At 45.8% G+C, this 72,089-nt stretch overlaps 1 protein-coding gene across 1 annotated transcript; it reads right to left on the bottom strand.

Annotated features, from left to right (window-relative positions):
* Positions 1-14,319: 14,319 nt before the first annotated feature.
* SHH (sonic hedgehog signaling molecule) lies at positions 14,320-58,635 on the bottom strand. The gene is made up of 3 exons (XM_085631973.1): positions 58,007-58,635; positions 35,973-36,234; positions 14,320-16,245 (listed from the first exon to the last, which is right to left on the bottom strand). The coding sequence occupies exons 1-3, from the start codon at positions 58,313-58,315 to the stop codon at positions 15,512-15,514; spliced, it is 1,305 nt and encodes a 434-aa protein (XP_085488099.1). The 5' UTR covers positions 58,316-58,635; the 3' UTR covers positions 14,320-15,511.
* Between the last annotated feature and the right edge of the window lie 13,454 nt (positions 58,636-72,089).

The raw sequence follows: 72,089 nt of genomic DNA, 5'->3' as shown, positions 1-72,089 counted from the left end.
TGCGACAGGCACTGTTGTACCAGAGGGGGCCAGCAGTGCTTCCGTTAACCCTTTTTGGTCTACTGGTTAAAAGTTCGGAGACCAGTTTGGCAAGATCTTCGTGTATCTGCCCCAGTTGTATGTATGCGCCCTGGGTGATGCCTTTCACCTTGAGTGCCTGGACCTTTTCCAGTATGGGAATTACCCGCGTGTACAGCTTGGGTATCTTCCCTGGATGGGAAGCTATTTTCTCCCACTTCACTCTGCGTCTGTTGTTCTCAAGGACTAGGCCCTCCTCGGAAGCCTCCCTTTGTTTCCCCCTGACCTCAAGCCCAGGATGATCGTATACTAATTCGAGAGCTTTGTGGTCGCTATCTTCCCTAACTGTCACCCAGAAATCTCTAATGTGTGACCAGGAGGTCAATGGAACCAGGACATAATCAAGTCTTGACTCCCTGCCCACTCTATTGAAGGTGCACCTTGGAGGGATGTCGGAATTTAGCCTTCCGTTGCAAGCCCGAAGACCATATTTCAAGGTTAGGGATGTGATTTGTAAGGCCAAAGGGGACCATGTTCTTGGGGCCGGTGCCTGCGAGGGAGGTATAGACCACCTCAGGTCCTCCTCCTGGGCCAAGCCTTCCAGAGTACCTGAAAGGGGCTCAAAGAGGCAATTAAAGTCGCCTCCTATTAAAAAAGGGGTACCATCCGGGATTTAATTGAGGGCGAGCGCGAGCTCCTCGATGGTACGCGACTCCTGTGTGATATTGACTGGCCTGGAATAGACATTTATCAGCAGGAGAGTTTTCGAGTTTGGCCATTCCAGCAGTACAACTAAGATGTCCTCCGTATTCGATGGGAGGACGGCGGCCCTGCATCCCAGGTCAGTAGCCACCCAAATTGCAAGGCCTCCCGAGGGGCGCCCTCTTCCCCCCCCATGTTGCATGTATGGAAAATGTTGCAAAACCCATACAGGTGACATCTTCCCTCGCCCAAGTCTCTTGGAACAGGCATATGTCTTTGTCCTCAATAAAGGAACTCCAGGTCGGGTTGTTCAATTTATTGGCTATGCCCGCCACATTCCAGGATAGAATCTGGAGCGGGAGGTTGCTTATCTCAGTTTGTAGATTTGGGGGCGCAACCACGCTAGAGTGCATCCCCCATGATGAATTAAAATCAAAGCTATCTGCTTGGGGAGCCATCACCTTGGGTATGTTGTGTGAAGGGCAGATAGTCCCTACACATCCCTCTCCATTGACTTGGCTGAACTCAGGGTGATCCTTCACCGTGGGGATTCCTGATCGTTTGTTGGATATTTTGATCTTATTTTGGTTCTGGTCCACTCCACCCCCCGTCGTACTCGGTCAATCCACCATGTCTAGGGTACTAAACCTGTTGTAGGTGGGAGGATAGTCATATCGGGGAAAACCAAGAGTAGGGTAATCCCTTCTTTCCCTTGGACCCCCTCTACCTCCTCTCCTGTCTACTAATTCCCACCCTTCCTTTTCCTGCTCGTTAGTGATGGACGGGTAGAAGAATGAAAGGGGAAGGGATTGGATAGAAGTCCCCAGGGCGTTGCAAGGCCAGCTACATATATGTGAGACTGTGCGAGGGTCCCTAAAGTTAATCAGTACACAGTCTCCATGAATGGTTTTTCTGGTGTTACCTAACCACGGAACTCTCCTCACCATGAGGACCTCACTATGAATACCTTCAGGGAGAGGCCTATTAGTGGAGAGCCAGTGGATTACCTTATTTTTTAGAGCCTCCATAGGTTCTCTGGTAGATGGTTTTAATTCCGGAATGCCAGCTAAAATAACTGTATAAGGGATGGCCTCCGGGGGTAAATTAACTGGCCTATATTTTGTACCGTTACCCTGTGCCCGTGTTACAGGTGCAGCTATCATCTCGTGGGGACTAATATTTGCTATACAAGATGGTGCTGTAGATTTGGGGTTTCTGGACTGGGTAATCTGGGGTGGTGTGTTTGTATAAGCTTTAGTGGAGGATGTGCTAATGAAGGCTTCATGTATTGGCTATCTATTTTTGAAGCATCCACTAATTGGTCGATTCCCTTTTGGAGGTTCACTATACATATTTCCAGCTTTGCAAGGCGATCTTCTAGGGGATTAAACATTTTCTTCATGAGAGAATTGATATCCGAAAAAGTGAAAATCTCCTGTCGGAGTGTAACATTGTGACTAGGAGATGTCTGGGCCGGGGTATGGGGGCGGAGTGCTCTTTTTGTTGAGGATGGATCTGACCCCTTACAAACTGGACCGTGTTGGTTATCTTCCCCCATCAGATTGTGCTTTAATGTCTTGGGCTTTCGCCCCCCTGTGGTTTGCGCCCTTCTTTTTCTTTTCGGGATTGCTCCCTCCCGCTCCCCCTGTATTGGCTGCGCAATCGAGTGAATCCTGTCAGTGATGGAGGCCTTGACGGGGATACTTGCTTTAGGAATAATTTGGGGTGGAGGGAGCCTAGGTAGTGGAGGGGTAGTATACTGAGCTCTACAGGGGCAGAGATATCACAATCTGTGATAGATGTGGTCGAGCTGTTTGAATCAGGTAGAACATGTATACCAGTTTTCCCCCCATCATCTATTATAATACGTTCCGGCATTTGTACTGGGGAGATGGCCTGTGCAAGGGGTCCCAGAGAAGATCTCCTGACCCAGTTAATTTCTTGTGAAATACGCCTTTCTAGGGTGGTTATTTCATCAATCAGCAGCGATCCTGCCTTAGCAAAGTACATGTCCAGAGTACCTGTTGCCGTCCCAGCGGCCAGCGCGGATTTGCTCCGTGTTTCTCTGGCGGTCATGATCCAGAGCTCCAGTCCTTGGTTCAGTGAACGGCAAACACTTTTTGAGCAGAGGGAGTGGCCCTGGCCCTAGCTCTCCCGTACTCGAACGGCCTCAAACGGCCCGCTCTTTGCCCGGTCTTCGCCCCGGTTTGCGTCCCGCACGCGTCCCGCTCACGCGGGACTACGCGTGCCTAAATCAGTCAGGGGGAGGGGTCGAGAAGAGGACTCGGGTGCAGTGGATAAGCAGGGCGCAAAGCGCGCTGGTCCTCGCAGTCCCAACAGAATTATTCCCCCTGACAAACACTCGTTCTTCAAGATTTGCCGGTCAGCTCCTCCAGGTCGATGTCAGCAGAAACACAAGAGTGGAAAGTAATGTCCCAGGCTGCAAGCGGCCCCCGCGAAGCGGGGGCCGCGAGGCGTTAAGTGCCTTGTGAGGGAGGGGTCGGGAAGAGGACTCAGGTGCAGTGGATAAGCAGGGCGCAAAGCGCGCTGGTCCTCGCAGTCCCAACAGAATTATTCCCCCTGACAAACACTCGTTCTTCAAGATTTGCCGGTCAGCTCCTCCAGGGCGAATTCAGCAGAAACACAAGAGTGGAAAGTAATGTCCCAGCCTGCGAGCGGCTCCCGCGAAGCGGGGGCTGCGAGGCGTTAAGTGCCTTGTGAGGGAGGGGTCGGGAAGAGGACTCAGGTGCAGTGGATAAGCAGGGCGCAAAGCGCGCTGGTCCTCGCTGTCCCAACAGAATTATTCCCCCTGACAAACACTCGTTCTTCAAGATTTGCCGGTCAGCTCCTCCAGGGCGATGTCAGCAGAAACACAAGAGTGGAAAGTAATGTCCCAGCCTGCGAGCGGCTCCCGCGAAGCGGGGGCCGCGAGGCGTTAAGTGCCTTGTGAGGGAGGGGTCGGGAAGAGGACTCAGGTGCAGTGGATAAGCAGGGCACAAAGCGCGCTGGTCCTCGCAGTCCCAACAGAATTATTCCCCCTGACAAACACTCGTTCTTCAAGATTTGCCGGTCAGCTCCTCCAGGGCGATGTCAGCAGAAACAGAAGAGTGGAAAGTAATGTCCCAGCCTGCGAGCGGCACATTAGAACCAACAGCATTATCATGAGATTTGGGGTGGGGAGGGCCTACACCATTAGCTTATACACCAGTGATTGATAGTGGCACTCACGGACCCAGTACTCACTCTCTGCCTGCTGTATACAATGCTCTCCAATGCTTCAGAGATTTGTCAGGGTTCAAAATTAACTTACAGAAATCACAGATTCTTGGCCTCACCATCCACCCTGTCTACCAACACAACCTGTGAGCCCAGTTTGCGAACGACTGGGCAGAAACATCAGTCCCACACCTAGGCTTACAGATTGCTGCAACACCCTTTGCCACAGCTGAAAATAACTATTGCAGACTTCTTCGCCAGGTGGCTAGAGACCTCTCGCTCTGGCAGCAATACAAGCCTTCTCTACTAGGAAGAACTGCCATCCTAATGATGAACACCATGCCTAAAATACTAATTTTATTTCAAACCCTCCCTCTACAGCCAAGCCCCAATGCCTTAATGGCATTACAAGCTGAACTCAATAAATGTGCGTGGATCTGGAAAAAACACGCATGCACAACAAATTGGCCTATAGACCTACTATAGAGGGGGTCCTTGGCCTCCCCAACATAATACAGTACTATCAGGCAGCGCAGTTGTGAAATATGGTTAAATGGAGAAGGACGGAATCTGAAAAGCACTGGTGTTTCATGGACCACCCAGTCACCGGAACACACTCCTAGATGGCCTCTTTGGCTACCTCGGAAGCATAGGCCATGAGGCCTATACTCATCCTTCATAACTAAATCTACTCTTGCGGTCTGGGATAGGGTTGCGGTGAAGAAAGTGTGGATGATGTTCCCTTCACCAATGACGCTCTTCACTAACAACCACGATTTTATCCCGGGCCTCCAGTCAGCACGCATCTCAGCTTGGCATCACTCTGGCTGTACAAAGATTAGTAGCCTCTTTGATAAGAGGGAATCACTTCCTTCAATCAGCTGAAGACCGATTATGGACTGCAAGAGGCAGATCGTATGCAAAACCTACAGATAAGGTACTGGTTCTCACATTCATCCATCAAGTCACATGCAGAACGGCCCCGTATGATATTTTAGAAATTGATTTTTCTGAAAGATAAAAAAATAAAGCCTAATTACTTAATTATATGCACTATTATTACAACCCCCTCCAAGTGATAAAACATCAGGGCAAAAACAATGGGAATCCAAAATAGGGAGAACACTTTCATTTGAGGAACGTGAAGAGACCTGTTATTGTGCATATCACACAGCTCGAAATGCCTCTGGCAGGCAATCTATGACTAAAATAGTCACATATTGGCATCTTACACAGATACAGTAGATAAGCAGTACCCAGAAAGACAAAGGAAAAGCAGGGGGAGGCTGCAGTGGCACCGGGACTCTACTCTATTGACTATGGAAGTGTCCCAAACTGAATTATTGGGAAAGAACTCTGGATGACATCAAACAAACTCTTTGGTATGCAGATCCTGCTCTTCCCAGCTTACATCCTGCTTGGCCTACTGTAAGAAAATATGCCTTTTTGCAGGAGTGCCCCCACTTTTTGCTCCCATTTGGACTTCTAGATGCAGTTTTTCGACTCCGACAGTGCAGTGAAGCCTGCTAACCAGGCCCCAGTGCCAGTACTCTCTATAAAACTGATACATGTGAATTGATACCCCACTTGACAAGAACTTTGACCCCTTATAAGTCCCTAGTAAATGGTACCAGTGGTACCCAGGGCATGGGAGTTAAATGGGTCACTAGAGCCTGAAGCATGTTGGTGCCACCTTGAGTGACCCAAGTAAACAGATGACAGACGTCATGCCATTGAAGACTACAGGAGCAGTGCAGACTGCTGAACTCGCCATTTTGTCCTCACCAATTGTTGCAAGGTCAATGTACTATTTTAATATATGTCAGTCACTCCTAAGGAAAGCCTACTGAGCCGAGGAGGAAGGGTGCATTATATTAAAGATGTGGACCTATAAGTGCAAGCTTATATGTCATATAGTAGCCTTTTCAATTAAAGGCTACTATAAGTGATCAGCGGTCCACAGGATAGCATGGGCTGGCGCCTGGGCAAACTCGAGGTCGCTGGCTCCATTATGGTACTGCTGAAATATGTGATGTTTTTATCAAGCAACATGCCTCCTCACCCCTAACACGATTTTGAGGCTGAGGTTGATGTGGCATGCACCCAGGTGGCTACCGCAGAGGTTTCCCTCCTCGTTGCACCACCCTTTCCTGTGCTCTGGCAGCCAACCAGCAGCTGCTTCCACAAAGACAGTAATCTGACCCCCTGCCAGGAGATGTGATATCTCACAGGAGACAGAAAAAATGCCCTGGACAGTCAGGAGGTCACACCTCCCTCCCTGACAGGATGGATAGTGAAATGGCACATCAATGCAGGGAGCTTCAAAGCTTTCACCACCTGTGATATGCAACCAGGCTGCCTCCAAGAGGAGGAACCAGCCCTTCCCCATCCCCCAGGCACATTTGCACCTGGGCAGGTGGGAACATTAGGTATTCAGGAGGTGTACGCCTCAGAGCGATAGTCACACCACTATGGTGGGCATCCTGGTCTGTACAGCTATAGAAGGGTCCTACCATTTTTTGAAGTTGTAGAATAGATGTTTCTAGGTAGAAAAGGTGACACAGACCCCCAGATGTTAGCCGCTGGAGTAAGTAGCCTATTGGCTACTTGCACCCACACCCCTAAAACTCTAAATATAGGATTTAAGGGCCAGCTCAGGCACCAGGAACTCAGTACTGATTTGATTTGCAACAAAGGGCACAGAAGCGACCCGAGTCTGTGACAACAGGAGCCGCACAAACCAAAGTTGTGATACTCTGCCCCTATGACAACCTTCCTGGAACTGCACGACTGTGACTCATCCTGGACCAAAGACAATCTCCCCCAAACAGAGGGACCCCTTTAACAGCCAGAGGCCACTCCAGACTCCCTTGGACCAGTAGCACTGGTCCCCTGCACACCACAGGTAAAAACAATGTACCGGAACCAAAGAATTGCTTGGCGTCACGCCCTCCAAAAGATTGCCCAAAAAGAGATGGTCCAGTGCATTGTGGGAAACGTAGTCCTGGCCTCCAGCAAGTTTACCATGGACCTCCGGACGTTGAAATAACCATCTGCTGATCTTACCCCTGCTAAGGCTTGTTGGTTCTCCAGTCTGGCAACTACTACCTTTCCTCGATGCTGCAACTTGAGAAATCACCGCAACACCATCATCTGATGCCAGCAGTTGCCTTCTTGTTGACTTTTTCCACCTGTTTCCTCACAGCATCATGTAAGCAATAACACCAACTCACCCGTGGATCCCGCTTCAGTGCCAAGGACAGCCAGGACATCAATGCACCCAGGCTTCTCAAACCAGGTAAAATCGAACTGACTGTCATGGCTTGATCCTGGGACCCGCATCACCTTAACCCTCCTTAGGTTCCAGACAACTCAATCTGCAAGTGACCATTGCCACTATTTAAGTAAGTAAGTATGTTTATTTTGCATAATTAATAAAAAAAAACATTGTATACAGCTAATAACAATAGCGGTTTTTGCAATATTGACCAATAACACACAAGTAAAATGATAAATACACGTAAAATGAACAGGTTACATTTGTACCTGAAATGTCAAATATAAAGAATTTGGCGTAATTAGGTCCATTAAGGTCACTGTATGGCTCGATTCTTGTTATGCTCATTATGGGCCCATCCTCGTATTGTGCAAATGGATTTTTTATCCCCATTTCTGGGGTATATACGTGTATTTTAGTTTTTGCGCATTGGAGACCCACTCCTGTGTACCTTTTACTTGGGGCGAGGGGTGCCTCATTAATCTACGCAGAGCTTCTTTTTACTCCTTGGCTTTTATTGTAAAATGCGTGTGCATTATGCAAGGAGTATTTAAAGTGCATACTGACCATATCCATTCTCTGTTTTTGAAGTGCTTGTTGACCGTGTCCATGCTTAGTCCCTAAACCACTAAGGGCCAGATGTACGACCCTTTTTTGCGGCCACAAGTGGGAGAACCTCTCGTTTGCGGCCGCAAAAATGGGTAATAGCATGTACAAATGCTATTTTGCAGGTCACTGACTCGCAAAATAGCATTTGCGACTTTCGCTATTAGGAAGGGGCGTCCCCTACTAATAGCGAGTCAACATGCTATGTACTAGTGTTTTGCGACCGCACTTGCGGCCACAAAACACTCGCAGTTTCCCACCTACTTCAAGTAGGTGGCAAACCACTCGCAAAGAAGGGGTATTTCACATTTTATTCCCTGGCATGCTAAGGGGATAGAGACTCCACTCTTTATAATGGCTTGTCTGCAGGGGCGAATATGAAGTTTCAAAAATGTTGGCTTTAGTAACTTTTTCCTTTAGGCCATGAATGCCAGGCATAACAAACAATGGGTACTATTGTCTCTTGTTGGTGTCCGCATAGCCGTCAGCAGGCATTTGACGGCAGGCACTTCCAGGATGGGATTGAGTCTTTGGTGTCTATATGCCCAAAGTGGTATAGCATGAACTGATGTTTTAAGGCGGGTGAAAAATGGACTGACATGTACTCCTGTGGTCTTAAGCTTTCATATGAGTTAATTACTGTTGTCTTTTTGCAAATAAAATATTATCCTTTATATTAGACAGATATCTGGTGGAAGGATTGGTTAAACGACAAAAGGTGGCTTTTTCCATGCTACTGATCCATGCATCTCAGATACCTAGTTTGTCCATTGCCTGTCCTAGATATGCTCCCCAAGAGAGATTTTGTTTGTTCCTCTGCTGATCCCAGTGGTTACTTTGTGAAACAAAAAAAAAAGTGCTGGGGCTCTAGTCAGAAGGCAGCTTTCACCCGCCCATTTCCCCTGTTAGCGCTGCCTACGCAGAACCAACAAAACCTTCAAATGGGGAGTGGATGCAGTGTAATGGCCAGAGCTGGCGACTTCGAAACTGAAGAACCAGGCTCAAGTCTCGGCGTCAGCTCCTGTGATTCTGGGTGAATCACCTAATCTACCTGTGCCCACCAAAAATTAATGTGTCCTAAATTAGAGCTCAAGCGCCGGTATTGATGATTAAGTGCTGGTGCTGAGCACCAGAAACCACCGGCTCAAATTAAGCACTGGCTGATCCTCAATTTCCATCTAACATAGGTTGTTTAAGGAACCTCTCTCAGAGCTACGCAATCTCCAGCATAATTTGATTATGGTGTTCATGCTTTGTTGTTGTTTATTTTTTAAGCCAAATTCAAGTCGAACTGAGCTGGAGATGCTGCTTTTGTAATGAAAAATACAGATTTATGGGATTTTGGTTGGAGCTTGTTGAGCATTTCTGTATCCCTGTCATGCATAATTTCCATACTGTATGCCACGGTAACCAACGTTTACCCAGAAACTTTTTCCCCGCTTGGAATCACAACGCGGTCGTTACAACGACTGCGTTGTGATTCCGCATACCATTACTCCACAAGCCGGAAGAACGACTTGCGGAGGGTGGGGGGGGGGGGGGGTTTGGATTTAAAATCCAACACCTTCCCTAGTGTCCGCACACACTGGAGTTGGAATAGTAAATTATACTATTCCAGCATCCAGCGCCCCCCCTCCACAAGTCGTTGTTCCGACTTGCGGAGTAATGGTATGCGGAATCACAACGCGGTCTTTGTAACGACCGCGTTGTGATTCCAAGCGGGGGAAAAGGCGGCGGAATAACATCGTACATTCGTATGCCACTGTTGGAATGAATTGGGCTGCCATTATATTTAGTAGGTGACCAAGTGAAAGGCAACTAAATTTCTTTATTAGTAACATAAACCCAAATATTAGCGAATGTGCTTTGCCTGTCTAGCAGCAAGGTGGTGTTTAAAGGACATCTGATGTTCCATATTGATTTCCAAATACTTAAATGTGGTTACAACCTCGATCTTTTGTCCCCAATGAGCCAGGTAAATGTCTTATACTTAGTTTCGACCAGATAGACCACTTTGGTTTTGTTTAAATTCAACTCTAAGCTTTGCTAGTCCATGTAGGTTTTTAGTGCGTTCTTACTACGTTGCAGACCAATTGGCGTTTGGCTCAAGACGACAATGTTGTGGACCTACTGTAGGCATCTGATTTTCTGTGTTGCCATGGTTAGGAAATGACTCTCCTCTTGTGGAAGATGGCTTTCAAAGTCAGCTAGGTATAAATTAAACAGGCTTGGGGCTAGCACGCATCCCTGTTTCAGGCTGTTCATAGTATTTTTTTTTTTGTGACACTGCTGCTGTCTCCTATTTTGACTTGTGCCCAAGTCTCTCTGTACAACGATTTGATTGCTCTTAACAAATAACTTGGGATGCCCCAGTCTGCCAGGTTTGCCCAAAGCGGCCACGCTGGACTCGTCAAAGGCCAACTTGAGGTCAAAGAAACATGTGAACAGCCGGGTTTTGTGCTCTTTTGCTTTTTCAGCTAAGATGACAAGTGCTGTTAAGTTTGTTATCGTCCCCATACCCGGTCTGAACCCTATTTGTGTTATTGGAATCAGGATTTTTTATTGACCCATGCTTGCAGGTCTTGCAGTAAGCATGACCATATACTTTTGCTTCTATGTTGATGAGCGCAATTAGCCTATAATTGTGATTGCCACTATTGTTTTTACCATTGACTGCAATGGAAATGTTTTGCAGTATTGTTTTGCACTGATTTAATTTTGCTTCTAAAATCCATAACTTACTTTATACGTATCTGATTGATTAATTGTGGTGTCTAACTTGATATAAAAATGTGCTTTAATTTTTAAATTGTTGTTGGATTTCTTTTGAGTCATCTCAATTACTTAGCGTCCATGTTGGTACTCTGAAATGCTTAACACATATTCCTCTAGTAAAGCCTGAGTGCTCTTCTACTAGGACTGAACTATGGATTTATTATTGTTAATCCAAGAATCATCTTTGGGGTATTGTAAGAGTATTGCATTGCGAAGCTTAACCAGCATCACTACATGATACTCCACATTCCTACACCTACCCAATTGACTGATATTTCAGCTGAAGTCATTGAGGGGCCAGTAAATCGCCATTATGGTGGACGTAGCAACCCAAGCCATTCTTTCCTTTTGGAGCTCTGATCATACAGTGGATCAAACTAACTGGCTCCATAAAATCTAGAACAATTAAAGGGTGGGGAAGATGTCCCTCAATGTGGAACACAATTTGGATACTTTCAGAGAGGTCTGGACCCCTTTTATTTTTTCATTTCATCGGAATTCAACCAGCTGATTTGCCCCAAATACCTCAAACTATTTTGCACAAACCCGTGACCCACCGGTAGATACAACTAACAACCCTTATTAAGCCGCTGCAGCACAAAATCTACGACATGGACTTTCCCTTACCATTGATCTCACACATAGGGAGTGCAGGTAGAGACTAATATGCTATATAAGTGCTATGAGTAGTCCGATATGGGTGGAGAGGGGGAGAAGAAGTTTTATGTTATTGTTTGCTTGGTTTATATTTATCACACTGGCCCCCGGGATGGAGGCAGTAGTATTGGGAGTTCTTTAAAACCTAATAAACAGAAATGATCTATAAATTGTTGAGACCTTGCCACTTGTCTTATACTCCTCTAGGACTTTACCAATCATCATGTCTCCCTTTCCAGCCCAATCTAATATGAGCTAAGGATATATTACAGGGCAGCCAGTGCAGGACTCGCCCATGGGAAAGTCTTACTTGCCTAATAGTTTTCTAAGGGATCCCCAGAAAATGTAAATGTTATTTTGAGTCCAACCGGTGAGAGACAAAGAGAGAACTAAATAATAGCAGACATTAAAACAGTAAAATATAGGCTCCCCTGGTGTAAATTCAAGGTGATTAGAACTGGCTTATAATGGCATTCACTTCTCCATGGTGTTCAATAGGGTTTGTTGCTTTCACTTGGTATTTTAATTTGGCCATCAGGTGCCACTGCGGTTTCCAAAGTAGAAGTTCAAAATCAGTAACATCTGGACCGCAGTTGAAACTCAGCGATTACCACAGACTTGTGTGCACCGTTCTCTCATACTCCACAACAACCGCATAAGAAGTCCTGCCTTGAGAAAGCCCTGGCTTTTTTGGGCCATCGGGCGAAACACGTGTCGGCTGTTTTTCTTTTCCTGCACGTGACTTCAAATTTAAAAAAAGAATACCAAAGATGAGTTCTTATTTTCTCAGTATATATGACGCAGAAAACTAAATGTGGGGATTCTACTAACCCTGAAATCTACATTCAGAAGAGCATAAAACCAATCACACGTCGCACAAAATCAGTAACACATTTGTTGCAACTGTAGCCAAAAGAAGCTATTTTCTAATTGACTAATTGGCGGACTCGATTTTCCCCTAGGAAATGCTAGGTGGCATGTGGTGTCAATGAGAACTGGGCCCCAGATTTACTAAGGCTTCGCACTGGTGCAAACACAACGCTTCCCATGGTATTTACTATCCAACACAAGGGGTGGTTTGCGCTGGAAACAGTGCAGGCTCCTCGTGGGAGTGCTGCGGGGTTGGGGGGGCAGGGGTATGGCAGAGTGGGGGGTAGTAAACTCCGGCTTACGGATGAACGGAGTTAAGTAAATAAATAAATAAAACGAATTACATAGCGCGGTGCACCGCCCCGCAGCACTCCCACGAGGAGCCGCCACTGGCTGGAAAGGCTCACTTTTTCAGGGTAAAGCATATTTTGTGCTACCTTCCATCAAGAGGGGCATTACTGGGGTGGAGCAGTGTAAACACACATAAGCTGTGCTGACTGATCTACTAAGAGAGACAGAATGGGTGGTGCATCAAAAATAATGCCTAGTTGAAGCAGGTGTTAGCAACGGGAAATGTGTAAATGTAATATATATATATATATATATATATATATATATATATATATATATATGTCCCAGTTACATGTGTGCTGTAGTGCATAGCTCTCATCCAATGTGTGGGAACCTTCTGTATTTATCAAGACATAAAGAATCTGTACTGGGGGGAACACTTTCAATACAAATTCTACGCTAGGCAGCACACACTCCCCTCTGCACCGTGGTGCAAGGCTATGCATAGTGCAAAGACGCCTTGCTAGAGTGCCAGCACAGGGGATGACAGCGGTAACAAGCCACTTTTGGTAGGCATGGCTCTCTGCTGTGTTTCCCACTTGTGCAATGCAGCACAGCAAATTGCTCTGCTGTGTTGCGTGAAAAATTGGAAATGTTTGGCCTGGTGTTAGGGGAGAGGCGTATGAAAATGTGTCTTCTAACAGTCTGAGGGGGATACATTTAAGGGACCCTTTTCTCAATCACTATTGGTAGTATGGCAATTACGTACAACTGTACGTCATCCCCGAAAACCACAGCATGGTTGCAAAAGCAGTCAAACAGATAAACATGAGGTTAATGCAAATGTATAGATGCCAGCAATAAGCAGGTTACATACCAGAACATACCTCCGAAGTCATCACCTGCCATTACAGAGGGCCGGGGTTCATATGCACAAAGCTGTGATTCACCAGGTTACCTATTGGGTATGAACTGGGTGTATATGCCTAGCATTGCTCTATGCTGCCTCGCCCTGCGTGGAGACCCCGATGGCATGCGGCAAAGAGCTCTCACATTTCCCAACCTCATCAGCGAGTACCTAATCCAGTTCAGGCTTTCCATTCTGGGACTTTTAGTCCTGGTTTCTTTACGGGGAAATCGAGACTTCAACTCCAATAATGCAAAAGTAAAATACCCGAACTCATGGGCGTGTGTGCCTGACGGTTCTGCTGGTACAGACGTCCACCACCATAACCCAGCGCTACGCCGCTCGCCACCTACTTACAGCATAGGTGAGTTTCGATGCACACTATCCAAGGCAGAACTGCGATTCCTGGCAAATGTAATAAGACGGTGAGCTGGAAAGTTCCTGTGCCTCCTAATAGTGCTTTCGGGTTAGCAACCTGCGTATACACTGCACGACTTTGGTGAATATACCCGATGCAGACGGGGCACTGTGTGTACCTAGAAAGAGTTGCAGATGTAGATACGCTGTAGTTTTCGGACCACTGGCTGCATTTCCGGAAACCCCTTGCGAGACACTAATTCAATAACTACTGTATTGGTACAACAATGGCGACACGTTTTTCAACATAACTCAATAAATCCCTCTGCTCGCTGAATAACGAAGCCCAACGTGATATAAAAAGTTACAAACAGTGAAAAGGTGAAGCGATCAGCTCTCGTTTTCATAAAGAGGTGGGACACACTTTTATTTTCGTGGAAAGAGAAACTTGGATCTCTAAACATAAGCAATTTATATAAAATAAAAGGAAGTATAAAGTGAAGTGCCCTTGGAAAACAGGTGTTTTCAAAAACACTGTCAGGTCAAAAGTTGGCAAAATCCGCGAGACCCTCAAGAATGAAACGCTCAGAACAAATCATTGCAGTGAATTCAACAACGGGTAATAAATCAGGAAACAACGGGATTTCGTAGTTATTATATTCTAACCAGTTTGTGCATGGCACATTTTATTACTATAAAACTATTACAAAATATTCAAAAATACATTTTAGTAAATTTACAGCAGTTATTCCTCGATATTTTTTTATGCAAAACGTCTTTTTAATCCCTCTGTACAAACTACAGTCTTCATCCTCAGGAATTCGTCACGATATGTGCGCGCTTTTTAAAAAATATTATCTTCTAATAAATTCTCTTGGAAGTTAAAAATAACAGTTACTGTCGGCAAATAACAAGTTTTTGTAACAGTCTTAACTTTGCAGGAAGTGGCCAGAACGTTTTAAGAGGAAAATATTAAAACACAAATAAGAAAAAAATATATATATAAGGGATGTAGTTACGTTTTCAAAACTATGTTTTTAAATTAAAATAATATATTCTCATATTTTACACTATTTCAAAAACGAAATGTGATTCGGTAAGTAATGATCTCTCAAAAAAATCTAATTTACAATTCTGTGTATAAAAATATAATTTATGGACCCTCGAGAAATATGTATTTTAATACGTTTCTTTAACCGACGAGATATATGTAGATAAATGCACTGTATTTTTGTTCAGCTGAAAGTTTCAGGACATGAATGACACATAGAAAAATAGACTCTGCGTATTTTTTCCTGGCCTCGCAACCCACTTCCTTTGTGTGTTACCAAGTGCGGCCAGAAGAAACAAAGCATAACTTGACAATAAATTATCGACACAAAGAATTAAAGGCTCTGGAAGGTCCCATTCATATCATTAAAAACATCAATTGAAATAACAAACAAATAAATATCTAGGGTGTAGGGGGAGGGGGCGGAAAACTTGAAGAATAAAACAAAGCAACAAAAAAATAGGCCTAAAACACAACACAAAATGAAATCGTCTGCCGTACTTCTTTACTTGACGTCTATTTGGCGTGTCCTGCTTTTATTTCTATTAATTTAGCGCTTTGAAGAAATTGGCTTTCAGCTGGGCTCATCTGGCATTCCCGAAGAAATAAATATCCAACAGGCAAGGGAACAACGGAACAAATAAAGACTACAACAATAAAGGTATAAAACATAACAAAGATAAACAAACTTCCGGGGTCTTTGTTTACTTAATGTCTACTTTGGACAGTCCTACTTTTGTTTTAATTGTTCTGAAAGTGTTTAAACTGGCTCCCAGGCTGGTTTTCAGCTGGACTTTGCTGCCATTCCTAATGGGTGGATATTGTCCTCCTGTAACACCCATGTCCCTATCCGGTAGAGGATCTCTGAGTACCAGTGCACTCCCTCTGCCTGAGAGGACGCTGGCGGGGAATGGCTGGAGTAGTCTTGGGGGGAGAAGAAAGACAAGACCCCTAAGCCCACTCTCAGAGGGGCGAAGGCCCAGTGCGCCCAGCTGTGTTCCTCAATGACCGCGTAGCAGGAGGCCAGCACCCTGTCTATGACCACGGTCCCGTGTGCAGTGACGGGAGCGTAGGCCCCCGTGGCCTCCTCCAGGTACACTCGCTCCACCGTGGCTTCCCTTAGCCCCCGGCCTTCCCGGTCCACTGTGAGCACCCGGTGCCCCGGCCGCACGCTGCTGGCGAACATGGAGCGGAAGCCTGCGCTGCTGAACGTGGACCGGAAGTCGCCCCCGCTGTCATTTCCTGGGTGCGCCTGGGCTACAAAGAGGAGGTGAGCGGCGGTCAGACGGAGCCTCTCCCGAGGCCGAGAGGTCTCTATCACGTAGAAGATTTTCCTGACCGTCTCCTCCTTATCCATGAACAAAAGGAAGTCGCTGTAGACCAGCTTGCCCTGGCCATCCGCGGCGAGCACCCTGTTCCCCGGCCGCAGGTCCTTCACGGGAATCCTCACCCCTTGCTCCAAGGTCACCGTGGCAGAGCCTGGGAAGCAGCCTCCCGATTTTGCAGCTACCGAGTTCTCTGTAAAAAAAAAAAAAAGGACAACATAAATGCCTTTTATTAACGTTGTATCACTTCAAATGTGAGTTAACACCTGTTCATTGATTATTAACAGAGCGCGTCTGTCTTGTTATTTTAACTATAGCCCACACACACCGGCACATGTGGGACTATATATAGATAAAGGAAAGCTAAGGAAAGAGATAAAACAGGAAAGAGACAGAGTGGTATGGAAAATGGTGACATGCAGAAATACTGAGGGGAGCGGGTATGAAAACAGAAATGTATAGAGAACGCTGGAAGAAAAAGAGAGAAAGCGAGAGAGAAATATAGGTCGCCTCAAAGACAGTAACAGGAAGATAGAGACGGCAAATAGAGATAGCACAGGAGATAAAAAGATAAGAAACAGACAGTGACAAAGTGAGATAGGAGGACAGATACACAGGCAAGGGATCACAGTTAGAGGGAGAGACATACAGAGGAGTGAAACGCAAAGACCAGGAGCTATTGATAGTGAGAAAAACGAGACAGACACGCTCAGACGGTGTCCTAAGTAGCTCAGACTAGTTGCAAAAGGCCTATACTTAGGCAGGAATTGTATGTTTTTCGTGCCTTATCGTACATCATTACACTTTACAAATGCATGTAATATTTAAAGTTCCCCATTGGTGTAATACATGTGTGAAAACAACCAGCCGTACCGATTACATGCAATCTCAGACCCGTATGAGCATATAACACAGAGCTCAGCTGATGGATGTATCTGTTAGATAAACACACTGAGCGTTAACTCGTTTGCAACAACACTAATGACGTCCCAGGGAAAGACAAGGGGGCGAAATTAGATTTTATTGATTCGCTAACGGCTTTATCGCACCTGCTTAGTAAGTTAAACAGATCAGAGGGAGCTCCTGGGAAAGACATGGCAACAAACAAGCTCTGCGCCTTGTGTGCAGAGGGGTCCTGGCGAGCAAACAGCACCCCTGGGCGGCGCTGCCCCCTCGAGGCCGGCCCCGCTAGCGCTTTGTTTGCACATTCTGGGCGCGATGAATACATCAAGTAGTGGAGCAACTCTCCAAACATGCCAGTGAATTGGCAGAGGTGAGAAAATCTGCCGCTCCGAGCAGCCCTTGTGTGGGCGCCCCTAATTAAAACCCAATAAAGGGTTGCCATTGTCGTCACAGGCTCATGCAATAAATGGAGACACTCTTGGAAGAGAGGGGCCACTTCCATTTTCACTCTCCCATTTTCTTTCTCCCCCTAACTCCTGTTTGCTCAGGTGCACAGCCCCAAAGTGCCAATTCACACACATCCCCTCCAAACCCCTGAGCCCCACAATCCCTGTTTGCACAGCAGGGCCGCATTTCCAAGTCACTTCAGACGAGTATTTGAATTTTAAATGCAAGAGCTTGTTTCCAAATACTTGTTGAAGCCCCCATCAGTCTGCCCTCCGGGCCCCCCGTCTCTCATCCCCATCTCTGAGACAATAATTCAGGCCTTTGGGGGACCCTGTCTTTGCATTCCAGGCTACAGGACTTCACTTTCTGCAAACAGAGATGTGCATGGAAGACCCTGTCCGCCTCAGAACTACCCCCTTTTAATCTCCTCATCAGATTCCCCGTCATGACACGAGGTCTGGACGATTCTCATCAGACCGAGGCAGCGGGGTGCCGGCCGAGCCCCCTCCACCCCCCGGAGTACAGTCACACGACCCCGCATGACACCTTAATATTGCCCTCCGTGGCTCGGCCTGTCTAGAATGCTAAACAGGAGATTTAGATCCCGCAGCGAAATAACGCGGAGGCGGATTAAGATGTTCTTTTGGGCGGTGAGACCTCGCGAGATTCATAATTAGGGACAACCTGGGACCGTCTTTACTGCCAGGAATATATGTCTGAATCAGGTACATGCACAGATAACGCTGAACTGAACTTATGAGGTGCCAGGTGGATGAGTGGATGGATGGATTGATTTACACACTGTTACACCAATGGAATCTTTGCCCCTGCTTAAATTCTAGACAGAGAGAGCTATTGCTGGAAGGCCTGCGGGCAGAGCGAGATTGGTGAGCATGGGTGGCTAACTGGAAGGTAGACGCATATACATTTAAAGTACAAGCACAATAAATTTTTCAATAAAAATGTAATTGTTTAAAAAAATGAAACTATGCATAATATATCAATGTGTAATGTGTACTGTGGTCCAGCAAAGCTAACTTGTACTTCTGTTGGCCTTTACTAGCCTGGCACCAGCAGTAATCAATAGCATTAGTCCACTATACCGCAGAGGTACCCATTATGAATCTTTTCACTGTACACATACACACGCACAGCACACCTACACATGCACTCACAGATGTAAGAGAGGATGTATAATTTGTAATTGTTTATATTGGTCCAATAATTACATCAAGAGGTTCTGAGTACAGTATCTATCTATCTATCTATCTATCTGTCTGTCTGTCTGTCTGTCTGTCTGTCTGTCTGTCTGTCTGTCTGTCTGAATAATTCGGAAGGGAAAGAGCAAATGCAAGAAGGAGCAGTGTGTGTATGTTTGATTAGTATAGATGAATTGAACAAATTAAGCCAAATTTTCACTCTGAAGAGGGTTACAGGGTTACATCAATGAGCTCTCAATACCCCCAAATAAATGAATATGGAAATAAAACCTAAGTTCACTGTCAGCAATCACCAGCCGCATCAGCACGACCTGCAAAATATTATTAAAAGTTAAAATTATGTTTCTATATTTTAGTTAGACGTTTTATAGAGAGTCCTGGTGTTGCCTAGTGGCCACTCCAGAACACTAGTTTAGCACCTTAGTGCCCGCCATTCATGACACTTGAAAGTTTGTTACTTTGTATAAAAGCACAGTAATAGATGATAGACAGACCTATATGCGGATATAGACAGATAGAACAATGGATAGATATAAATGGATGGATGCATGTTTTTATTAGAATGCCAATATAATGTTGACAAAAGAGATTTGGCATCTGAAAACCTAGGAGCGTCCATTAGAAGCTGGGCCGCTTCATTTTCGTAAGATGGCATTTTATTTGGAATTTCGTTAAGCCCATATGAACCAAGTAATGGAAAGACTGCTAACTTCCTTCCTTTCAAAGCCGAAAAGGGCCTTTTTTTCAGACGATGTTTGTGAGAAGTGCAACACTGTCCAGAGGACCTGAGATGAAAGACAGAGTGAAGGGTGAAATTGAAATTAGGGTTATGTAGTCATTTACCTACTGAGAGAAAAATACCCCTTTTGGATGTCCTGCAATGACCTGTTACTTTGTGTTTGTACAGCACACCTCTGCCATTGCCATGACCTCACTGGCTGCAGGTTTTCTGGAGGGTGACTTTCTGCTTATGTGTATTGCTTCCAGCAGACCATAGTCTGTATGGAACATAGGAGTGAACATATCTCCTCTGCATTCCAGTGTCTCCCCTTGTCCCTATATTTCTGCGTCAGTATGAGTCTGTGTCTCGAAGCGCAGGGATGAACCGGCTTTTTATTCCACCGGACAATTCCCCAGTGAGCTGGAGCCCATGGGGGCTGTTTTGAAAGCCCAGAGCTGCTATGATGCCACTGTCATTGTCCCCAGCACCTGGGGTTGATTGCAGCAGGCAAGAGAAGGATTCAAGAGAGAGAGAAGTAGAGGGTGGCAGGGGGCGGAAAGAGAGAAAGCGAGCAGAGGATAGAAGAAAAGACCGAGAGTGGATAGGAAGAAAGAACTTGAGCGAGAAGACAAAATGAGCTGGGCAGATTTCAGCATTTATGCCAAGGCTGATTTTGGTTCTCCAGTCCCACCCTGTCCAAGGGTCACTGGCACTCGAGCATCTTCCATATTTCCTGATGTCTATCTCTCCCTGTGTCTCTTCCCATTGCTTAATTTGTAAAACAATATGTACGGGGCCCCAGAGGTTTCCTTATGGGCCTTCTGTTGGTGCTGCCAAATACCAGAGCTGCAGAATACCAAACCTACTTAGCCTTGAGTCCTCCTCATGCCTCCTTTTTCAAAATCCTTGACTTTCTATTGCTTTATCTCACTTTTGCAGGTTCTTTTTTTTTTTTTTATCTCTGCTGCCCCTTTTTGTTGCTGCTTTTTAGAATTTCTCTCCCTTCTTCTTTATTGATTTTCTGCCTTTCTCTATGTTGCTCTAGGTCAGTCTGATGATGATGAAAAATAGGTTATGGTCCCCAAACATGGTTACTAGTGACCACCACATGCACCACTGTCTGCACCTCGTAGTGTTCCTGTCTTTAGAGCCCGGACCCCCCAATTAGTCCCCAGCCCCAACCCCAGCACTCACACAATCAAACTTGCCAGACCAAGAATGTGGGTTGAAGAATGGCCATGTTTAATAACCAACAGATAACATTACTTCATAAACATAAACATGACAAATATTCTTTAAATCACTTCATCAAATCAACTTTACATTTTTACATATTTACAGGGGTAACCTTTGATCATAACCACCGGTTATGAATTTATCTACTTCCCCCAGCACCAAGGGGCCCTCAGGCTTGCCCCTCTTACTGAGAACCACGCAAGGCGCAACCCACCTGCGTCCTTGAGTGTTGAGCCCCTAGCCCTTGATCCTTGTCCGTCCTTTCCGGGGCCCACCCCTCTACCACCAGGCTGCGAGGGAGGCGTTCGTGACATGGTGCCCTTGCCTCCCCAGCCGGTGTCCCCATTCTCTCTGCGAGGAGCTTACCGTCTCTCCCCTCAGTGCTGGCCTTGGGAGTATGTAAGTATGCCTCCCGTTACCCTGGAAATCAATGTTTTGTGGGCTCTTTTCGCCATAACCTACCCCAAGCCTCTAAAACCAAGGGACGGGTGGGTGGGAGCTTGCCACTGTCCTCGTCCAGGGGTCGGCTTCAGGTGAAGAGAGGGCGAGCCAGGTAAGACCCGGGGCTAAATAGCCCCTACCCTGACTCCCCCCCCCTTCCGGGCCAGGCCTGTGACCGGAAATACGTCCCGGCCTGACCCGGAAGGACTTCGCTAGGCCAGCAGCCCACCAGGCTGCTGGCCAATCCCCAGAACATAGAAACACAGGGGGGGCGTGGCTTGGGGCCTGGGGGGCCATGCCCTAATGGCGCGCTCACCCAGGCTCGCGCTTCTCCTAGATCATCTTTTAATGTTGGTGTCTACCAGTGACTATGTCTCTCTGTGCCTCTATCTCTCACTATCAGTGTCTCCACTATCCCTGGCTTCCCAGAGTCTCTCACTGTCTCTGGTGTCTGCCAAAGTTAATGTCTCCAAGTGTCTATTTGTCATCAGTGTGCATGACTCTCTTGTATCTCCTTGTCTCTGAATCTACAAAATGTCTGTGTCTTCCGGTGTCTGTTGGCCAACATATATCTCAGAGTAAGTATCTCCTAGAATTAATGTCTCCCAGTGTCTCTGTGTACCAGTGTCAATGTTTTTCCAATTTGTTTCACACTGCACTGTCTTCTTGTGTCTAAAACTCAAGTGTGTTTACAGTTTCCTTACAGGTCTCCCCTCTCTCTTCACGAGGGCCCCTGTATTTTCACCGGTCTCGGAAGTCATTTCCCACCACAGGCCACACCATACCATACCATACCATACCATACTATACTATACTATACTATACCAATCCATACCATACCATACTGTACTATACCATCCCATACCAAGTTAAGCCATACCATATCATACCATACCATCCTAATGTATATATGTATGTGATAGTTGTATAGTGAAAACCTCCCCGAAAGGCAGCACAGTGTTTCATTGTGTATTACAAAACAATAATTGTACCAAACCATAGTGTACCATACCATACTATATAACTCATCATATTTAAAGCTATGCCTTGTCATACTACGCCACAACATACAATACAATAAACTATAGCATAGGGTTGAACCCTTACTTTGTTTTTTCCCTAGTGGGCTGCAAGCTAGGAGGCGGAGTTCAGAGGAGGATGCGATGCGGTAGCCCATCCGTGCCCTGTGGGCACATTCTTGTCATAATCTCCTGCTGTGTGGGACTGGTTTGAGCGTCTTTGCCTGATGTTAATTCGGTTTCTATTCCAGCCCTGCTACTAAACTTGTATGATACAACATTCTATACCGTACCATACCATTCCATACCACATACCATACCATTGCATGCCATGCCATAGTGAGTCAAGCCATGCCCTGCCATAGCATATCACGACATGCCATGCCATACAATGCCATACCATACCTACCAAACCGTTCAGTAACACACACCATACCATACCATAGCAAGTCAAGCCATGCCCTGCTATAGCATGCCATACAATGCTATACCATGCCATACCATACCTACCAAACCGTTCTGTACCACATACCATAGCATACCATGCCCTACCATACCATGATTGTCTTGCTGTATTTGTGTATGTATGAGGTACTTGTATAAATCAAAGCTAGACGAAAGTTAGCAGTGTTGGATTATGTACTACAACACATCACACAATGTCATGTAAAGCTATGCCTTGTCACATTATACCATAACATACCTACCCTACCTCTGCATAACGTCACAAACCACACCACACATTACACCACACAATGCCACTTGTGCAAATGAAACTCTACAAACTCATCACCTATGCAGATAAAGAGTTGTGTTGCATGTTTGAAGTTTTCCACAAGTGTTTTTTCTCAAACACTCAAATTCAGCAGGCATTTAACAAAAATGCGCTCTTTCAGTAACGCCAGCCTTAACTACATTTTGCTGAAGTAGCACGTGGCGCTCGTGAGTGAACACGGCGCGTGCGCCGGCCGCCACTTCCAGGCCCAAGAGCCGTGACCGCGAGCAGACACTCGACAGACAAACAAGGATGTCTGTCCAGATGGCAGAGATGAAAGGCCGCTCATATTTTGACGGCCATTTACATGTTTTATATGCAATTTAGACGAAGAAACGCGCAGTCCCGGCCGGGTCTTGATGGAAATTAATGAAACCGGGCCCATAAATGAATCAGCCACTCGTCTTGAGCAGTTCGGACGTTTGCGGGGCTGAAACAATGCGCTCGCCTCGGCCGCAGTGGAAATGAGTTTTGGCCAGACCGCGGTAATTGTGGTGGCAGGGCAGGGCTTCCCCTTGTAAAGTCAGCTTACACATCTCCATCTCGGCTAATCAGAGCCCCGACGGAGCGAGGGATCGCGCGGGGGCAGCCGCCCCTGACTCATTTACTAGCGAGGCAGGCCAATAAAGCTTGCGGTCAGCTCCCATAATTAAAAAATGAAATAAATATACGTTTGACAATATTGCTCGCCTTCCGCAGGTCCGAAGTGATGCAAACCATAAGCCGTCGGCCTCTCAGCGGATGGGACCAGCAGCCTCTTCCTCCCAGGATAGGGACGAGCCCCTATTCTTCCTGCATGTTGAGCAGCCCACCCCCTGCCCCCGCCGGGACAAACTAATTTTGCAGATATAATTTAACAGACCCAGCGATATTTTAATTAACTGTTATATGAGTGTTAAGTTATCATCAAAAGGAAGTGGTCCAAATTGAAAACATGTTCCTTTTACGGTCAGCTCCGCGTCTTTTATAAGAGGCCTGCGATATCTCAGGGAGGTGATGTTTGATCCTTTACTACTGTAGAATTTCTTTGCCTTGCATCTGTGAGTCTGCCTTTGTAGAGCATACTTGTAAGTGTAATGTGACACACACACTTTACTTGCTTTCTTCTTCCATTGCACAGTGCTGTTGTTTCAAAACCCATATATCATGGGGGTGATCTTATACAGTCAATTATTTCCCAACATTTACAGAAATGCTATAATATCCTTATTATACATTTTATCAAATGAAAAAGCTTAGTCTTACAATTAGTTCCTTCTGACCTATTTAGTATTTAAGTTTGGCAATCCTTTTAGACAATGAAAGTGTCAATGGACTCTGTTCGACTTCATCACTGCCTTTTTTTAATTAGGGTTATCTTCATAAAAGGGAGACGCAGTGTGGACATTCTGATAGCAGTGACTGTCATTTGTTAGCTGGACACTGCAGAGAGCAGCTTCGAAACCCATTCCTTATAAACACAGTTGACCTTCTTAAATGCAGTTTAATGTATAGTAAACTAGTTAAATGGTATAGTACAATATCATATTCAATAATCATTTCATTGTTTATTTCAAAAAATCACCTTTTCAATGATCAGCGCAGGGCCGGCTGACTAAGTGGGCTCATTTTAAATTGACATTTGGGGTCCCCTGCCCGCAACTTGTCAGCCCATATTGTTACTGAGGATGTCCAGGATACACATACTAATTTCATAGTTTCATATACCACTAAAATAAAGACAACAAAAAGCATGAAAATAATCCTCAGCTACTAGAACACCGTGGGCGCCTTGGGTGGGAGACAAAGCATTTGCTGACCAGTGCCAGTCTGTCTGTAGCTGAAGCTACAGATTTCAAACTCTGTCCATCCCAGACTATGCCCCCCTAGAAACTGGTGATCATTTCATTTGAAAGGGATAAATGTCCCAATCCCAGCCATGTGTAACAGTACACAAATAAAGATCTGATATAACAAGTGTGTAATGTAACACCAGAATAAATAAGTACATAAATAAATAAAACCTAAGGTCAAAGTTACCAATCAACACCTAAGGCACCACAACCTGCAACCCAAGGCATTACTCTGAGTGAGTTAACGTTGGATTTCTTTATTAGTTCATTTTGATGTCATATGACACTACCTTGTGACCACCTCAGAGCATTAACTAGACACCTTAGGCTCTAACATTCCTAGTGCTTCAGACTTTAATATTACTTTTAATAACACACACATTCCACTGTTTTGACACTTTGTATTTTGTAATTGTTTTAGTCATTACCTAACTCATCCTGAACACTCCCCCCCCCCCCCCAATGAATTGCTTTGTTTTCTTAAGTGAATGATGGTTACTGAATAGAGTTAAGTAGCACATAGTTTTGATTTATGCACAGCTATCTAATGCTATAAAGAAAGGACTAGTGATTGCATCAACCATGTTTGTATCTATCGTGCATTTCTTGTTGTCTTTATATTTGTGTTGCATTTTGTATATCAATCAACGTCATTGTGAACTTCCCGGTATTCGGGTTGAAAGGGTACAATGTATGTCCCATCATCGGGGTAATAGTCCTATTTTTTCTCTGCACCATCACAAACATTTCTATTGATCAACCAAGAGTGTGCTGGCAATACTGTAACCCTTCCATTCATTTCTGGAAGTAACTCTGCTGACTCCAATTGTCTTTTGCTACTGAGAGAGATGTAATAACTGCCAGAAACAATATTTCTGCTATGACTTCGAAAAAAGTTTAATACTTGCTGGAATGTGACTGTTGCTAATCTTTATATTGGATCAATAATCTTCAATGTATTTAACATGATGTTTGATAGATGGACCATATGAGGTTTTTCCATTGTTCATCCACTGTGTCCATGCAAGCTGTAAATTGTATGTTCAAGAAGAATTAATATGAGGTTGTTTATGCTCCACTGAATACTGTCCATGGCACTATGTATCGATAGTACAATAATATGTATCTCTTTAACATACACATGAGCTTTCCACATTCTCTTTGTAGTCAACATTTTGATCATGTACTAGTCATGAAAAATATGTTAGTATAAGGGCCATCTACTGCTGTGAATGCCAATGTGCATGGAAAGTGTACAGATATAGATTCACTTATCCTTCATTATGCATTACGGCATTAATGCATAATGTAAACATTTATTGTCTACAGGTTTAATAGACTATGCATGTCACAGTGCATGGATATTGATCCAATCTATAGTCATCATTTTGGTGTGACATGCTATATATACTTAGAACAAAATCAGATTTTGTTTTTGCTAAAAACCTCATGTATCATTATGTATAGATAGTAATCATACATACATGGATCCGTAATGCCTTTGTTGAGTTTTGCACATGTTCATGTACTCCAGGCATTTAATGAAACGGAGTTCCTTCTGTCCATGCCAAAATTCTAGATGCATCTTGACAAATGCATTCTATGGGGCAATTCACAAAAGAATGTATATATATAGGAAGTAGTTTTACAGGAGTACTCTTTTAAGTGCTAGTACATGCTTTTGTGGATCAGCCCAACATGTACAGCTCCCTGTTAGCTAAAGTGCAAAGTAAGCACGATCCTTTCTATTTTAATTATTTTGTATGGATATTCCCTGATTTTTCACATTTTAGATGTTTTGGGGCCAAGTCACAAGGGCGTGTAAAAGTATGTGGGAGAGGTCTGGCGCAGTGGCTACAGCAGCTAACTCCAGAGTGCGGGGCTCACAGTTCGATCCCCAGGGCCGGTAGCAGCTCAGCATCATGTGACTCTGGGCAATAGCTCACCTAATCCTCCGACGGCCCCCTGCACCTTGAGACCCTAAGAGGTGATTAGTTCGCACTTTACAAATACCGGCTTTATTTATGTAACGTATTACTACAAGCAAAATAGTTTAGGTACTCACAAATGCTTTTTTTTAATCGGCCCAAAAACAACCAAATTCCTATTAGTAAAAGTGCAAAAAAGCACAATCCTTTCTATTTTTACAAATATTTTATGGATATCCCCTGAGTTTTCTCATTGTAGATGTTTTGAGGCCAAGGCACATAGGCATGTACGAGTATGTAATGGATTACTACAGGAGTACTAGTTTAGGTACTGTTAAACACTTTTGTGAACCAACCCAATGTGTTTGTCATGTTTCATGGAAACATTTTTGAAGCGGCTCATGAAAGGGTTTTCTGTTTGAAGCACATAGGAAATCAAATCTGCTTGCTTCAAAGTATGAAACCCTTGACCAATGTTTGACAAAAGTTACGTGTGTTAGCATGGTAGCATCCCTATGCATATTTGGTTAATTTTAGTCTAAGACTACCAAAGTTATGGGTCAAAACTGGATTTCATATTTCCTATGGAAAGTGAAAGGTAACCTTGTTTACAGTTGTGAAATGTATCCAAATTCAGATACATTAGCTTTCTATCCCTTATCCTCTAAAAATGTATATTCACAGATGGGAAACATCAGTTACAACGCACTCTTTACACCGCAATATGTTTACAACGTGGCCATTACAACGCAAGTCGTTACAACGACTTGCGCTGGATGACGCTATACACTAAGGAATAGAATGATTTACTATTCCAACACCTTCCCTACTGTTACGGTGGCTGGAGTTGGAATAGTAAATCATACTTCTCCTAAGTCCAGTGCCCTCCAGCGCAAGTTGTTGTAACGACTTGCATTGTAATGACTGCGTTGTAGACGTATAGCGGTGTAAAAACCGCGATGTCAAGTCATACATTCATACAGATATTTCAGTTCTTCTCTTTGTTCCTTGTTGACCCCCTCCTCTTAAGTTCTCTGCCCAAGAGCTACACATAAAATAATGTGTTTTTTAGTGTGCAACCAACATAATTAAACTCACATATATTATACACATACAAATATATAATTCCAAAAGCAAATATGGTTTACAATGGTAGATTTAGCACCCTACAAGTGTGTAAGGCAAGAAAACTGAATATTAGCCATGACATTACTTTATCATAACATGTGCTCTGTAGAGATTATTTATCAGTTTTCTATCTGTAGCCATCCATCCATCCATCCATCCATCCATCCATCCATCCATCCATCCATCCATCCATCCATCCATCTGCTTGTATCTGGATCGATACATGGCACCACTCACAGACACACCCACACATATATAAAGCTGTGCAAACTAAAACTCATGCGTCTAATATGCAGCTCATGCCTCCCACATGCTGCCACTTTAACACCTCAAATTGACAGAGCTGTCCCACATATACTTAGGGTAGGACACAGGACATATACAACAATGCATGGCCTTTGGTTGTGCGCAGTGTGGGTTTGAGTGCAGGGCTATTGCTTCAGACGAACTCTGTACCAAATTCTCATGGAGACAAAACCCCTTGCAGAATGTCTTTGGCCATGCTCAAGATACAGCCTGCTAGTCACTGTCCTGTCCGTGAGTTGTGGTTTGAGTAGCTTACCATAACTAGGTAATTTCGAGTTTTCTTTTGGATTTACATTGTAATGTCACTGTAATTTAAAATAGAATTTCTGAGGATTATATAAACACATTTTTATGTCGTACAAGTAAAGGTAACTGTAACTTATATTTTAAAAATCTTTTATAGTTTTTATTTATTTTCAGTAGCAGCCTGTGGAGGGAGTGCCGCGGGGCGGGGAGGGGCGGGGCACGGGACGGGCAGGGTGGGGGATAGTAAACTCCGGCTCACGGCCGACCGGAGTAATGTAAACACATAAATAAATAAAACAAATTTTGTTGTGTGCGCTGAAACGCCAAATGCGTTTCAGGGAGCACAATGAAATTAGTTTTATTTATTTATTTGTTTACATTATTTCGGTCGGCCATGAGCCAGAGTTTACTACCTCCCACCCTGCCCCTCCCCACCGCTCCGCGGTACTCCCTCCACGGGCCGCTACTGTTTATTTTTATGTTATACTGCACCAAGCCCAATCTCACTCAAACCAGCCATGATGTACACTTGGCTTTAGGCACAGGGCTTGAAGCCAATGGACAAGCCCTGTGTCCAGCTCCCATTCTAAAAACAAGCTGTGCTGGGCCTTTGGTCTTGCACAGAAGGGTATACAAGTGAGGACTAGGTGAAGGGCCAGGCCCTACGCCAATACCCCTTGTGAAAATAAGCCATTGAGGACAGTGGGTGTTAAGATCAGGGCCTGGGTGACCCTGAGTTTGGGCCTGCAGTCAACATTTTAGCCAGGCACTTTGACAATCCTCCTTGTGAAGATAACCCATCGATTATGAACAGTTGTGTACAGAAACTGACATTTGTGCAGGTCATGCGCCCACCTCATATCCTCAGCTTTGTCATAAAGAATTTAGCCTTTGATGCAGGTCTGCACCCAGCCCACATTTCCACAGAATTCACTGGCTGTGGACATTTGCAAGGTATATTTTCTTTTATGTATTATTTTGCATTTCACATATTGGGATCCACAGATTCAAAATCGTGCTGAAGATTCTCAGCTGCATAAATAGGAAATTACAGGTCGCGGATTCATGGAGTCATGGCAATAGTAGCAGATCCCATGGTAAGTAAAGTGTATTCTGTTTTTACCTAGGGTGACCTTTAACCATTCCTTCATGATCCCCTAACGACACCCACCCTAGGACTGAGGGAATGCTCCATCTGCACCTTTATACTCCCACATATTTTTTCACAATGGTGGATCCGATTTAACCCTCACATCACATAGAGTCACAGCATTTACAATTTTTAAGTTGTGGCCAACCAATTAGATTGTGGGATCTAGAGATCTGAAAATCTTCATTGGACCACAGGAAAAAATGTCACTCGTCCAATCAGATTTTATTTTCTTCACATTCTGTTTGATAGATTGAACAAACCAAAAATCTAGACACAATTTCACTTTTCTGTCCTTCTTGGGCCCCGATGTTTTTACATTTTTGTAAACCCAACTGAATGAATTTTCTCCAAACCTCCTAAGAGATGCAAGGTGGACCAAGCCACTTCACCTCATCTAAGTTTGAAGAAAATCCGCCCTGCTTCTTGCTGTTGCATTTTTTCCATGTGACAAGTACTAGGAGATGTAGCATTATTGGGGCCCTGCCTATAACTATTCCCCCCTTTCACGGTTCTTCACAAAACACTCTAAGTGAGAGTCAATGTGGATGAATCAAACTATAGAAACCGTTCATTATGCTTTGTCAAATGGTACAAAAGCTATAGAAGGTTTAAAATTAAACCTCAACCCCCTCAATAATGGTTATAAATAGCATATTTCTCTCTGCAGATCTGCATATATGACGTATGCCATACTGATTGTTACTGTGCATAAGTTTTAGTAAAATGTATTTAACCTGAACCAGAGGGTAATGCTATAAATATGTGAAGTTTGATAACATTTTATTAAGTAGGCTTTGATATTTGGGCTTTGATATTTCCCACTATAAAGTGATAGACATATGAATTCTGTTAGCCAGTAAGCAGTGATTTAGTATAAACACCAATTCTTATGTTTCTGAGCACAGTAGTAGGTTTTCTTCTACAGACATTAAGTTCCACTCTGGAGATCATATCCCATCTTATGTAGCCATAAGGTCTCAAGTTGATTTCCTTGTAAGCGGGGTCTTCCCAGCGTCTACCTATAACTCCGGTCTCACTTGTAGAGGTTTGTGCCTGTCCCCGAAAATAAAGTCAACACCCCTTCTCTGATATAAGTGTCATCTCTGAGTGTGCAAGTTATCACCTGCTTACATGTGTGAATGGGTATTTGCCTAGCTCTCTGTGTGAGAATGATCTCTCTATGCTTTTCTGTGTAAGATGGTCCTCACGTCCCTCTGTTCATGAGCGGGAGTTACACATGTCTGTGGTTAGACCTGGCTTTTTCAGTGGGTTTATCCCCAATTTGTTTTCTTTTTGGCCTCCTGTTTCTGACCTGTTTTTGATGGATTTATGACTGAGGGCACTTTACCACTGCTGATCAGTGCTAAAGTGCATATGCTCTCCCAGGGTTGGATTGGGATTAAAAATCGGCCCGGGCACGCAAAAAAATAAAATCAGCCCACATTTGCATAATGCCTTTACTGAAATCACTGCTTCGGCGTAATTTTTTTCTAAAAAAGGGGTGGGGGTGTTGAAAAAAATGCACCATTAGTTTACACTGGTGAAACACACCTGAAAATAAGTGAGGTCACTTCTGCTCAGGCCCCCTGCCACGCTTAGTATGCATACATTAATGGGCCGGCCAGCGAGACAAAGGGAGTGGTACCTCTGCCTGTTGCTAAACAGGAGGTAATGAGCGCCCATCTGCCTCCACAAAGGCCACTCAGACACCCACTGGGCCTCTGGCTGTATTCGAACAATAGAGACGTTGCCCAAATCGGCCACCCAGACTGCTCAAAAATGCAACCCACAGATAGAATCGGACACCGGCCCCTCAGGCATTGCCCGAGTGCCCGCGTTACCAATCCGACGCTGTGCTCTCCCTGTGAATTGTGCATATGGATTGGTGTTTCCATGATTGGCTTGTTTGACTTACTACTAAGTCCCTAGTACTGTGCACTGTGTGTGTTCAGGGCCTGTAAGTCAAATGCTGCTAGTGGGCCTCCATCACTGATTGTGCCACCCACACAAGCAGCCTTTCCTAGGGGTCTCAGACCTGCCAGTGCAGTGTCTGCATGCGGTCTCTACTGCCATATTGACCTGGCAAGTGCACCCACTTGCCAGACCCTAACCTCCCCTTTTCTTACATGTGAGTCACCACGGCAATAGTAAGGAACCAACGCCTCACCTTCCCTGCAGCACAGTAAAGAACCAATGCCTCCCCTGTGGTCATAAGGAATCAACACCACCCGGCGCCAATGAAGCATTACTCCCGTGACACCATGCACCGTCTTTGTTTTCATCGTTTACCAAGATACTGTTCTTTGTGGTCCGCTTGACTCTGGGCCCAACGCCGTGCACCTCGCGGTCGGCGCTGTACTTTGAGATTTTCACCTGTCACAACGTCGTAATAGCTCCAGGTGGAGTTATTTGTTACTACAAGCTTTATTTGTGGAAAGAACCTATTTTTGGTGACATCTGAATATATGTGTTGTGGATTGTTGTCTTTTTAGTCTTTTCTGGTTTAGATGAAGATTACTTTCTAAACTGGTGTGGCGTCCATTTGTAGTGTTTTCACTGTATTACTGTAAGTGTGCAAAAATGCTTTACACACTGCCTCTGAGATGAGACTGTCTGCTCATTTCAAGCTGCCAAGGGGGTGAGCAGGAGTTGTCTAAGGGCGTGACTCCCTTATCCTGACTAGAAGCAAGGGATCCTACTTGGACAAATGTGCAAACCATTGCCAACTAGAGACCCCCATTTCTAACAGTGCCCAAAACTTGATTAGGTGGGCCCACACTTGGGTGGCAAAATTCTGAGGGCTGCATGGAGAGGTTTGCATCTGTCATGTAGCAGTCTCCCTCCGACTTAGCTCTAAAATGTGTGTTTAATCATTTTTGCAAGCAGCTGGTATATGTGTTTACCTGTTCTTTAACTCTCCTAATCCTTTATGCCTCATTCCACTTTATTCAGTGCACTTCACAAGGATTGAGGAGGGCCAAGCAAAATACACTGTGTGGTGTTCTTGGTATTAGCTATCTTGTGTAAGCAATGCAGCCTTCATTTTCTTCATTTGCTCTGGCATGGTTGTTTGAGGATCCAGCTTTAATGTTGACCCAAGCCCCCTGTATCTGGAGGGAGCACTTGGGTTCGCCTTGTAAATAACTACTTATGGGGGGACCTGCTGGGGTCTTTCCCGGCCTCAAGACAACTGAATGGGCTGATGTCACATGGGGCCTGAGGGGTGGTCAACCATGGCTGCTTTTGGAAAATGATAGGAATTTCATGCATTAGCTGTGCCTATGCGATGAAACTCAATTATGCAAAATTATATAAATACTGAAATAAATATGAAAAGTGGTAAATAGTTGTTATGTCGTGTGTATGATGTTTATAAATATGACTTGAGAATGCTATATTCTTTAACACAAGAATGACAGTGAGAACTGGTCAATTTTGCATGTCAGACACTGTATGATGTCTGTTTTGACTGATCTGAGTGACCTGACTGGTCTCGCTACCGCCTCCCACCTGTAAATGCAAGGAAGACCCTCCATGGCGAGTCTGAGGCAAAGGGACCTATTTTAAGGCCATTGCAGTATTACCGAGCATGGCACGCTGTCTATAATAATAAAAGTGGATGTCAAAGAAAGAAAATGTACAATTTCATTTCTTTTGAAGACAACTATGTCACACACAGTTTTCTTTGAAAGAATGTGTTTTTGTTGCAACACGTTGTCCATCAGTGAGTTGTCAGTTTTTATCATTTCTATAAGAACATCATTTTTTTGTGAGAAAGACGACCCTCCTAGTGATAATTCTGCTGTCATTTCCTTAATGTCCCCTCGACATTTCACCCTCCCACCTCCAATTTGGTACCTGGGCACAGCCGCAGTCCGTGCAGGTAACATCGGTGGGCCAGGTAAGGGGGTATTTCGAGGGACGATGCCGAGGAAAAGTTATTTATTCATTTAATTTTCCCTCGGCATCATCCCTCGAAATACACCCTTTAGCGACCCCACCGCTGTTATCTGCACGGACCGCGGCTTCTTGGGCAAGATCTCACCTTTTGGATGATACAGGTAAAGCGGGAAGGAAGGACCCTGCATGAGATCCAGCGTCATCAAAAGCAGACGGTGTGTGTGGTATTTTTCCGTGAAGGTGGTAGAGCGTCGCCTGTGGTGCTTTGCGGGCAAAGGCCAGCCCTGCCTATGTCTATGGGGTCTCACCTTCCTGTAAGGTCCCCCCCCCCCATCTTTAAATCTTTGGCTAGCATATGAAGCTCTATACACCCAATGCCACTCTAACTTAGAGCAGAGGTTGTTGGGTAAAGCCCTAAGCACACCATCTTAACTCAGTGGCATAACCAGCCCAAGGAATGAATGAATAATTTATTGTGTGATTACTTAAAATCATTACAATATAAGATTAAAAACCTATGTCTTAAATTAAAACATGGTCAGACTTTAAAATCATAGCAGCAAGAGGGTGTGTATAACCAGCCCTAGGAGTCAGGCCCACGCTTGCTCCACTGCAGTAACCAACCGGTGAGACGAGCTTTGATCTGAGCGACGAGTAGTTACGGCACACAGAAGTAAGACTCGGGCAGTGTGTGACCGGTGGAGCAAAAGTATACAGGTAAACTGCCCCTCTAGATGTACTTTTTTAATTTGTTTGTAGTTGGTCCTCACGATTGTTCATTCTTGTATCTTACATTCTTTCATTTTTCCTTTCCATTAAACATTTTTTCATTCTTGTACATAATGTTGAAGATACTGACTTCAGGGAACTAAACTCAAACTAAATATATATGTTCAAGTGCATTCAAATATTCAAATTCACACACACACTGCATACATAGCACACACATTGAGACATAATTAGGACGAACTGTACTATTAAACTCACATATGCTCATTCATGACCTCCTTGGAATGGTCAAATTCCATATTATTATCACAGAACAGCAAAATTGATGTCAGAAAAGTGCTGTTTACTACCTCGCATATTGCATTTTACATTGGCATTACACTGGGAAAGAACTCTGCTAACATTCTCAAAATCTTAACGCAGTGTGATTTTACCTCTGCAGAAATATAATAACTTACATTTGAGTTTCAGTAAAATATATTCTTTAAAACAAATACACGAGGAAATAGCATGTCATAAAGCACATATGTAGATGTGCGGAGTGTAATATGCTAATTATTGCAATTTTTGACGGGGGGGCTTTGTATCGTGTGAAGCTTGCCATGGCTCTTTTGCACACTCAGCAACGATAAACAACATATTACACTGTGAAGGCACTCATCGTTGGAACCAGTCTTTCTATCTGGCCCTGTCCTTGGTGGCTAACTGTGTTGGATTTTTCCACTCCTTTGCCCCAAGTTCACAAGTTAGGCTTGATTGTTGATCAGTCCTTATCCTCCTTCTAGCAAAACAAAGCCTTAGGGAACTGGATTCAGCACTTGAAAATGCTAAAGAAAGTTCCAAGACTCCTTCAGTTATCATTCCTCTTTGCAGTGGTCCAAAAGGGCTAAAATTGAGCCTTGCCCGAGCTACTGCAACACTCTTTATCACACCCGCCTTGCTCATCTGATGCATCGTCTACAGATTATACAGAATTGTGGGGCTCACTGTTACTCAGACTTCCCCGCTGGTCTTCTGTCTCAAACCTCCTGGTCTTTCTTCATTGGCTTCCTATTGTCAAACGCTTTCAGCGTATGACTTGTTGTATCTGCCACAGGACATCTGTGCCATAGAGTCTGTTTTAATCAAACAACTTCTTTTCTTGGTATATCCCATCACGGACACTTTTTTCTTTAGCTCACCTTCTATTAGTCTCTCGAATTCAGAAGCCCACGCAAGGTAGTCACTCTTTTGCTTATTTGGGAGCAAACCATTGGCGTTCTCTCCCGTCACACATTTGACCACAACAGAATCTTCTGGCCTTCAGACCTTTTAAAACCTAGCTATTCTATCATTAAAATCTTGTAAGACCCTGGCAGTTTCTCTGTGTGCCTAGCACCAGGGCACATTTACAGATATTTGTGCAACCTATATGTATTCATATAAATAAATAAATAAAATGCATGTGCTTACGCATACAAAGTATTCACACCATTCACTGATACAAACTCACACATCCTCCATACTAATAGATAATCCTACATGTCAATTTCTGTTACTCAATCACTCACTCATAAGTGTGCACATACAGTCAGAGTCACTAATGCACACACACAGCCACAGTCACAATTTATCTCACATAACCACAGTCCTACTCAATACATGCACACTCTCCCACAAACGCAAAGTACAGATACACACACGCTCTCTCTCTCTCTTCCTCACACACACATACACTCAATGCTAACTGCATGGACACCTTGATACTGGGGTAGGATATAAAACAGAGCAAGGGAACTAAGCTGCACTTTTACTTGTTTGATACACTTTCTTGAAGGTACCTAAAGGCATTACAGGGTCCAGTGCTCATGCTCATAATGCAGCATTTCTCACAAAGATAGTATTTGTTTGGTTCTGCCAGGGTTTGCCTCTTGTGAAGAAAGGTACTCCATCTTACCTGCTTTCACTGAGCAGTGGATGTGGGCCTTGGACTCAAAGTAGACCCAGTCGAAGCCAGCCTCCGCGGCCAGGCGGGCCAGCATGCCATACTTGCTGCGGTCCCGGTCCGAGGTGGTGATGTCCACCGCCCGGCCCTCGTAGTGCAGGGACTCCTCAAAGTGGTGACCGTCCTCGTCCCAGCCCTCGGTCACCCGCAGCTTGACTCCAGGCCACTGGTTCATCACCGAGATGGCCAGGGCATTCAGCTTATCCTTACACCTCTGCAGAAGGAGAGAAAAGAAAGGCTTTCTGTTAAAATATGGTGAGTGGGATGGGAACCTGACAAACACTGAAACATGTTGGGATATTGTTGGCAGCTCAGTCAAGGGCTATGGCCTGCTGGGAAATAATGAGTCTATTTGAGGCTGGATACATGAGGTGAACCTCTATTCACAGGGGAATCTAGCTTTTAATAACCCCCCGAAAAAAAATCTACTACCCTAGCTATGTACCCCAAACTCATGGTATTGGCCATTGTCAATCCCTCCCTTCCTTCCTCCCTTCTTTCCTTTCTTCCTTCTTTCCCTCCCTCCCTCCCTCCCTCCATCCATCCATTCATCCATCACCTGCATCTTGCTGTTTGGGTGCTGCGGTGAACCGATGCACTTACCTGGCTGTCGGCCTGTGTAATAGCTAATCCGCGTTGTGCGCTTTTACTTGCAGTAGTCTTTTTAACACCATAAAAGACAGCTGGCAGTGATACAATTGCACATGGTTAATGGGCCGGATAGCGAAAAAGTCCAGATTGTAAGATTATGAATGGAGTAGCACCCGGAGCCTAGAAATCACGCATTTTTGTAATTCCACCTGGCAGGACTGGGCCGCCCCCTATGCTGAGTTTGTTGGTTGGTGTTTTTGCCCCACCCCCTAATGAGTTTGAGTTTCAGGTGAAATCTAGAGTGACTTTTTAAATGGTTCGTTTTATTGACACGACCGAGGTGAGCTCTTTAAAGCCCCCTCACGTGCAGCAGAATAAAAAGTTTTCGGAAAGACAGGGAGTGTCAGGTCCCTGCATCCGAGACGAAGGCTTCCCCCGGAATGTCTCCGGGTCTCTGCGCCTTAAGTCTGTGTTGAAAAGACGCTCAATGCTTTCGAGGCGGGGAGAAGCCCGGGTAGGGCCCATCACTCACTAGCCTCCTTAGAAAATGGCAGGTATTCACAGGAGCTCCGCGCAGCAGCCACTCACATCCTGGCACGCTCCTGTGCGCATTCTCAGGCTGAAGAAACCCGCCCCACCTTGTATCTGTGTGAACCCAGGACAGACATGGCGCTTCCAATGGAGTGTGAAGCAGGTGAGCGAGAGATCTTGGCAGGACAGCAGAGGGACACACTGAAGTTTCTGGGGGCACATGGTGGGTTTTTGTGACTTGATTTACGTACCCAAAGTCATCTGTGTGAGTAAATGTATGACCAGGTAGTGGAGAAAGGCAGTGGCCTAACATAAAATGATGCCCCCCATGTAGAATGTGAAGAGGGGCCCCTGAGTGTCCCATATCTCACAGAGATTCAGTGGCCCTGGGCGGAGTGGGACCCCCAAAAGATTGTGTGGCCCCTGAAAGGGGGGAGGGGGGCTGCGCTGCAGGGTCCTGCATTACGCCCCTGGAAAAATTTTGGGGAGCGGCTTCATATGGTTCGAGGGCCCCGGAAGTTTGCAAACACGCACCTACAAACATACACATTTGTGGGTATTCACAACTATGCCTCCAACCCTTCAAAATATCACAGATTTACCCCAGTCAGGGGCAATCGCTTTCCATGGTGAAAAGCGGAAGAGAATGACATAAAATGTGTTTGTAGGTGGGAAAGGTAAGTGTTCTTCCGGTGTAGAAAAAATAGAAAAAAGTTATCAAGCACATTTGGACTGGCTCAGATTTTTTCGCTAGTGCAAATATACCCTTGCATATTCGTACATGAGAAAAATATAATTCACAAAAAAGTTTGCATGAGTAGTAGCGGTAGTAAGTAAATTTATGATTTAGATTAATACATCATGCACAATAAAAGTCAATACATATACAGGGTTAAAATAGACTATGTTCAGCCAAGTCCAAAAGTGTAGAGTGCCAAAACCTAAATTGGTGTCCAGGTGTTTGTGTGGCTTAGCTTGTTGAACAACCAGGTTTTTAGGGACACTTGAACCCAACTATACATTAAATCTCTCTGATCTCTCCCGGGCGCGCGTTCCACAATTGTGCCCCCTTACATCCATCAGTTTATCACCCCTGGGAAATATTCAAAAACACTTGTTTGTTAGATCTCAGAGCTTGGCTGGAAGCAAGCTCCTTCTAACTCTGCAAAATGCCTGTACTGTTGGAGATTTCCAGGCATAACCGGGAAAACATTTATAAATCCTAAAAAATGAGTATATCCATAACCAGGAGGTTGTAAATCTCTCATAACTATTGTCCAATCCGAGTTAGACTTGCCAATGCCACTTATTTTTTTAGCCAACACCCTTTTCTGACTTCCAGTTTAGAGTTCCTGTAGACAATATTCAAACATTGATTCCACTGAGGACTGCAACAAATAGAATTATAGCAAAACACACCTCCTTTGAAATAGGAACTATGGCCCTAAATAGCACCTCAGTGCAAAATATTTTAATCCAGCCACATATATGCTGTTTCTTAAAGGCTTAAACAGGAGGCTTAAACAGGCTAAGGCTAGAACAAAGAAAGCCCTGGAAGTACACGGCAGCTTTGCAGTAGTAGGCCGTACTAAGAGCCGAAGCAAGCAGAGGCGAGACATACAAAAAAATAGAAAACATAGTAGTAGTAGTTATCGCAGTTGTAGCGCTAGCATTATTATAGGTTCATCCCAACGTCTGAGTTATGCTACCACATCATTGGACAAAGAGATGCTTAGTTAAATAAAAATATATTTTTAGGGCTGAAATATGCAAGATAGCCATAGGACCATGTAGAGGCCCATAGTAACACACCAGAGGAACAAACATCTGAATGCACTATTCTTCCTTCACACTCTTCCAAACATATGGGTGTTTAAGTGCAGCGTCAATGTGCGCAATCCAGAGCACTGGCATGAACCTCATGCATGGAACCAATGTTTTCTCTCATAGAACTCTGCTGCGCGCATGCAGGCACGCTCGTGCATTCACACACGCAATCACGTATGCATGCTTCAGCGTGCCGCAAAACTATTAGGCTTGATCACTATTGGACCACACAAGTGGCATGCTCATGCTATTGCAATGTCAAATAGCAAAACCAATTATTATTATTATTATTAGTAGTAGTAGTAGTAATAGTAGCAGTCGTAATCATAATAGTAGTAATAGTAATTGCTGTAGTAGTAGTAGTCTAGTGGTACAGATAGTTTTTTGTAGTACTCTTAATAGTATCAGAAATAGTAGTAAAGATAAGTAGTAGTAGCATCAACGTGATTATTATTATTTGTGATTGCAGCTTATGTTATGTTACCTTTTTTTGTAAAAGCAAAAAGAACAATTGATGGACAGAATGCAGAACAATGTCATACATTCTCCCCAGTACAGAGATCTGGGCCTAAATCCATCGTTTTTTTGCTCACCAAGACATTCCAGTTTGAACCCAGCCTTATGCAAATCAGTCTTGACCCTGTGCCTCATGGGAACAGTCAAGCCCGAACTGCCAGGCCAGATCCTCCTTGGACTGAAAACAAGCATCCTAGGACCGGTTTTGGGGTTTCACCCCTTTTCAGCCAGGATAGCTTGACTCCAGTAGCATGGAGAGCACGGGGACCTACGTCTGGGCATACCCGTATCTGGGCATACCATTACCACTTTGGGGTGACAAATGCAAAAAGAACAATTGATGGACAGAATGCAGAACAATGTCATACATTCACCCAAGTAGAGAGATCTTGGCCTAAATCCATCATTTATTTGCTCACCATGCCATTCCAGTTTGAACCCAACCATGTGAAAATCATTCTTGACCCTGTGCCTCATGGGAACAGCCAAGCCCGAACTTCCAGGCCAAGTCCTCCCTGGACTGGAAACCAGCATCCTAGGACCGGTTTCGGGGTTTCACCCCTCATCAGCCAGGATAGCTTGAATCCAGTGGCATGAAGAGCACAGGACCTACTTCTGGGCATACCTGTACAACTCGGGGGGACAAATGCAAAAAGAACAATTTATGGAAAGAATGCAGAACAATGTCATACATTCACCCCAGTACAGAGATCTGGGCCTAAATCCATTGTTTTTTTGCTCACCATGCCATTCCAGTTGGACCCCAGCCATATGAAAATCAGTCTTGACCCAGTGCCTCATGGTAACAGTCAAGCCCGAACTCCCAGGCCAGGACTGATTTGCACAAAGCTGGGTCCAAACTGGGGTGGTGTGGTGAGCAAAAGAATGATTGAATAAACACAGATCTTTGTGACTGGGGGGTGAATGTTTTTATTGTCCACCATTCCTTCCATCAATTGTTTCTTTTGCATATGTCGCCCTAAGTGGCAAGGGTATGCCCAGACGTGGGGTACTCGTGTTCACTACACCACTGGATTCAAGCTAGCCTAGCTGATGAAGGGTGATGCCCTGAAACCGGTGCCAGGATGCTAGTTTCCGGTCCAGGGAATACCTGGCGTGACAGTTCGGGCTGGACTGTTCCCACAAGGAACAGTGTCAAGACTGATTTACATATGGCTGGGTCCAAACTGGGGTGGTGTGGTGAGCAAAAGAATGATGGATTAAACCCAGATCTTTGTGACTGGGGGTGAATGGTCGCATTGTCCAGCATTCCGTCCATCAATTGTTTCTTTTGCACCTTTTTTGTAAAGCACACTATTACTAGAGGTGTCATAGTGCTAGAAGAATAAGCTAGAGCTAATGTAGCTGTAATAACATTATTATTACTGGCAATGATAATAGTAGCACTAGTAGCAGAAGCAGCAGTAGTACTTATATGAAGCAGTACTGATAGCAATAATCAATTATGATTGTCTTGGTATTTGGATTTGTAGAGCGCTGTAACAATTTTTGGTTCTACAAGCGCTAGGCCTCATACAAACATCTTACTGAGATAAGCATGGGGCACACTTAGAGTCTGGAGGAGTTAATCTGCAGTGTCCCTGTCCCACCAAACTCACAGTTCACCCATCTCACTTGGAGGTGGGAAAAGTGCCATGTTTTTGGGAGAGGAGCCTAAGTTACCTCCACCATTGGAGCGTTTTAACTGGCAGGCTACCCACCACAGTGCTGTTGGTCGATGTATGACAGAAGGCCGGACCTATGTAGGCCTAATTGCCTATACTTCCAGCCAGTGCTTAATTTGTAAACAAATAAGTGACGTGGCTCTCGCCAGGAGGCCACTGCAGCTCACACCACACATTTCCCCTGCCATGCTGCCAATGATAGTAACAACATAACTACAAGTGTGGCAATTTGGACTAATTCTGGCACCCAAAGCCATAAGGATGGCTTGGGTGGCAAGTAATAGTCATTTTTGTTGTATATTGAATCAGTAATTGACTGCTGTTATGGTCAGCTCTAAAATAGCCAGACAGCACCACCATGTGGCACACTGTCAAAATCAGCGGTGGTGTTGACATTTAAGTACTGGTGCAGAGCACCTGAAACCACCGGCTCAAATTAAGCACTGCTTCCAGCAAACATTGTTTGTGTTCAGGACCAGAAGGAAATCCCTCACTGTCCTGAAAAGGAAAGCACGAATAGTATGTCTGCATGCTAGAAGAAAACACCCTTTGCATCAGGGCCACTACATTTTTGTTATCAGAAACAAGCCAAAAACAAAATGTATTACATGGTATGGTCAGCCGTCCTCTGCCAGGGAAGTGGAGGTCAGACCACATCTGACCTGGTGTGCAGGCAATCCACCCACTGAGGTCAGAATTACCTCCTGAATCTTTTGTGCTATTGTAAATAACCCCTAAAAAAATAGCTGGTCCAAAACAACATAGCGCCTGCTCTAAAAATATATTTACCTTCTGTGCAACTGTTGCATCACAGGAGGAAAATACTCCAGTACAGTGTTTCCCAAACTGTGGGTCACGACCTACTGGTGAGTTGTGATCCAGTTTTTGGTAGGTTGAGAAAGTCCAAACAATAAATAAGGATTCCTTTAAATTTGTACTTATCTTGTCACATTGGTCCAGCTTCAAAGAGGAGGACATATGTCATGCTTTATCTTCTGACACGTTACTGCTTTTTAACATGAGGATTGGTGTTTACAAACTCCTCTCACTTTGCAGTCAGAGAAACAAAAGTTGAGTGAGTTATGTTGCAAACTTGCTAGTGTACAGAGTATGTGAATGGAAAGGTTGTGGGGTGTCATTTTTTTGTATCACACAACAAAATGTAAATACTTGTAAGTGAACTGTACACATCCAGCAATTAGGAAAGCAACAAGGAAACACATTTTATTTGAAATTCTGAAGAGTGTTAGAAACAAAGATTTTAATATGATCAAAACAAATCAAGACACTTAACTTGTTGGTGCAAAAATGATGACTATTCATTGTAACCTGGTTTTCTACATATTGTCAATTGTGTGCCATATAGTTTTATCAGTAAATCTGTATGTCTGTGCAAATTTAGCAATCATTTCGATGGAAAATGTGCTGTCTGTAAATGACAGTGATCTACCACACAATGCTTTAGTTGCATTAGAATATCACCCGACCCACATCCATTAAAGCTAGATGGGTCGCAAACGTTTGTCATTCTAAAAATTAGGTGGTGGTTCTAAAAAGTTTGGAAAGCAGTGCTCTAGTAGAGTATTTTCCTCCTTCCTCAACGTTGATGAAAGAATATCCCTTATATTGTCACATTGACAAGAAGTAACCTACACCCATAGGTAGAGTTTTGAAATTGTGGTGGAGTTAACAGCTCTTTAATATTGCTTTGACATAAAGTACTTATTTTTGTCCTTTAGGACCATACCCTCAGCAGTCCAGATTGCTTTACAGATCAAGGTGCCACTTTAAACATCATCAATTTCTTTATGAGCCGCTGATCTACATAATGTAGGAGTAAGGCAATGCTCTTTGGAGATACTTGCACCACACCTGGCAGCAGAATTCTGAAAGATTTTCAATCTTTCAATCATTTTTTTCAAGTCAGTCCTCAAACAGGGTATTACATTAGTTTAAATGTCACACACTGATGTTTCTTGCCATGGTCGTCCTAAAAGCATCAGTTAACATCAACTGAATATTTCGGAACAGATCCAAATCGTAATTTTCATTTTTTGATGTTAAAAGTATTTGCCCGTCTATATTTAGATGGGCAAATTGTAGTCAATCATTATTCCTCATATCTTTCATTTTGGTGAATATAATAATGTTTTTCTTCCTTGTTGTTGTTTTTCTTCTTCTTCTTCTTCTTCTCCTTCTTCTTATGGTTGTAGTTGTTGTTTTTCTTCATCTTCTTTCTTATTATTAATATTATTGTTCTTCTTCTTCTTCTTGCTGTTGTTGTTAGCAGTAAAAGGCACATTAGTAGTATTACCAACCTTAATGATGGGTGTAATTCTGCACCCTTAGAGTTAATGGTAGCTGTGGTGCCATTAAATTCAGGGGTGCTGATCTAACAGAGATTATCAGTTGAAACCCGAGAATCCCTTGAGTAATGAAGAAGTATGGGGGAATTGGTAATTCTGACTTTAATTTCCCACAGTAGTTCTTCATTGTTTCCTGCAGTCTTCCCTCTCAGAAACCGAAATCTCTGAGAGTTGCATTAAAAGAGCTTCCACAGATCTTGAACTTCCTGATGGAGCCATAAACTTTGTTACAGGCCCCATTCTGGGGCACTTGTAGTAAGAAGTAGCTTGTTCTAATTCTTTTTAGTAACAGTAGCAGTGGTAACTGTTGTAAGAGTAGAAGTTTTAGACAGTAGAGATGCAATAATATTATCAATTATTAATAATGTTATTAGTAATCAAAGTAGTATTGGGAATTCCCTTAGAAGTAATGGTATGTAGAAATAGTAGCAATTTCCATACACATATTATTAAATCTGGTATTCTTATTAGTAGTAGTAGTATTAGTTGTACTTTTAGTAGTGAGAGTAGCCTTATCTGAATTGATAGGTTGTAGCATCAGCAGTATGACTGATATTATTTATTTTACTTGTAGGATGTATAGTAGTAACCTTGGTGGTGCCGGCATGCAGTCTTAGTAGGATCAGAATTATCATTATTATTGTTGTTGTTGTTGTTGTTGTTGTTGTTTTTGCAGTTGTTTTTGTTGGTAGTAACAGCCAGAGTTCCCTTAGTAGTAAAGGGGTGTAGTTTTAGCGTCTATAAAATTACAATTGTTAGTAACAGGAGGAAAAAGTAGAGTTGCAGGAGCTTTAATATTATTGGTACAATCTATGTACCTTTTAGTATAGGTCTCTCTTTTGTCATCACATTTAGCACCTGTCTGCATTAGGTTTCCTGACGCTTTTTGGAGATCTGCCTCTGACAAACTCTATAAAACAGCACAGCCAGGGTACAACAGTGCTGGTGCCCCGGCTCTTTATGCACGTGCTTGTGCACATGCACCCTATCTCCATCCACCCACCTGTCCGCCTCCTGCCCTTTGTCACTATGTGCCGCAAGGGTGCTTTGTGCTGCTGTGTGCAGTAGATATGTTTGAGCTTGTATCCCAATAAGAGAACAAACTGGGTCGTCTTGCGGCGCTTTGTAGCTCGAAGACACCAGTCCACTGGAAACAAAGATTGGTGCCTGTGGCCAGAGAAACTATGTGATTGACTTATTCATCAAAACTAGTAAATTCAAATGTGAGAATATATTTATTTTCATTATATAGTGCTGAGAGGAGGCCGCTTCACCACACTGTGTGTTGTGACGTTCAACGATCCTCAGATTGTGGGCACAAGACACTGAATGTGCCCTTGTCACAGTTTGTTTGTTAAGTGTTTCTGAATAGCCTCTGCAAAATGTCCTGGTGTGGTATGGTACTCTGTCCCAGAGTGTGTGTGGGGAGTACTGGTGTAACATTCACTCCTAGAGTCTTTATGGGAGTGCTGGTGCCCTAGGTGGGCCAGGGCCTGCTAAAGCAAAATAAGACTTTTAATCAGAGCTGTGTGACTCTTTATATCTGCCCATCGACAGCTGAAGAATAAAACTATACCTAACTGCCTGTCACACACTGGAACTGCAACACAGCCCTGGAGAAGTGGACACTTATTTACTATTGGTGTCTCAGGGGTGGATAAACAATTTCTTCCAAATGAATAACCAAGTTACATTGTTGAATGCTTTGTGGCTTATAGCCCCAGATATAGGTACTATTATATGCACAGTAAACTGTTAAATATCTGGGCACATCCTGATTTTGGCTTTTCTTTTTCCAGTAAAACACTATTTAAGAATTTGTGAAGCAGAGGTTTGTATTTCACATTAGTCTGCTTCCTTATTTACATAGGACGTGACTCTTGTGGAGGTTGTGCAGAAGGCTCACAAATCAGGATGCTGCTGTATAATTAGCCAGTAGCCTGGCAGTGAACCCCTGCACTGCCAAGGAACATTGGACATTTGGTCATAATGACTAGTAGGTCACTTCCGCCCCCTACCAATTTCTTCCAGGTTATCACTCAGTGGGCCAGAAGTTTAGTGTGTATTTTCGTGCTCCATCTGAGTGTATTGCAGGCTATAAAGGCCTCCTGCAGGAAGCTAGTCTTTCTAGTGCTGCAGGAGGAACTTTGTCTCCCACCCAGCCCGCCCCTTCTCTGAGTTGGTGGGAGAGGTTATTCTTGTACTGGGTTGGAATGGAATTGTATGTTAATCGTATTTGCCTTTCATCTTTTTAGGTCGAGCCTGGGCAGCACATGCGCTGCACTGTGAGGCATGCTGTATTAGAATATGGACATGAAGCCCCGCCCACTCTCCGCCCATATTTGTCATTGGCTTGTGTCATTGTCCTTTGTAAATGCTGGCTTCTTATTCGTTAATAGGCTTGTTAGTCCCTGGTTAGTATCGTCTTGTCTTCATTTGTAACCTCCCATGAGGACTGGCCCTTTTACTTTGGTTGTTGCACAGTACGTCTTATTTAGTCTGTAAGCACTATTTTCTTTAATGAGTGTCTCCTACTGCAGGCACAACATGCTTTCCTGCAACATTCAGCGTGCCATGCGCACTTTCACTTTCCATGCCATAGGTCTCGCATTTAAAAGAGTTTGAGCTATTGGCAATGTAAATGACAATTCCTTTTATTTATCTGTTTTGATAATTAACACATAAATAAAAGGCTTGTCATTTACAATGTCAATAGCTTAAACTCTCACAAATGCGTGACATTTGCATTGCAAATGCTTGTTTCCTTTGGTCACACTCGGGAAGTTGAGTGAGGGCGGGAGGAGTAGTTGCACTCTAGTTGTCTCTTTTTGTTTCAAACATTGCCAGTTATGGGTATCATGCCCTGTGGACGGGTGCCCAGATTTGGTCCTAAAGTAGGTGTTTATGGGCATTCGTCTTGAGTAGGTATGTTATGATGCCCTTGTTGTCTTCCTTGTTACCAGGCAATTGAATCTGGCCTCTTGAATATTAGGCAATATTCTGGAAAATGTCAATGCTAACCTTTCAATTTGAATTGGTGATTTCCGCAGTTCATTTTAATGCTGTTTGTAAGAAATGTAGCCCAGTGTTTGTCGTTTATCCACAAAAGAGTTGTCTGTGTATGCTTCGGGCGGGGAGGTAGTATGAAGCCTCATCAAGTCCCCTACTTTCTTAAAGATGCTCCATAGGCCACATCCCAATGAGAGCCCCCCCCCCCCCCCATCTTTTTTATCCCACTTAAAGCACTTGGGAGTAATACTCATTCCCAATAGTGCTTTTGAGAGCAATAGTTTAAAAATGACCACCTAGAATGTATGTTGAGAGTACTGGTGTATATCATTCCATAGAGTGCTATTTGGGAGCATAAGTTGAATGCTACTCCCTAGAGTGCATGTGGATGCTACTGGTTTAATACTCCCTATAGTGCATGTTAGGAGGACTGGTTTAATACTCACACCCTTTAATGTATGTTTGGAGTACTGGTTTAAAATCCAATAGATAGAGTGCATGTTGGCAACACTAGCTTAATATTCACTCCTTGAGTGCACGTTATGAGTACTGACTGATTGCTCACTCCCTACAGAACATGTTGTCAGGACTGGTTTAATACTCCTTATAGTGCATGTTATCAGTAGTGATTAAATACTGACTTCCTATAATGCATGTTAGGAGCACTAGTTTAATATACATTGCACAAAGTGCATGTTGTGAGTACTGGTTTAATACTCACTCCCTCGTTTACATATTCTGAGTACTAGAATAAGGCTCAGTCCCTACAGTGCATGTTGGAAGTAATAGTTTAATACTGACTCCCTAGAGTGTATGTTTGGAGTACTAGTTTAAAATTCACTCATTGGAGTGCATGTTGGGAACACTGGTTGAATGATGACTCCTTGGAGTACATCTTAGGAAAAGTGGTTTAATACTCACCGACTAGAGTTCATTGTATGAGTGCTGGATTAATATTGGTGAAACTGGTTTAATACTCACTCTCTTGAGTGAACATTATGTGTACTGGTTGACTGCTCACTCCCTACAAAGCATGTTGGCAGTACAGGTGTAACACTCCTTATAGTGCATGCTAGTATTAGTGATTTAATACACACTCCCTCTACTTCATGTTAGAAGTACTGGTTTAATAGCCATTTCCAGTGTGCATGTTATGAGTACTGGTTTAATACTCACCTCCTCATGTACATAGTATGAGCACTAGATTAATTCTCAGTCCCTACAGTGCATGGTTTTACTAATAGTTGAATACTCCATAGAGTGTAAGTTGAGAGTAGTAATTTAACACTCACCCCCTAGAGTGCATGTTGAGAGTAATAGTTCAATACCGACTCCCTAGAGTGTATGTTGGGAGTACTGGTTTAATATTCACTCATTGAAGTGCATGTTGGGAACACTGGTTTAATGATGACTCCCTGGAGTGCATCTTAGAAGAATTGGATTAATACTCATTCTGTAGAGTGCATGTTGGGAGTACTGGTTTAATCCTCACTGACTAGAGTCCATTATATCAATTCCGGGTTAATACTCCCTACAGTGGATGTTGGTGATGCTGGTTTAGTACTCCATATAGTGCATGTTGCTAATACTGGTTTAATACTCACTCCCTTGAGTGAGCACTATGTGTACTGGTTGATTGCTCATTCCATACAAAGCATGTTGGCAGTGCTGGATTAATACTCCTTGTAGTGCATGCTAGGAGTAGTGATTTAGTACTCACTCCCTATAATGCATGTTATGAGTATTGCTTTGATAGTCATTACACAGAGCTCATGTTATGAGTACTGGTTTAATACTCACTCCCTCACGTACATATTATGAGTACTAGATTAATGGTCAGTCCCTGCAGTCATGGTTTTACTAATAGTTGAATACTCCATATAGTGTACGTTGTGAGTAGCATTTTAACACTCACCCCCTAGAGTGTATGTTGAGAGTAATAGTTTAATACCCCCTAGAGTGTTATGTTAGGGGTACTGGTTTAATATTCACTCATTGGAGTACATGTTGGGAGTACTGATTTAATTCTCCGGAGAGTGTATGTTGGGACTACTGGCTTAATATTCACTTATTGGAGTGCCTGTCAAGAGTACTGGGTTAATACTTCATAGAGAGCATGTTGGGAGTACTGGTTTAATACTCACTGACTAGAGTCCATGATATGAATGCTGGATTAATATTACCTAGAGTGCATTATGAGGTAATACTTTAATACTGCCTAGAGTGTATGTTGGGAGTACTGGTTTAATATTTACTCATTGGAGTGCATGTTGGGAGTACTGGTTTACTACTCTGTAGAGAGCATGTTGGGAGTACTGGCTCAATCCTCACTGACTAGAGTCTATTATATGAATGCTGGATTAATACTCCCTAGAGTGAATGTTGAAGTAATACTGTAATACTCCCTAGAGTGTAAGTTGGGGGTACTGGTTTAAAATGTAATCATTGAGGTGCATGTTGGGAGTACTGGTTTAAAATTCACTCATTGGAGTGCATATTGGGAGTACTGGTTTAATACTCATTGACTAGAGTCTATTATACGAGTGTTGGATCAATACTCCCTAGAGTGCATGGTGAAGTAATACTTTAATACTCCCTAGAGTGTATGTTGGGAGTACTGGTTTAATATTCACTCATTGAGGTGCATGTTGGGAGTACTGGTTTAAAATTCACTCATTGGAGTGCATATTGGGAGTACTGGTTTACTACTCATTGACTAGAGTCTATTATACGAATGCTGGAGTAATACTCCCTAGAGTGAATGTGGAAGTAATACTTTATTACTCCCTAGAGTGTATGTTGGGAGTACTGGTTTAATATTCACTCATTAGAGTGTATGTTGGGAGTACTGGTTTAAAATTCACTCATTGGAGTGCATATTGGGAGTACTGGTTTAATACTCACTGACTAGAGTCCATTATACGAGTGTTGGATCAATACTCCCTAGAGTGCATGGTGAAGTAATACTTTAATACTCCCTAGAGTGTATGTTGGGAGTACTGGTTTAATATTCACTCATTGGAGTGAATATTGCCTAGAGTGTATGTTGAGAATTCTGGTTTAATATTCACTCATTGGAGTGTATGTTGGGAGTACTGGTTTAATATTCACTCATTGAGGTGCATGTTGGGAGTGCTGGTTAAAATTCACTCATTGGAGTGCATGTTGGGAGTACTGGTTTAATACTCATTGACTAGAGTCTATTACACGAATGCTGGAGTAATACTCCCTAGAGTGCATGGTGAAGTAATACTTTAATACTCTCTAGAGTGTATGTTGGGAGTACTGGTTCAAAATTCACTCATTGGAGTGCATATTGGGAGTACTGGTTTAATACTCATTGACTAGAGTCTATTACACGAATGTACACGAATGCGGGAGTAATACTCCCTAGAGTGCATGGTGAAGTAATACTTTAATACTCTCTAGAGTGTTTGTTGGAAGTACTGGTTTAATATTCACTCATTGAGGTGCATGTTGGGAGTACTGGTTTAATATTCACTCATTAGAGTGTTTGTTGGGAGTACTGGTTTACTACTCTGTAGAGAGCATCTTGGGAGTACTGGTTTAATACTCACTGACTCGAGTCCATTATACGAGTGCTGGATGAATACTCCCTAGAGTGCATGGTGAAGTAATACTTTAATACTCCCTTGAGTGTGTGTTAGGAGTAGTTGTTTAACACTCAATCCCTCCAGTATATGTGTTGAGTTTTGGTTTCGCAGTCACTCCCCAGAGTGCATGCTCAAAGTACTTCTCTACTCCCTTGTAACTTGACACACATACCTTAAGTGACGTGCAGGTGTCTTATAAAGGGTCACTCCTGGGCCCTCGCCAGGGTGACCTGGGAGCTCGCTGACAGCAGGGTGCTGCTGGGGCCCCCGGGGAGGGCTGGTCAGTGAACTGCACTCTGTAACCTTTGTTTCTCGACCAGTCGACGTGCTTGGCCTTCTCCAGGACAACTCTCCCTGACCCACACACATCCCCGCCATGTAAAGTAAGGCGCCACAATGGGCCCTTTAGAGCGCCAACGAGGGAGGGGGCTCGCGCCGCACCCTCACAGCACTTTAATGGACGTGACAAGAATAACTAAACGTGGCACGCCAAGCGCCTTTATTCTTTAACGCTGCTGTGGGGCACTAGGGCGATTGGACAGCTGAAAAATAAATGTATCTATCTGTCTTTCTATGGATCGGTCTGTCTGTCGGCCTCTCAGCCTTTCTCCCTCACCTTACTTGTCTCTCTGAATGGCTGTTTACCTAAATCCAATTTCCTACACTTGTGAAATATACAACTGTCCGATAACATGCTTTTCAATGGGCCACGGGACTCATTGGCACCCTATTGTGCCCACTTAATTTCTGCTCAAGGCTTCGGCCTACTCCGCGGGTGATGCCCACCTCAACAGAAATGACTTCATGGCGCTTTAAAGAGATGCTCTTAAGAAGATAATTTTGCAACTGCTAGCAAAGGTACCATGGGCCCTCATGCATGCTGGGAAATGAGCCCCAGGGCCCATCATTCCAGTGCAGTAGACTCTTAATAATCGTTGCTCCGCTGCCACTGCACCTACTGCACTCATGATCGCTGCATCCCACGCCACTCCTATGGGAGTCAATGAGCCCTCGAGAACTTTCCTCTCACTTTTCTGGGACTTCGGTTATTTTATATATTTCTCTTTCTGTTTTAGGACAATTGATACAGGGAATTGATATTTCTATGTATAAAAGAGAGAGAGAGAGAGAGAGAGAGAGAGAGAAAGAAAGAGAACCCGCGTTGGCCAGGGTGGGTTCATGAGAAGAAAGAGAGGGTGGATAGAGTGAGTGAGAGACAGACAGAGACACTAAGAGATATATAGAAACGTAAAAGGCAGACCAGAGAGGAATTTATAGAAGAGGGGTAGAGAGGGAGGGATAACGTGAGGGCCAGAGATAGAGAATCAGAGAAACAAGGGGACAGTGAGAAGGAAAAAGATAGGGTGGAAGAGAGGAGGGGGGCAGAGAAGGGCAACAAGAGAGCACAGGGGGCACGAGATGGTGTTAGAGGGAGTGAAAGAGGAGGAGACAGAAGAGAATAGAGTGAAACAGGGAGAGAGAGTGGGAAAGCAAGAGAAAAAGCACGAGAGAGGAATATATATGGGGCGAGAGTCCGTGGAAGAGCGAAAGAGAGAGGACACGCACCAAGACAAGTAAGCAAGGGAGAGAGAGAAAGGATAAGAGACAAAAGTCAGACTGATAGGAATATACACACAGACGAGAAAGGGACATGACAACAGAAAGTCAGTCTTATAGCAGAGAAGCTCTGAAGGATTGGAGACCAGTAATTGGAACGGGGTGGGGTGGAATGGAGGGGGGGGGGGTCGAAGAGAGAGAGAGAGAGAGAGAGAGAGACACTCGCAGGCCCGAGACAGTGAGCGGGAGAGAGACAGACACCGGAATGCGAGGCAGCCGTGAGTGTGTGATTAGAGACTCGCGGGTGGCCTGTCTTTTATTGCAGCTTGAGCTGGATTGTCAGAGTTAAAAGCCGTGAAGCTCGGGCTATTTATTAATTCATTGGGTCGTGTGCCGCGAATCAAGCCGACTGAGCTCAGCCACCGTGAAGCGCAGCGTGCCTCTGCGGGCTGCGGCGGTGATCGGCCCTCTCTCCAGGCCTGGGCCGACCGCAGGGCGGGAGCGGACGGTGCGCCGAGCCGGGCACTTCACACAGTCAGGGGCGTAAGGCAGGACCCCGCTGCCGCTATGGAGCAGGAGTGGGGGGCATCCGTTCCGAGACCCCAACCCTTCAAGCGGCGGGGCCTATTCAGCCCAAGGCTACTGAATATTTGTAAGATATATGAGATTCGGGGGGCTCCCATCACATTCTGCGGGGGGTGGGAGGGGCGTCATTTTTTGCATTGCGCGTCTGTTTACAGTGTATGGCGTGGGGGCTGTCGGTGATGGGAGTGCGCTTAACCTTCAGTGTTAGGGGGTTCTGGGTGTCAGCAACTCTCGATGTCCCCGTAACCTCGCGGTGTGAGGAGGCCCTCAGTGTCAGGGACCCGTAACCTCCGCGTGTGAGGAGGCCCTCAGTGTCAGGGACCCGTATCCTCCGGGTGTGAGGAGGCCCTCAGTGTCAGGGACCCGTAACCTCAGCGTGTGAGGAGGCCCTCTGTGTCAGGGACCCGTAACCTCAGCGTGTGAGGAGGCCCTCTGTGTCAGGGACCCGGACCCGTAACCTCAGCGTGTGAGGAGGCCCTCTGTGTCAGGGACCCGTAACCTCGCGGTGTGAGGAGGCCCTAGGTGTCAGGGACCCGTAACCTCCGGGTGTGAGGAGGCCCTCAGTGTCAGGGACCCGTATCCTCCGGGTGTGAGGAGGCCCTCAATGTCAGGGGCCCGTAACCTCAGCGTGTGAGGAGGCCCTCAGTGTCAGGGACCCGTAACCTCCGGGTGTGAGGAGGCCCTCAGTGTGAGGGGCCTGTAACCTCGCGGTGTGGGGAGGCCCTCAGTGTGAAGGGCCTGTAACCTCAGCGTGTGAGGAGGCCCTCAGTGTCAGGGGCCCTAACCTCCAGGTGTGAGGAGGCCCTCAGTGTCAGGGACCCGTAACATCACAGTGTGATGATAGGTTCTTGGCGGCGGTGCCCTTGGTGTCAGGAGCTCTGGTATTTGAGGGCCCTTAGACTCTATGCCCTGGGGGGTCTGGGTATCGGGAGGCTCTCGGTGTCAGAGGGGGCCACTGTGAAGGGATGTCTCTATCACAGGGCTCTCGCGGACAGTGCGAGGGGCACTCGGGGTCAGGAAATCTCGCAGTGACATAATACAAAATGATGGGGCCCCCTGCAGAATGTGATGAGCCCCCCCCCCCCCCTCTCCCATATCTCACAGATATTCCCCTCGGTCGTTGGTTGCATAGGGCCAGCCTTGAAGGGGTGGGGGGGTCCTGCGGGCAGTGGCGGCAGCATCCTGCGTCACTCCCCTGGACTCTCGCGCACAGGAGTTCGGGCATCAGGGGCTCTCGGTATGGGAGGGGCCCATAGCCTCCCGGTGTCAGTGTCGGGGAGGGATAGGGGGTCGTGTCAAGAGCTCTGGGTGTTAGGGGACCCAACAGCTCACAGTGTGAGGGGCTGCCTCTTGGTGCCCAGGGAAGTAAGCCCACAGTGCCAGTGAAGTTCTCGGCGTCGGGAGACTGAAGCCTCTGTGTGGGGGGCGGTGTGGGGGGGGGGGGTTCTCCCCGGCTCACTCTCTCTCTCTCTCTCTCTCTCTCTCTCTCTCTCTCGTGGGTTCTCAGTGTTAGGAAGCCCAAACCCTCCCAGGGTGAGGGGACTCTCCGTGTAAGTGGAGCTCTGTGTGTTCGGTTGACCCTCTGTGTGATGAGCCCTCGGTGTCAGCGCGGGATCTGGTGTCCATGTCGACCTCTTGGTGTCAGGGGGTCCATTATATTTTGGGGAAGCTGCGGGTCTGGAGTGCCGGGCTCTCGGTGTCAGGGGGCTCTCTGCATCAGGCAGGGAGCTCTCGGTATCTTGCCGGCTCTCGGTGTCAGGAGGCTCCTGGATTCGGGATCTTTCTGCACGGGGGGAGGGGGCTGCGTGAGGGCTGTCAGTATTCAGGGATGCTCTCGATATTGGGAGTGTATCTGATTCAGGGGTCCTTTCATGTTAAGGAACTAGTGTAAGGGAGGTCCCTGTTTTCAGAGGGGAAGGGGGGGGGGGTCATGCCTGAGTATGGTGGGGGGCTTCCAAAGGGTAGGTCAGGTGTGTCACCAACCACGTTAGGCTTTTAAGCCAGCTGTGTGCTGCACACTGTATGCTGCATTCACGTTCGCGTTCTCCATTGTACACAGGGGCTGCAAAACCCCAGCATGCAAAGTGCCTTTGACTGAAAATCCATAAGTGACAGGTGGTGTCCCATATGATAAGGGGCCACAAGGGAGCGATGCCGAAGGCTGACTGTCCCACTGGAGACGCGTTCTTTTCCCGGGCAGGCCTTTCGGGGGGCCTGCCCGGGATACCCCCGCTATCCCTGCAAACCAGTCCGCGACTCAGACTCCCAGCCCCACACAGCGGCCCGAGGCGAATAAAACTCCAGCCTTAACTCTCACCGCTTCTGCCGCCAAGGGAACTTTGCCCCCACAGTCGGCCCTCCTTCGCCTCTTATCTAGTTCACACACCGGTCCAACCTAGAGCTGCTATTTAGCGAAAAAAATACTCGCCCTTATCACCTGTTAAATTTGGAACAAACTACCGGCTCCCCTTTGTTTTCCCTCTTAAGTTAATATTAACGAGTAGCTAACGCATTCAACAAATATTTTGAAAGTCGAACAGCTCCATTCAGCGGAGATTTTACACTGTTGATAGACCTGTGAGGCAGGTACTGACGCTTGCCAAGAGCTCAGTGAATGATAAAAGTCGGCACTTAGGACTGGGCGCGAGATTTTTTTCTTCTTTTAATAGCAGGGCAGCAACAGTAGGAAAAGTTGTGCGTTGTGGAGGAAAATCCTCTCGGAAGTTACCTTGTGTGGTACCAGGCGCCACCCTTGACAAGTACCGGTGTTCGCACGGTGCCCCCCCCCCCCAGGTGTGTAAAGTACCGTGTTATTGGGGAGGGGGGAGAAAAATGCAAGTGCGCAGACTTAAGGCTGGAGAAGGACGACTGGGGTCACAAGTTCAGCCGTTGACAGAGCAGGCTGGCAGAGAGGAGGCCCTGCTAGGGTCCAGGCGCTCCGACGCCCTGCTTCTCCCAGGAGTGCCCTGGTGCGTGAGTTGACGGTGGCATCTCGGCGAAAGGTCAATCTCAGCACTTGTCTAACTCACCTCGGGACCTCCACTAATGAGACGCATCAACTAGTTAGTCCTGGGCGACAAAGGTATACAGATGAAATTACTTTTACGCAGCGCTTCATACCGTTTCTATGCGCTGGAGCCTACAGGTAATCAATTTGAAGGCGCTGATTTTAGTTTACGGAAGATGGGGCTGAGACTTCCGTCGCAGTACTCCAAACGTCACCTGGAAGTTATGTAGTACTGGCAGATAACTCACTGAGCAAGCTGCCCCCCACCTCCGACTAAAAACGAGCACCCTCGGAAGGTATCTCTTCTCGGTCTTGCTGGACAGCTCTGAGCCCTCACTGCCCCTGGGACAGCGGGCCATCAATGCTCGGGGGGAGCCGCCCTCCCACTCCCCAGCTATGAGGATTCGAGGGCGATGGGGGCCTGCTCTCCTGCCGTGGGCTGCACTTATCCCTCTCGGAGTCGGGATGCGACCGATGTGGGGAAGCCATGCGTGTAAGAAATCTCACTGGAAGAGGCGCACTTGCAGCTCTGCCGCCCGAGCTGCCGCGCACTTGTCATTTCTGGAGGCTGCATGGCTGGTGAGAAAAGGAGTGGGGAGGGACCGGCGCGGGAGATGCCACAGGACGGGGGGCGCCTGCTTCTTCCCAACCCCTCGCTTGTCTTCGGCGGAGGCAGGAACCGTCCATCCGGGCTGGAATAAAGGCAAGGAGTGCAGGGCGCAGGGTGGGAGGACAGGCCTGACAGTGAAAACCGCACACCATCCGTCCATCGCTCTGGGCTGCGGAGGCTTGCTCCATCCTTCCTAGGGACCAGGGGATGCAGGAGAGAGAATGCCGAGGTCTAACTGCAAGGACCACACAGCAGCCAATCATCGCTCTGCTGCCCTGGGCTCGGGTGCTTGCTAGATCTATCTCGGGGACCAATGGATACAAGAGATGGCCGAATTCACATCTGCAGGGAAGAGAATTACCCGCTCCCCCAGCATGGCTGCGAGGCGAATGTCTCCTCGAGACCCTGCTGCAGGAAGGGTAAGGAGGCAGCACAAGACAGGTGCATCAGTTCACCGCCCAAGCTTGCCTTCCGGTCTGTCCCGCTGCTCGTACCACACAGACATCCTCTGCAGACCCTCGGTGCTGCGCTCGGATGGGGTGTATCCAGCCCGACTCTCCTCCCAAGGCCACCCGCCGTGCCAGCCTCCGTCTGCACTGACTGCCCAGACGGCCGGTCGATATGATGGAAGCTGAGAGCTGAGCAGAGGATTCGAGCTTGGGAAGAGAGGGCTCTGCCTGGGGGTGTTCGGGGCTGAGATGAGCAGGGGAGAGGCACCTCGGCATATCGGATGGATGCTGAAGCATCCCCGTGGTAGAGGAACGCGCGCATCACCCAGAGGAGGGCAGCTCCGACATCAGGCGCGGGAGGGGAACTCCGGCATCACCTGCGGGAAGGAGCCCCGGGGTTACCCACGAGGGGATCGCATGCGTCACCCAGCGGAAGAGGGGAACCCTGGCGTCACCCACTGCAGGTGAGCGGGGGCGCTGATGAACTACCAGGGTGGGAGGAGGACGAGCATCGGCGGACGGAGGGGAGCCGGGCACCTCTAGTCTCGGCTGGGTATGAAAGTACACCTGGGCATCACCCAGAGAAGGGACGCCCGGGCAGCGGCACCCACCTGAGGTGCCCCCATCCTCTGCAAGCCATGACATTTGTAGAGTACGGAGCCAGCAAGCCACGGCTTACTTAGCAGCACCCCTAGAGTGCTACAAATTCCGCAGACACCCAGAGACAGGCCCGGTTGTATCCAATGGGAATATCTGCTCTGGCCACGGAACCCTGCCGGGTGACACCCACCTCCCCCCTTTTAATGTCACCTTGACAGAATGTCACGACCAGGGAAGAGAATTCGGCTGACCAGGGGCAGGATGCTTGCTCATCCCGCGTCTTCCACGGGCTCTGATCCTGCCAGCCGCGGTGCGCCTCCCCTGACCTCAATTGCGCAGAACGCGCACTGTATCTGGAGGGAAAAACGGTCCCCTGCTTCTCTCCTCCTGCCTTATTCAATATTTATCCGCGCGCATCTCGGCTAATCTGATTTAAAGCAGAAGTGAAGCAATGCCGATAACCGCAGGTCCCTCCCAGATGGAGGGAAGACCAGAGCATCTTAAAGGCGCATTTATGCGTTCACGCTCCGGTGCGCAGCGCAGCCAGAGAGGCGGCTGCCGAGCCAGCCAGGGCCACCGGCTCAGGAGGGAAGGGGTCGATTCCGCCCAGCTACCCTCTGTGTAGGACTAAACTGGAACATGGTTAAATCAAACTTCAGAATCCGAACGAAGTCTGCTTGGCCAGATGGGAGGAGGGCGGATGGGCAGCAGCTCACTTTTAAAGCCACACAAAATACAAAGTGCAATTTAGGGATTAATTAACAGTGATTGTAACCCAAGTTTGGCGAAACCCATACCACATTATAAGTTTTTATGTTCCTCAAAAGAGACATGCATTATAACAAAAGCAATGTTTACAAAACCTTGATACCCAATTGAAAATGAATTCTAACTCTCAAAAAGCATCATTTTGATATTGCACGATTTTATGCACATTAAACCCGATGCTTACTTGACAAATTAGAAAAAAAAACAACAAATAAAATTAAAACACCTTTGCCCCTTAGAAATCAGAAAATTGTAATGTGTTTGGCTCTACCTGGGTCATCAGCCTGTCCGCTCCCGTGTTCTCCTCGTCCTTAAAAATAATGTCGGGGTTGTAATTGGGGGTTAGCTCCTTGAAGCGCTCCGAGTTGCGCGTGATCTTGCCCTCATAGCGTCCACTGGCCCCCAGGGTCTTCTCGGGCACGTTGGGGGTGAACTGCTTGTATGCCAGTGGGGTAAGCTTCTTGAAGCGTTTCCTTGTGCCAATGCCTCTGCCCGGCCCGCAGCTCAGCCCCGAGGGCACCAGGAGGGCGCAGATGAACCCCGCCAGCAGGACTCGCCTCAGGAGCGTCATCTCGTCCATACAGGGGTCACGAACTCCCCCCACCCTGGGTCCGCCGCTCTGGTGCTGCTGGCTCCTCGCGCGCACCACCTGGTCCCCTATCTGCTGCCGGTTCAGTGCTGCACCATCCGCCGGTCCCTATCCACACAGGTGCTAAAAAGACCGGCTCTCTGGGCGCTGGCAGCCGAACACATCGGAGTTGGGTGTCAAGACAGCGATCGGGGGACAAAAAAAAAAAGCAGACGAGATTTAATGGACGCTACCGAGCGAGGAAGGCTTGTGAGAGGAGAGCTCACTTAGAGCGATATTATAGCTGGAAGGCGAGCCATCTGATTGGCCCAGGCGAAGGAAGTCTCCCATGTTTATGAGCCCTCACAAAGAAAACAGAATCTTTGAAGACACCCCCTTCTTTTCCTTTTACCTGAAGCTATCTAAGGACTGGTGGGAGGAGCCACTTTCTTGGGATGACATCAATGGCATGCTGCTGGCTGCAACCCTTGGCAGAGATGGCAACATTTTTGTGAGAGAGGCAGTAAGTGTGATGATGCTGTGAAATAATATACAGAGGTACTTGGAAGACAGCCCCCCCCCCTCTACCCCACCTCCTGTCTTAGAGCAGACGAACATCAAACGAACTTGCAACAAAACCTTCCAGCCGCAAAAAAATCTATCTGCCAATTGAAAACATAATTCCAGCTAAGCAGCTTTGTGTGTAAGTCCCTGCCCACCCCACTCTATGAAAAAAAGGTGGAAAACTATCTGAACTGCATGTGTTGCAACTTTTTACACCTTTGTTTGAATAGAACTGACTAATTCCGCTGTCATGATCGCGCATGGTGATAGGGGAAAAATACTCATTCCAAACTGATTAAAAATCACGGAGTCCAAAGTGATTCCACTTATTTCAACCGAAATGACAGCGACTGCCTTCCGCAGGCAAAGAACACTGCATAACAGTCATTCTCAACATAACCTGACAAATATTTGACTTTTTTTTTTTACCTAAACTGACGTCACGTTAATACAACCAAGAAAATGTACTCACTGAAGGAAGCACTCCTTGCTATATCTCATGGCCCACCAGCCCGGAGCGAAACACGTGTCAGCTGTTTTACACCCCCGCGCTAAAAACAATGGAGCCAGGTGTTTAAATATTTAATAAACGTTCACACAACTTCAGAAAGTTGAGTATTAAAGCCTGAATTACAGGAAATAAACCGTTCTTTAAATAATATGAAGATTACACCGTTTACTTACTGATATATCTGTTGTGTGGAAGTCCCATGGCTATAAATAAACAGTTAGCCTACTGTGTGAGGGTAAGGTGTGGGCAGAGCCAAGATTTGCAGTAGTGACGCACTTTATTTGCGGCCCTTCAAATGACATGAGTTTGTATGTAGCATTTCATGACAACACTTTTAACACCCTACCAGCCAGCACGCTCGCCTAGCTATCGACCCGGAGGAGGAGGGGGCGATTAAAGGTACATTAATGGTTTACCTCGTGCAGCGTGGTGGCAAATGATGTCTTCTTTAGCCCGACCTCGCAAAAGTCACTCGTCAGACAAAGGTGTTGAGAGACGGACAGAGATGGGGAAGATACGGCAGGTTGGGTGACGGGGGTACCCGGGAGGGGGCCACGGGCTTTGTAAATGTGCCGTGTCCTGTCAGTGTCCGCCACGGTTCTGGTGCACACGCACCTTCCCACAAAACTGTTCGGTTACTGCGAGTGGACGTGTTTGCGGAAACATACATATCGCGGCGACCGGTTATTACTTTGAGGAACACTGCGCCACGCTCAGAGCCCCTCCTCCAAGAAATATTTGAGCGCAAACTTAAAAAATAAAAACAGGTTGCTTTGACGCAGAAGTAATGCTGGGTTGAAATTGAACGGCATAACAAATCACGAAATTACTCCGCGCACCCTACGAGCAGCCCCTGCCGGGTTACCACACCTGAGAGAGGGGGAGCGACAGCGGTTGAGAGCCGGGCTGTCACAGTTTCAACTATGCCGAGTGTTCTGGCGCGAGCTTACAGCTACAAAGAAGCTCGCAGGCTCGTCGAGAGGCTGCGCCGTTTGATGTGGTCGCCTGGAACAGCGCGCGTTGATGTAACAGATGATTAAATAATGTCAGCGAATAAAAAAAAAATGCTCCTGATGGTGTGGGATAATGCAAAGCTTTTAGCTGTGTCCTGATCCCCGAAGTTGATCGATACAAACAGCCAGTCTACTGGCGGTGTTTGGAGGCGCGAATCGAGGCAGACCTCTCATTAACAGCGCAGTGGCCCCGCCATATGTACAGCACAGTCACCCGGAGATTAGCAGGGGATGAAGCGCAAACGCAGCACTGAATCAGGTCTAACTGGTAAACACGCCAGCTAAAACTTCACCCACGTAAAAATGGTTGCATCCACCTAGAGGCTTTGGAATTTCAGAGGAGAACAAACAAGTGCCAAGAAGCCTGTGGACACCTGCTATTTTTGGTCTGGGTCCTCAGTGACGTAGCAAGGGAGACATAAACTCTGATGCAACCAAAAATAGGGCTAAGCTTAGGATGACCTGATTTTGAAAAGCAAAAACCGGGACAGGCCAGACTTAAAAAGTAGAACCAAAGCCACATACACAGCCCTGTACATATAAACAAATATATATCATGGCGTTTCAGACAATGTTGCAAAAGGTAAATTTGCCGAGAAAAATTCTGCATATATTTGTGCTAAAATCACGACTTTTGGAACAATTTATGTGTCAAAAGGCAAACTTGATGAGTTCTACATACTTTTGACACTGTGCATGGAAAAGCTCTATAAAAGTCAAACTGGTAGGGAAACAGTCTGCACACACGTTCCACCTTGATTGGACTTGATTAACAGGGTCAAGACTGATTTGCATATGGCTGGGTCTAAACTGGGGTGGCATGGTGAGCAAAAGAACAATGGATTTAACCCAGATCTGTTGACTGGGGTTAATGTTTGATTTGCTCTGCATTCCGTCCATCATTTGTGTGTCTTTTGCTTTCTCTCCCTGAGTGCGCCGGGTATGCCAAGCGCGACTATCAGGAAGCGCGCCCTTAGGACCCGGCACCCCCCGCCCCTGGGACACACCCTTTAGGGGGAGGCGGCGGCTTGACCGGCAGCCGGATTGGTAGCCGGTCGGCAGTTGTCCTTCCGGGTCATCCAACGTTGGGCGAACGTACACTTCCGGCTGGGATGGGTGGAGGCGGGGCGTGGGGGCTATTTAGGCCCGTTTCTCTCCTCCACTCATCCTCTCTTCCTGCTGATACGACGGCGACTTTGGTCAGGTGGGGTCAGATCGAGGGCCCTGAACGTATCGGTGAGACGCCTTAACGGAGAGTTGGCTAGGTTGTGCTCAGTATCGGGCCGCTTATGTCACATCCCCCACAAACTAGTATCTGGCGATCACATGTTTCACCACGACGGGGTGCACCTATCGGACATTGGCATGGACACATGGATCAAGGGAATTTGGTCTTTTGTACAGAACCTCTTCTTTGGTGGGGAGGGTGAAGGACCTGTGGCCCCTGGTCACCCTTGTGGCGGAAGAGAGGTCACAGGGTTGTGATTTTAAGACAACGGGAGGCCTGCTGGCATACTCCTGAGGCCAGCACTGAGGGGAGAGATGGTAAGCTCTCCACAGGGAGAATGGGGACACCGGCTGCTGGGGAGGCAAGGGCGACAGGTCACACGTGCCTCCTTGAACAGTCTGGTGGCGAGGGGTGGGCCCCCGGAAATACACGGACAAGGACCAAGGGCTTGGGGGCTCACCACTCATGGACGCAGGTGGGTTGCGCCTTGCGTGGTTTCTCAAACGGCGGGGACGCGAGCCTGGAGGCCCCTTGGTGCTGGAGGGTATTAGGGTCAAGAAGAATAATTAGGCTATGAATTCTGAACACTAGGTTTTAATGTGTGATGCTTTAAATTCATAGCCTAAATTGTCAAATGATATTTGATTGTCATGTTTGTGAAGATTTGTTGTATTAAACATGGCCTGTTTTTCCCACACCTTGAGTGAGGTTGCTTTGTGGGTACATGGGGTGGAGCAGGGGCGAGATGGGGGGGTCCGGGTTCTATGCCAAGCGCGTCTATCTGGAAGCGCGCCCTTAGGACCCGGCACCCCCCGCCCCTGGGACACACCCTTTAGGGGGAGGCGGCGGCTTGACCGGCAGCCGGATTGGTAGCCGGTCGGCAGTTGTCCTTCCGGGTCATCCAACGTTGGGCGAACGTATACTTCCGGCTGGGATGGGTGGAGGCGGGGCGTGGGGGCTATTTAGGCCCGCTTCTCTCCTCCACTCATCCTCTCTTCCTGCTGATACGACGGCGACTTTGGAAACTCCCACCCACCCGTCCCTTGAGTCTAGGTTTTCGGCTTGTTAAGTAGGGCTAGGGGGGTTGCGGAAGAGAGGTCACAGGGTTGTGATTTTAAGACAACGGGAGGCCTGCTGGCATACTCCTGAGGCCAGCACTGAGGGGAGAGATGGTAAGCTCTCCGCAGGGAGAATGGGGACACCGGCTGCTGGGGAGGCAAGGGCGACAGGTCACACGTGCCTCCTTGAACAGTCTGGTGGCGAGGGGTGGGCCCCCGGAAATACACGGACAAGGACCAAGGGCTTGGGGGCTCACCACTCATGGACGCAGGTGGGTTGCGCCTTGCGTGGTTTCTCAAACGGCGGGGACGCGAGCCTGGAGGCCCCTTGGTGCTGGAGGGTATTAGGGTCAAGAAGAATAATTAGGCTATGAATTCTGAACACTAGGTTTTAATGTGTGATGCTTTAAATTCATAGCCTAAATTGTCAAATGATATTTGATTGTATGCCCAGATGTGGGTCTAGGGCTCACTGTGCCACTTGTTTTTAAGTTAGCCTGGCTGATGAGGTGTAATACCCTGAAACCAGACCCAGGATGCCTGTTTCTGGTCTGGGGAGAACCTGGTTTGGCAGTTCGGGCTGGATTGTTCCCATGAGGAAAAGGGTCAAGACTGATTTGCATATGGCCGGGTCTAAACTGGGGTGGCATGGTGAGCAAAAAAACAATGGATTTAACCCAGATCTGTTGACAGGGGGTGAATGTTTGGTTTGCTTTGCATTCTGTCCATCATTTGTGTGTATTTTGCTTTCTCACCCTAAGTGCGCTGGGTATGCCCAGACATGGGTCCCGATCTCACTGTGCCACTGGATTCAAGCTAGCCTGGCTGATGAGAGGTAATACCTCGCAATCTGTCCCAGGATGTGTGTTTCTGGTCTGGGGAGGACCTCACTTGGCTGTTCGGGCTGGACTGCTCCCATGACGAACAGGGTCAAGACTGATTTGCAAATGGCTGGGTCTAAACTGGGGTGGCATGGTGAGCAAAGAAGGATGGATTTAACCCAGAGCTGTTGACTGGAGGTGAATGTTTGATTTGCTCTGCATTCCGACCATTGCTTGTGTGTCTTTTGAACAAAGTGAAATTACCTACTGGTGAGGTAATAGCATTTGTTCATGCAACATATGTAAATAGACTTTGCAAATGCCCATGCTTTCATGCATTGGCATAGTAAAGCCAGACATATTGGGTTTGCCAGTGCTTGTTTTGTTAGGTGTGTTTTGATCATAACAACAGTAAAAGAATAGTCCAAATAAATAAAAGTATACACTACAGACATGAATAGGCTCAGAAATGGTACTTAAAGGAACAACCTTTTCAGTAATTAACTGAGGCTATTCCATATTCAAGGAGATTTAGATCTTTTCTCAAAACAGTTTATGTATGACCCTCTGTAAAGTATGACAACATCAGCAACAACAGTAGTGTTGTTACAAATATCATTCAAATAACAATAATTGGCTAAGCAAAATTAATATAAAGATATTGAGCAAGCTTAAAATGAATGAAAATAGGCAAAATAGCCACAACAAACATATAGTACATAACAAGTTTGATACAACATGTCAAATTCACAACAGATAAGCATATTTAACCCTTCAGAATGATTTATAATTGAAATTTTAAAAAATTGAAAACAGAAACAATTAGAAAAGTAATGCCTACCAAATCGTACAAAGCCCAAAAAATTCTAAATCACAGCATAAAGAATCACATTCTGAAGTAGACCAGTTAACAAATAGGTAACCTCAACTAAATAATAATGGGTATAAATGGAAGCAATGCCAAAAAACAAACTGCAGCAAAATTGCCTGAGGAGAGAGGGGTCCAAGCATATCAAAGCTAAGGGTTCAATGTACAGGGCAAAACGTAAAGGGGACAGTGGGCATCCCTGCCTTGTGCTGTGGCTAACAAAAGTCTTCTCTCCTCTGAATCCATTTATTATTGCGTAGACAAAAGCACCTGAATATATAACCCAGAAATAGGACCAGTGAACCATGATGGAATTTCTTGCTTATACAATGCAAACCATAGAAACTTCCAGTTCGCCAGTTCAAAGGCTTTCTCTGTGCCATGTAAGAGCATCAGACCCTATCTCTCTTCATCTGAAAGATAGGAAATTGCTTCTGTTAGACAGTGAGCCTGGGTTGCAACAATCTGCTTGGTATGAAGCCAGTTTAATCCAAGCCCACGCACCTTCAATACCAGAGGGAAACTGGTTTGCTATGATCTTCATCAAATTTAATAATCTGTGTGAAGGACTGTGATGGGGTGCTAGGAACCATATTTCACTGGATTCTCATGTGGCTTTAGGAAAATGCATAGATATCCTTTTTAAAAGTTTCCAGACACATTCCTGAATTCCATTTATGAGTAAATAATGTCAGCAGATGTGAGATTAAGTATTCAGAAATTATTGTGTGCAAACCATTGCTAAACCTATCTGTACCTGACACTGTGTTGTTAGACAAATCTAGGAGTGCTTTGTCCACCTCACTTCTCATAATAGGAGATTAAAGATAGCTTCTGGTATTGAGGCAAGTCATTTACCCCACTAGAGGCTGGCAGTAGGGATACATGTGGCACCCTGTACCCCTTGACCTGTGGAAGGCAGAAGAAGGACTGCACCTGCTATTGTGACCTTTGAGGATAACCCTCAGGGCTGGATCTGCTCCTACTTGTTCCCAGAACTGAGAAGTGTGCTCCAAGGGTCTGTTGACTGACATCCAGTTAAGCTACAGGGACACAAAAGATCCAAGAAGCTCATTTTACTGAAGAGTCCAGCTCACCAGTTCCAACTGGAACTGCCACTGACCCTGCTTTGAATTTCTCGGTCAGAGAAGGTCCCTCTCTGGCTAGATACTATTCGCAGCTTTGCCTGGTGAAGATTTCTACCTTAGGACGTAGTCAGTTCTTTTTTTGGAGCTTGGATTTTTACAGTAGGCCAAGGCTGCAGGCTGTAGCCACAGAGGGCTCCGCAAGGGCAAACATCTCCTTTGCAAGGCTTGCCAAATCAGATTTGCTGCTGCAAAGAACCTAGCGGGAGCAATTTGTACCTTTGGTCCTGTGGTGATGCACCTTCATTGGCTTGGTGTGGCAGGTTGATCTGGTCCCACGTTGGTTCTCAGAGCAAAACGTTGGCAAAAACTTTCTTAGTCCCAGCATTCAGGAAAGTTTAAGAGGGGTATACTTTGACACCAGCCAAGGGTCCAGGACCTTGGGGACAGCATTTGGGGGGTAAAGAATACCTTCAGCAGAGGCCATCAGCAGGGTCTTGGGCAGGTCCAGTTGAAGTGGTGAGCTTCGAATGAAAGAAAAGACCTCTTCAAGCTTGTTGCGCCTATAACCAAAACCCTGGGGCAGATTTATGACTCTTGAAGTCCACGTCTTTGTGCTGGTTAGAAAAAGAAGAGGAGGTCCAGTCTTAAGGGCTCTTCTCAGGTCACAGGCTGCAGGTCCAGTCCTCTCCTATTCTTCCACAGGTTCAGAAGTGATCTGAGCAGGGTACTAGGGACACTGCATTTATGCCCTGTGACAGCCTGTGGGTGGGGGAAACTCCTGGCCACTCCCTAACTAACAGGGTAAAAGCTCAGCGGATGACCCTACCCACTTTTACAGCACTTCCTGTGCGTTTTACTGTAAACTGCCATGCTGTAATAGATCTGAATTTGTTCTGATTATTTATGCTATTAATATTACATGAAACTATTCTAATCGTTTCCGCAATAAAATGCTAAGATGTACTCCCTGATCTCCATGGCGCTCCCTGATGTAAACTATATAAGAAATTACATTAGTTCCCAAGGTTTTAACCATCCTGCTTGAGTTAAACGATCCTGATTATTTTTCCCCATTTTAGTTCCCTCCAACCATCACCCACCCCTGCCCCTTATCCAAACACCCGTGACCCCCCTCCACCTTCCTCCAACAAGGGAACCCTCACCGCCTGGGGTTCCTGGGAATGTACACACCCTTACTCCCAAGTACCCTTCGCTGACCACTTGAGACCCACTCCAGCCCTACCCCCCAACCCTAAATAGGGGTGCTGTGACTTGGCATCCAGGGCAGTTAAGTGGGCGGTTGACAGCCATAAGGCTGATTGACCACACTAGCAAAACAACCTTTACGTGATCAGCATTACTCATGAAACAAAAGAGAGAAGAAAAAAAAGAACAACAAAGGGAACCTAAAGTCTTATATGACAGTGCTACCCCCCCCCCCCCCCCCCCCGGTGCTGCAGAGACTGAAGAAACTCCCAGGCCAATTCAATTGACTGAAAATGTGTGCCCTCCCCTTATATACAACTTTGAGCTTTGATTGTTGGATAACACCCACTGGGGCACCAAGCTGCTGAAGACAATTAATCATACCTCTGAATTCCTCATGACGCAGCGCCGAAAGTGCAGATATATCTGAAAATAGCATAAACGAGAAATTGACAGTAGTCTGATATATCTTGTCTCGAATAGCACATGCCAAAATACATTCCTTAACTCTAAATTCACCAAAAGTTTACAATGATAGTTCAAGGGTACTTGGCATTTGATACTGGATTGCTGGAACACAATGAGTCCATGTAATTGTAAGATTGATCTTCTGGGCTGCTACTTTGGAACAAACATATTTGGTTATAAAATCTAATACTACAGCAGCTACCGATTGGCCATTTTCACGTCTTTCAGGCACTCCTGTAATACAAAGATTGTGTCAGGCTCAGCGTGACGCGCCTGTAGTGGCACCTGTTCCTGCGCTCGTACGCAGAGACGTGTGCCCTGCCCGTTGTTTCCTGTCAACGGGTGAGGGTGGCGCTTGATGGTATTTAAAGACGGGATCCGCGCTGTCAATGTGCTTCGCGTTCCAGTACGTATCCCACCAGGCCACCCACCACTTCGTTTACCTGCTTACCTGTCTCCGTGGTTTTTGGCCTTTGGTTGCTTCAGTCCCTCGCTCGTGTTGTTAGGCTTCTGGTCTGTTGTTCTGCTTCCTGGGTCTCCTGGAGTGTTTCCGGGCTTGTTGACTTGGTGCTCCTTCCTGGCTGATACTTTGTTGCTAAGGAGTCTCTGTTTGGTTAACCCTTTGCGTCCTGGTATTTTGTTCCTGTATGACAAGAAATAGGCAAGGGGTTTTAAAGGATCATATGATCCTGTTTTTGGTTGCTTTTAGAACAAATTCTGAATTAGGAAACAACACTTATCTGATAGTTCCGTGTTCTTGACGAGTACTTCTTGGGGTTCACTTCAATCACTGGTAATCTTCTTTCTGGCCGTTGACAATGATAGAAAGAATAATTACTATTGCGATATATCCTAGAACCTCGCTATTGTGTTTAGCGTAGTTTTGACCCTTGTTATCTTACCTTTTTTTTTACCCTTGCTTTCCCCTCTCTAGGGTAATGAGTTTTTTTGTTTTTCCCTACTTGTAGGAGTAATGGGTACATTAGTACATTTTTGACTAAGGGTTCTATTCTCTCCTATGGTGTATCTAACCTTGGTGTGTATCTTATTGTGCCTTTCTTTTGTTGAATGCAGATCTCTGCAGTCCTATTACCTATTGAACCTTTCCTTTCCTTATAGGCAGTGGGGGTGTTCTGTCGTCCCTGGGAATCACATCTTCACACATACCTGGCATCTTGCCTTCAAGGTATCTCTTAGACACAGGGGAGGGGTAATCATAGCCAGCTCCTTTTTACCATATATAATATTCACCTTATGCTCTCCTTCAGGGTTATAGAAGACTCTTCCCACAGAAGATCCGGCGGACGTCTACCCCTTCTTCCTTCCCTTGTTTTGTTTCCCTCCTTCCCCACCTTTCTTCTTTTGCTTTGACCTAGTTGGGCGAAAGAGATGGGTGAGGAACGTTGGGGTTCAGCTTAATTCCCATCCATGGCGCCCCTGCAGTAAACCAGGTGAGCCATTACATATTGGATCTTCGTGGCCAGTTTCGCACATCGTTGACCTTACTTTGGAGGTCGGCGAGCTCAGTTTGTAGTTTATTCACCTGAACTGTTTGACCTGGCAAGCTGTCTTCAAGATCTGAAATCTGTTCTGCATCAACGATACGTGATGCAAGCTGTTGAATATGAGATTGGAATGAACACAGCTGTGATTCAGTTTTCTTGTGCACATTTTCTTGGGCTATTTTCATATTTTTTAACTCCATCAAGATCTGTTGTAGCAGAACATTTGTAGAGTCTGGTTGGGCGTCACCATTCCCCACATTTTGAATTGGTGGTAAAATCTGCGGTATTACCGACATCCTGCTCGGTACTTCGTGGCCTCCAGAGCAGTAGTAAATAAGAAGGGATCCCCTGCTGCAATAGTAGCCATCTCACCAAAAGTGAGTTCTCCCTGCCTCTCAGAACTTAATTTACTTAAATCCTGTAGCGCTAGCTTGTTTACAATGTTCCTTCACGTTAAACCTTGCAAATAGGGGATATGGTGACAGCTGCTTGCCTCCAGAAGGAGCCCCCAGTGTTGGTGCTTCACTTATTACTGATGTGCTCATATTCATAATTTGTGAGAAGGCAGGGCTGGCAGTGTCAGAGGAGGGTTCTATGGCGATGCTGATTTCCATAGCTGACGACGAGGCGAAGCCAGATACTGGCTCTTTGTTTGCATGTTTTACTTCCATCTGCCCCTTGAGCGAAGAGAGTTCCAAGTGACCCGATTGCCCAGGCACCTCAACCAGGGAGCAACTCCTGAGTTTTCCGCTGAATAGATTGAACTCAGCTTCCTTGATACAAGAGATTCAATTGTGATGCTTTACGTCGTGGGTAGAGTTAGTTGCTGGCCGACTTTTAGCAGAGATATCCCAAGAAATCCCCTTCATGATGACACTGACTTTGAGCTATGTGATTACCATGCAAGAGGGACGCAAGCTACACCTAAACCTAGATAGGCCGCTTCCGTGCCCACACCCCCTGTCCTCAGCTGAGAGAGAAGGCCTAATGTCTACCCCCTAGCATTAGCTCCAAGTGTACTTAGCGCAGATAACTCCTGGTAACTGACTCAGTGACTCAGTGTCGATGTGAATAATAGCAGCAGACTCTAAAGCATGCCCAGCACCAGTACATCAGGTACTCTACATGTAATGTCTGTGTGATACGGGCAGTACGGGAAGCGCCTCTTCCGTGCCCTTCAAGATGGCGGCGTCCGAGTTCCAAGGGAAGGACGGTAGCGGTCTAGTCCTCCAGGCAGGGGCGGATCTGACGTCCCGTGCCGGGACAAGAGAGGCGAGGAAGGCGAGGAATGGAAGAGAGCAACAGGAAGTGAAGGAGGAGTTGGAGAGGACGGTAGAGAGCGAGGGAGTGACGGATCGAGAATCGGCACCTGGGAGAGAATCGTGGACCGGACAGCATCGAGGGAGCAGCAGGGAGGAAGACTCGAAGGGCAGGGAAGCCCCAGCTGACACCGCTGCAGTGTCCAGTCGTCCCTCTGAGAGTCAGGACGCCGAGACACCCGACGCTACTGTCCTGGAGGACTGTAGCTCCAGGTCAGTGCCTTTCTTGAATTATTTAAAACGGTGGACTGGGAGGGCGAAAGCAGGGAGAACAACAAAAACCGGGCACTAGTCAGGACCGCCCTGTTCCTCACGTTCCCCGTCCTCACATACCTTGGTGACTAGACGAGTAGGTGGAGGGTCAATCACACACTCACGAAATCTAAGTCCTTTTTACTGACGGGTGGTTATTTTTCTGTTTCCTTTGTCTCCCGGGGACGCCAAGCTAATCCGAGAACCTCTAAAGGAGCTGACCTGAAGCTATCCACACAAGAGGGACCTGCAGAAGCGGCTACCGGACCTGTTACGTTGTTACCTATACGTTCCTGGACTTCTTTCCCCCCCCCCCCTTCTGACGGGGGTTCTAAGTTAACCCTACCCGGACCTTTATAACTTCAATAAACACCCAGCCTGATAACTACTGTGTCCATTCTACATTACATCGTTTCCTAAGAGGGTCAGGTGTAGGTCCTGGGAGGCCTACCCACTTACAGTCTGCTATTTTATAAGTTCTGGAAGTCAAAGTGAATGTAAGCAGCACACTTACTAGCCAGCCTGTGTAGACCTAAGCCCGCTAAGCGCAGGTATTATGGCAGCAAACTGCTTGTCGGACCTGGTAGGAATGTGATTTGAATCTGGGATGTTCTAGCTGCTCCTGTGGACTGCAGCTCTAAGGGTGACAGACAGCCTCCTGGGGGTGCTCCGGGTTGCGAACCAGCCCCACATGGGTCCTTCAGCAAAGCACTTTTGTGACCATACGGAAGCCAGTGCCATCCACGAAAGCGCACAGCCATGCATGATGTCTCCTGTGCAAGCTGCAACCACATGCCGGTACAATCAATGTCATCAAGGCCGACCGAGTAGGGCCTCATGAGTGGAATCAACTCGCCCGAACGCCATGGACCCTGTTCGGGACGTTATGCTACTTCGTGCTACTTCCCCGCTCCATACGAAGCGGCGCTGTCATCTTGCATCAGCATGTCGGCGCAGTCCTGCCAAAACTGCCTTCAGTCACCGAGCATGACTGGAGCTCATTCAAATCAAACTCAATGTCTGATGAGAAGACTTTTTTAATTGAATCCAAATAATTTATAATACTTTTGGTGAGGGACATGTTACAGGGTCTATAATTCTTTATAAAAATAATCTAAACTATCACAAACTTTAAAGGTTATAATATTTAAATCATTCTTAATAGAATCAGTCTTAGTATGTTCCTGTTTTAGTTTCAAATAATTGGTTAATAATTTTCTAAAGGTTTTTTGCCTACCACAATATTTAACACTAGATTTTGATAAATAAGTGGGTACTAGTTCCGTAGAATATTTATTAAATTCAAATTTTGCTTCAATTAAACATTAAACACATAGTGAGAGTTAGAGGTTTCATAAGAATGCCTAATTCCTCAATTTTATCCATGACTCTATTTAAATAATATCTTGTAATCTTCTTTAAAAAGAAAAAAATTATAGTAAATTATCTTACTGAATCATTAAAGGCATCCCATATTGTTAGAAACTCATCCATTAAATTAAAAGGGAAAATATCTATAAAGATCGTATAGTATCAATTTTCAGCATCTACTAAAGATTGACTGAGTTTCTGACTCAAAAATAAATAATCAATTCTTGATTCACAATTATGCATGGGGAAAAAAGAAAGTATATTCCTTGGCAACTGGAGTGCATAGCCTCCAAGCATCCACAAGAGATCTTTGTTTATTAGCTCACTGAAATTATTTCTGCATTTTATTAGGTATATATTTAGATTTACAATTTCAGTCAATAACTGGATCTAACAATTGGTTGCAGTCACCAGCAAAAACAGATATTCTTCTGAATAATTCAATAATATATTTATAAAATGATACCAAAATATTATGAGATTGTGTTGGACCGTAAACAAGTATAATGTTTTT

The sequence above is a fragment of the Triturus cristatus genome, chromosome 10 (genome assembly GCF_964204655.1).
Source record: "Triturus cristatus chromosome 10, aTriCri1.1, whole genome shotgun sequence".
NCBI classification, from domain to species: domain Eukaryota; kingdom Metazoa; phylum Chordata; class Amphibia; order Caudata; family Salamandridae; genus Triturus; species Triturus cristatus.
The sequence above is the reverse complement of the archived record's forward strand: the minus strand, read 5'-3'. Positions and strand labels throughout refer to the sequence as shown.

Excerpts from the sequence above, each read along its gene's own strand:
- SHH (XM_085631973.1), bottom strand. The coding sequence starts at position 58,315 with ATGGACGAGATGACGCTCCTGAGGCGAGTCCTGCTGGCGGGGTTCATC. Across the intron at positions 36,235-58,006 it reads CGGACAGGCTGATGACCCAG|AGGTGTAAGGATAAGCTGAA; the intron begins GTAGAGCCAAAC and ends CTCCTTCTGCAG. Across the intron at positions 16,246-35,972 it reads CCACTGCTCAGTGAAAGCAG|AGAACTCGGTAGCTGCAAAA; the intron begins GTAAGATGGAGT and ends TTTTTTTTACAG.